Below are 72,089 nucleotides of genomic sequence, written 5' to 3'. Positions count from 1 at the left end.
TACATCTTTCAACATAAATACATGGAGGTTGCAACTCCTTTAACCATCGTTAAAGACAAGATCCTTTTTTACAAAATTTTACATATATTCTGTTTTTACATAGTAAAAATTGGTTTTACATTCCCACATATTACTCAGGCTACGAACCAAAAACTATATTTCATGAAATTAAAATTAAACCATTACATTATGAAACTATTTGCAAACATTGAACTTAATCCCAAAATAATTTTCCAGTACCTTATGACAATACACAATACACACTCCTGTCGCATAATAAATCCTTGCATTCAATGAACATAGCAACCATGCCAGATGTTTCAGGTGATTTTGATTGCATATGTGTTGTAGGGATGGATACTCATACACATGTCAAAAATTCATTTACTTGAGCATTCCTTTAGACTAAATAAAAAATTGCAAATTGATTTTTTTTGTACTTCTAGGTATGGTGCATGTAGAACATTTCATTCTGGTAGTTGTGATTAATATCCAAGACTTTGTATACCACATGTTGCATTTTTTTTTTTTTTTTATGGGTGTCAAATCATACACTTTTAAATGGAATTTAAACAAGTTGCTTCTTTAGAGGGTTAGATCATGAATAAGATAAAGTTAATTTTTGTTATTTATTACAAATGATTACAATATATTCTTATTACAAAGTTGGGACTATTTTGCACCCACTAGGTTGTGGTTACTTCATTACAAAATTATGCAGGGCTTTTCATTTATTGATCACAACCCAAGACATTAATGCCTAATAGAGGCAATGTTTTTATATTCTTAATCACAAGTTTTTTTTTCAAGAAATTTTTATTGTATTAGCATGATAAAAAAAATTCAAATAAAAGATAATGTACTTATTTAAGTAGAAAACTAAACACCAAACAACTAATTAGAGAAAAAAAAATTCCAATTAACCATAGGTAATCCTGTGTGGAAACCACCCCTTGCTACTAGTTTAACATAAAGGAAGGCCTAGGCTAACATAACGAAAGGCCTATGCTAACATAAGAAAGCCCTGTAATTCATTATCTGAATCACTTTTATGCTCATCTTTATTGTCAAAGAAGCTTAATCTCAATCACTTTTATGCTCATCTTTATTGTCAAAGAAGCTTAATCTCAGTGAAGTAAATAGGCCTTATTTCATCATTACATAAAAGAAACAAAGATTATATCATTTCTTCTCATGTCACATCAAATAAATTTACTCTGCATATTCTTATTCCGCTAGTGATTTATATACAAAAATTCCACCTTTTTTTATTTCAATAATAGCATAGAAAAATTCTTTCGCTTTCATCTTTATTCCAATCATAATGGGAGAGGTTTGAAAATTGGCCATGGCTCTGTAATCAAATCAAAGCATCATAATGGAATATCAGTAGGCTGCAATATTATGCCTAAAATGGAAGTAGCATCCAGGAGTTAGTGGTTCATTTTTTCATTCCTACTTATATGGTTAGTATTGATTGAGTAATCGATTGAATTGAGGGGAAATGTTATTGTTATCCCACTTTGATTTCACTAGTTTGATTTTAGACATCAAGAAAAATATGAAAAATATTCCTTTATTCCTAGTAAAGCATCAACAAATGCATATGCAAATGAATATGTCGAGACAAAGTGCTTGATGGGACCAGCACAACGCTTTACCCAAACTACCGTAGGAAAATGATGTTATAATGTTGAATTGTCACGCAGGAATGATTTTGCAATGTTTGTATGATTGATTAAATTATTTGATAGTGATGACACGTATATGCAATGTAATCGGATATTTTGGGCTTTGGTAGATATGGCATTCAATTCAGAAATAATGCAATGTACTTGCCTTGTTGTCTGCGCTTCCCGCTCAACTCTTTACCTGTTCCTTTCGTTCGTTGGTATTCTCAGTCGTTTGTTGTTGTCCATCGAGGGTTTGCTCCTCAATGTTTTGCAAGGTCTTCGTGGCTGCCTGGGTAAGACTCTTGTGCATTCTGGTTTCTTTTTGCCGTGGTTCTACAGGTCACAGTTTGTTAGCTCATGCGCTGAGGTTTTCTATTCTGGTTGGCAACTCATTGTCTGCTTGTCTCCAAGTTTGGCTTGATGGCTTCCTTCGGTCTCAGGCTTGATGCAAAGGTAATCTATCTGCCTCTATTTCAACAGTTAAGTTTTCTCTTACAAGCTCTGACCCCGAATGCGCCTTGTTCTCTAGTCTAGCGACGTTGTTGGTGGAACGCCTGTCTTCGTCCTCACAGCAACTCTCAGGTAACATTAGCAGTCTCAACGTTTCAGTTCTGTTGCTTCCTGGTTCTAGTCTTCCACTTCGTTTGCCTTGCATCCACTAACACCTGTAAATTCTTGGTTATGCATATATCGAGGGTTTGCTGTTGGCGGATTTGGGGTTTTCCGTCACGGCTTTGCACGGTAGGCTCTGCCTCCTCTAACTTATGTCAGCCCTTCGTTCCAGTCTTCTAAACTCTGTCTCTTTTCGAGTTAAATGGGTTTGTCAACATTCTTTGTGAGCGATGCTCTGTTGTATTTGGACCTCGGTCTTACAATGTATGTCGACTGTCATTTCTGGTCGTAATGGCGGTTCCTTTTCAAACCGTCACTTAGGGTTTAATGTCCAGGGTTTAGGCACTTATACTGGATTCGAATGATTTGTTTGAAAACCCTCACCTAAGGTTCATGGCTCAGGGTTTGAGCGTGCACGGCTTTGGCCTTACAATTCTATTGTGTAATATTATTTCACCGAACTTTGCAATATTCTGAAAGTAATGTTTCCGGCATAAATGTGATAAGACTTGTTTGGAATTACCTGGTTATATACGTTGTTTGTCTTCTTAGAATTTTGTGGTTTGAACTGCTATTAAGCGCCTCTGTTTGCTTTAAGTAATTCATGAGATTTTTTTATATGAACCTTGTAATTATGTTGGTGCGTGATATGGCTTTCACTTGAATTGTAATTGGAAACTATTGCTCGGTCTGTCGATGGTTGGCCGCATGAAATCCTGGCTTCTCCTGTGATCTGCTTTAATGAATTTTCAAACCCTTGAATTTAAATCTGTTCTTTGGTCTTCGCTGCATGCACTGGTTCTCTACCTTCAGGAACGTGAGGAATTACTTGTTTACAAGAATTTATGAATGGTTAGCGGTGTATTCAATTTGGTCATAAATCGAAAAACATAATGAAACACAATAGGTATACAGATTGGATAGAACTTCAATTTTCTTTGTTGTTATTTCTTAACTGAGTGCGAGAGGTATTGGACTGAACCCCTTCTTTGGTTTGTCTTGTTACATTTATAGGTTCCCTGTTCTAGTTAATGAAACTGTACAATTGCTTCTTTTTTTTCAGTTACCGAGTCTTACAGTTACTTGTTATTAGACATTCGTTTATATTATGACAAGATTTCCTCTTCAACTACATTTGTCTTTTCCCTTTAAAATAAAAGGATAATCACAGTTTGTTAACAACAGATCAACACATGACTATAATTGTTCAACTACCCTTAACTAACATAAAATAAAATAATAAAAGTCCTATCTACTTTCCTGTCAACCAACAGAAAGACTAAATAAAAGTAAATTCAACTTTCTTTGACCTGGCAGAGACTTCACCCGGTCATGGTGAGCTAGATGCTCCTGCATCATTGCCCAAGCTTCAAGCAGTACTTAAGCAACCACCTCTAAAGGTCTTGCTCCAACTGTGATAACTTCTTAATTCAAGAATCCCATATTGTCAAACAAGAGAAATCATTTATAATGCTCGTGATGTGGGTGATCGATGCAAATGTTAATTATTTGTTCTGCATTAGTGTTGTTGGAAACAATGGATTTGGAAAATCTCTTCTTTTGAAAATACTCCTCAACAACCAAAAGGTGAGAGTTTTCTTTAGAGATGGCTTCTTACTTTGCCTCATTGTTTATCGGTGTCCCTCTTTTAAAATCCCCACGGATAAACTTTGTAGTCAAATAACATTGCAAACAAAAATAGATTTGGTTAAAAATATGAAGAAATAGGTTGCAAAAGTGTGGTTAAATCAGAGAATACAAGAAAATAGGGTTTCCTTGTTCTTAGATGTTGTCTAGGGAGAGGCTGGAAAATTGTCAGAGGAATTGGGTGTGACCCTACTCACTGATCTCTCCAAATCCAAAGTTATTGTGAATTCGAGGGATAGAAGAGATCTATTGGAGATGGGAGTTTCAGATAATTCCACAATAAAAATGGGATATTTAGTCCAATAAAATAGATAGAATTTGTTTTCTCATCATTCGGTTCCATAAAACAATGGAAATCTGTTAAAAAACATCGACGAATGGAGTTGGCATTTAAGGCCTTTTATTAACATTGGTGTGTATCTCTGCTCTAATTGCAGAGGAAGATCCCTTTGTCATAAATCATGTTCAATCATTTAATATCAATAGAACTTAAATTTAGTGCTAAAAGGATTGAAAGTAGGCTGAATGAATTGCTCCATAGATAACATTCCGTTGTGTAGGTTTGTGGACTAAAATGTGACAAAAATCCATTCTTCCATAAATTATTTGAAAAATAGATAATTGTCTCTCTTAAAAATGAAATATTGAATGAAATTTATCACCACACCTCTACATATCCTCCCACCATATGTCCACAATGATTAGTCATTATGAACTCCTTTTAGTTTGCATTAGACATGTGACCACCCATTTTGCACAACTTTATCATAAACACATGGAACTTGTTGAATAGATCTTTATGAATTTTTTTATGAATATTAAAAAAAATTGTTTCACCTATCTTTAAATGACATATTCACCTTAATTCACTTTTTTTGTTTTTCCAATTTTCAAAATATTCTGAACATTAAAAAATTATTATTATTAAAGTTATAAAATTTGAAAAAAAAAATAAAGAAATTAGATTTAGGCTAATAAAATACAAATAATAAAATTCATTTTATACTTTTCAAAATAAAAATAAAATAAAATTAATCACATCATACTTCCCTTTTCCCAAGAAAAGTTATCCCATTCTTCACTTGGAATCTCCTGGGTGCTGATTTTTCCCTTCAAACAACTAAACATATAGATATGTATTTTTTTTCACATAAAGAAACACCTCCAATTCATTATTTGAATCTATTTTATGCCATCTCTATGGTGGTGTGGTAAATAATCTTATTCACTGAAGTAAATAGGCCTTATCTTATATTTTGGCATAAAAAAACACAGTATGTCATTTCTTGCCACGTCACATCAAATAAAATTTCTCAACGTATTCTCATTCCACTAGTGATTTATGTACGACACTTCCACCTTTTGTTTATTCCAACTGTGACACCAAAGGAAAATAAAATTCTTCTAAGTTTCAACTTTATTATCCATGCCGCCCACGGCAGGGTATAACGCATTCTTTTTGTGTTGAATATTGAATTAACTCACCGTTCACCAAAAATCAAATAATTATTTTATAAGGTAGACATGTAAATTATATATATAATTTTATATGTTTAAGTTTTGATTGGTTTAGAAAGTTCAAGTTTTATTTTGCAATCCATTTTCAGTTTCTAAATGAATAATTATTTTATAAGATAAATATTGTAAATTATATATTTAATTTTATTTATTTAAATTTTGATTGGTTTAGAGATTTTAAGTCTTATTTTGTAATCAATTTTCAGCCACCAAATGCTGTTTGCAGCGATGGGTTGAGTGAATCATTGATTTGCATTTTCTAAATTCATTTGAAGGACCGCTTATTTTACGTTAAAGTGCGTAAGCATAAGCTCTAAGGCTAATTGTAAGGTAATGCGTGGAGCATCCTATGTTTGTTATGGTTGTGGTGAAGTCCAAGTGAACTGCCTAATATGAATTTAAAAATAAAAAATAAATAGAGTTATCCTTTTTGGAGTGCCAGCATATGAGATAGTAGGTCTTCCATTAAACAAGCTGACATATTGTAATTGACATTGGTCGTTTTTTAATAATTTATTTTATAATAAAAAACCACCTAAAAATGAAAAACTTTAAAATGATTATTGTGAAAAGTTTGATGACATTTAGTTATTATCGCTGTGGAGTATAACCCATTCATTTTGCATTGAATATATCAAACTATTTTATAATTATTATATATATATATATATATTTTATTTATGAGCTTTGATTGGTTTAGAGAGTTCAAGTTTTATTTTGTAATTATTTTTCAGCTGCCGAATGTCGTTTGTAGCGAAGTATTGAGTGAATTTCCACACGAGGTTCAAGTATATAATTATTTGAAAATTAAACTACAATCTATTTATTATAATTAAATAAACAATATATGATAGTGTAAGAATGTTGACATCGCTTATGACAGTCTGAGAATGTTGACATCGCTGTTGCAATATCTTGTCACTATAATGTTTTACATTTATTTTGCTTATTAGTTTGGTGCATTGATCAAGAGGTAATTATGTGCATTTAAACTAATATTTGACGGTACATAATTAAAAATGGCAATGTACATGTGGATGGTGAAATACGCCTCATGTCTTATGCTAAATCTAACATTGTATTTGTATTTATAGTAAAATGCATGGATCTTGAACTTCCATGAAAATTAATAATACTCAACAACTTATATATCTTTTATTTACATTCATACACAATTCTTCTCTAACTAATAATAGTAAAAAAAATTGTACAATCCTCCCTTGAACATTACTAATACTAAACAACCTAAAAGGAGGATGATAATCAAAATAAATATAGTTCAAAAAGTAAATCTTGACTTATTATTCAGAGAGAGATGATGTTTGTCTTTTGTTACTCTCAAATTTAAACTAAATTATAATATATACATTGTTAGCAACTTTCAAGAATATTTGTTAATTAGAAATATGGACATCACTCTTTATTTAATTTATTTCTAATTTTCTTCCGCTCATGAGCTATATATTCTTTAGCTATGTTTGTGGTCAATGATCTTGGCATCTTAAACACTTCAATACTAAAACACTTTTTAGTATCTTTCTCAATATGCCTCCATTATATTCCATCCAAGGAATTATAATGTATAAGTGTATCCAAGGAATTTTAAGTATAAGTGTCTCCAAATATTTGTAATGATTTTTTATTTCTTATCTTATTTCTTCTTTCTTCTCTGCATAAAATATCAATAAACAATTTTGGTTGATTTAAAAAAGGTTTCACAATAGTTATTATTTTTTCCATATTATTTGTACATCAAAAGATTTAAAAATTAATCTTATTTATTGGCAAAGGAATATAAAAATTCTACTCATTAATATAAAAAAAGTCCATTAAATTTAGAGTGCAATGAATAAAAAAACTACAAATTTATCATTGCTTTCATGTTATTTTAATCATTGTAGTTGGTGAACTTTATCATCGATCATATTATAGTATTGAATTTATTATTAAAGCTTATGGTAATAAATTTATTTTTAAGGTTTAAAATTTACATATATTATATAATATTAAAAATTATATTTTATTTATAAAATTAAAATGTTTTTATTTTATTAAATTTTTTTAAATAAATAAAAAAATATTAAAAAAATATTTAATTTACAATTTTAATCATTTTAACTATATTTTAAATAAAATTAATTAAAAATATATGTGGAAAAATCCAAAATTCAAAATTATATTATATTTCAACTCTTTTTTTTAATGATTTTTTTTCAGATTCAATAAAAAAATTACAATTAAAATTTAATATATATATATATATATATATAATAAAAATAACAATTTATTTTTTAGTTGTCAAGATTTATTTAAAAACATTATTGATTTATGAGTTGAGATTTGCATAGTTATTCATATTATCAAAATCTTTCTACACAGTTCACATCTGAAAGATTCTCACATTATTTTTTATTTACTAATGATTTCATGAAAAAATGAATCAAATAAATTTGGTTTTCTTCACTACTTTTTCATTTATTTATTTTAATTTAACTATATCTAAACTAAGCGAGAAAAAATGCTAACTATGCAATGTTGTTCTAATCGTGATTAGAGAAATTTAAGAATCAACCATGGCTTTTATATTGCATTATAAGCATCACAATTGAATAATCAGTGGGCTAAACTATTATGCTTGAAAGAGAAGTTAGGAGTTAGTGGTCTAATTTCCGGTCGATTACTCAATTGAAGCGATACTATTGTTAGTATTGCTTGTATTGGTTGAGGAATCAATTAAATTGACGGGAAATTTTGGAGAATATCTGGTTATCCTCGAGGGATTTTTAAATATATATATATATATTCAGTTGTTTCCAGGTGTTTTTATCGTGTTGTGTTAGTATATGAGAAAATCATATCACGGGAGATTTCGTTTTTTTTTCCTACACCATGTTTGGTGTACCTCTGGAAAGTTTGTGTAGCGGAGAACGTTTTGACACGTCATTTAAAATTTGATGAATATGAATCAAGAAAATACAAAATATGGGTTTTGTACATAATATGTTTGCTTAGGCGAATCATGCATATGATCTTCAAAGAGTACAAAATAGTGGATGTTTGGATGAGGTTTCAAAAGGATTTCTTTTCAATTGTTGCCTGAAATCTGCACTTATTTGGCTTACAAGTCTTATCTACGACTTTAGGCATGTAGTATTTAAGAGGAATGATATCCACATGATCTATATATATTCCCAATAATCTCTCTAATATCTTCAAATAATCTCCATTATCCTACATCTAAGATAAGGTGGTTGTAAATCACTTATTTTAGAATTGGCTCTATCTTATTGTAACCTCTTTCTTTTTATGAAGGATGAGTTATATGTATAAATATGAGAGGATATAAGTCATTTGGAAGAGGTTGGAGCTAGAAGAAGACAAAGGAGAGGCTAAGTGTTAAGAATATGTTTATGAATCAAATGTAGAAGATTTATATTTTTTCCTTTGATTAAATATCAAACAACAAATTTCTCTTTGATTAAATATCAAACAACAAATTTCTCATTTCCAAAGTATGTGTGCTTATTTAACTTCAATTCAATAGACTCTTTACCAATGATTCATAAATCTGGGAGAGTCCCCCATGTAAAGGATGTGTTTCTCTTCTTCTCTTAGTTTTGTTTAGTTACAATTAGTTTAACTTTATGCTTAGTTTAATGCTTCTAATTCTTTTTAATTGGAAGAGGTTGGAGCTAGAAGAAGACAAAGGAGAGGCTAAGTGTTAAGAATATGTTTATGAATCAAATATAGAAGATTTATATTTTTTCCTTTGATTAAATATCAAACAACAACTTTCTCTTTTGCAAAGTATGTGTGCTTATTTAACTTCAATTCAGTAGACCTCTTTACCAATGATTCATAAATCTGGGAGAGTCCCCTATGTAAAGGATGTGTTTTTCTTCTTCTCTTAGTTTTGTTTAGTTACAATTAGTTTAACTTTATGCTTAGTTTAATGCTTCTAATTCTTTTTAATTTTAGTTGATTTACAGTGTGTGTTTTCAATATCATTTGCTTATAGTTTGGTGTGGTGTATCAACATGATGCAAGCTATTCATATGAACCTTCCAATTGAATAGAGAGTTGATTCCTCTTTGATAGCATAACTTTGAATTTTGTAATTGATTTATGAGAAATATTTACATGGTTATGAGGGTTTAAATATGTTTAGAACCTTAACTATGTTGATGTAGTTAAATTGCAATTATTTCCATATATTATAATCTACTTTCATGTTCATTTTTAATAGATAGAATTAGAGACCATACCTTGCATGTACACTACATTACACTTCACAAGTTTACCAACACAGATTGATGATTTAAATGTAACATAATTCTAGCATAATTGAATTAACCGACAGTTGATACACTCCATCTATCCATTTGTCTGCTAATGAAAATTAGAACGATGTAACAACTACACCCCCACAAGTTTGAACGATGAGGTCCAAAGCTTCCCCATGAACCTTGCATCTCCGTCTAATACAATACTTAATGCAAGACCCTAAAACCTCACCACATTTTGGAAAAACTTTCTTATTGTCTCCTCTACACTACATGGTGCATTCGTTTGCATGAAGATGGCATACTTGGATAATTGGTCTGCAAAAACCAATACCTCATGATAGCCTTGCATCACCGACAACTGTGAGACCAAGTTCATCAATACACTCACCTAAGATTTATCTGGATTTGGTAAATGTTGCAACAATCTTGTCTGCCCTCTGGTATCAGACTTATTCTCCTATCATATATTGCAAGTATGAACCTACTCCTCCACATCTCACCTCATGTTTCCCCAAAATTATCCTCTCCCTAATAATGTCAATGTTGTTTCTTGTACTGGGTAGCCATCCCAAGGCAAGTCATGACACTCTTTCAAGACTTCCCTCCCGAGTCCACCTATTTTAGGAACATAGTTGTGTTATCTATAGAACAAGAGATCATCCTACAACAAGAATTTCCTTAGCTTTCCTTCCTTCACGTGCTTCATTATGTTCTTTGTTGTAGTGTCATTCTATAAACCCTTCATAGATTATTATCTGTAACTCCTCAACAAAATGAATATACCTCTCTCCTGGTGTAGGTAGGGATTCTTCTTCCCCAAGTGCTACTAGTTGTGCCTTCCCGCTCAAGGCATCCACCACCACATTGAGTTTCCTTGACATATACTTAATAGTCATGTCAAACTCAATAAAAAAAAAGTCTTTCCATTGATCCTTCTTCAGTGACAAGTTATGTTTTGTCGCAATGTTATTTGTCTTCACCATGAATGGTTTTCGCAATAAGTAGTGCTTCCATACCTATAGAAAATGCATCATTTTTGTCATATCCTTTTCATGCATGAGATACCTCCTCTCCCAATCTTGTAACTTATTTCTCTTGAAAGCTACGAGGTGATTGTCTTACATAAAATTCCTCTAATGATGAAATTATATGCATCTATCTAAACCTCAAATGGTCTTTCATAATCTATCACTTTCCACATGGGAGTTGTCACAATCTTATGCTTGAGTTCTTCAAACGCAAGTCTACTCTTCTATGTCCACTTCCATGGTCTATTTTACTTGAGCAAGTCTGTGAAGGGGGGTGATATCTTTGAATAGCCCGATAAGACCTTCTAGTAGTAATTGGTCATCGCAGTGAAGACCCCCACATCATGCACATTACGAGGCTTCTCCTAATCTACTATCTCATTTATCTTCTCAAGGCCTATGCAAATACATCCTTGACCAACCCAATGTTCCATAAATGGTATCTCCTTCTAAGTGAACATGCACTTCAACTTCTTCAAGTACACCTAATGCTTCCACAATGCCTCAAAGACTTTTGCCAAGTGCTCGTTATGGTCATCCATGTCATCATTGAACACTATAATATCGTTGAAGTATACTATGAAAAATTGTCCAAGAACAAATACAATAACTCATTCATGAGGGTTGAAAATGTGGAAAAATAATTACATAGGCCAAAAGGCACAATTAGGAATTCATAACTTCCATGCTTCATTACCATGGTCATCTTCGCTTCATCACCCTATACTATCCCAACCTGATAGTGATCTTATCTCAATTCAAGCTTTAAGAATATCTTGGCCTTAGCCAACTTGTCAAAGTAATTTGTTGCAAGTAGAAGGGGGTACTCGTTCATCAGAGTATGTTTGTTCAAAGCTTGGTAGTCAAGGCACATCCTGAACCCATTAGTATCCATCTTCTTCACAAAGAGTATTGTAGCACCATAACAAGAAAAAGAATGATGAATAATCCTTTCATCAATTAGCTTTGTCAATTGACACCTCATATCATTCAACTCTAGACCTGACAACTTATAAGGAGGTCATGCTAGTGGTGGAGCACCAAGCTCAAGCTTGATGTGATTATTAACTATTCACCTAGTGGGATTACTTTCAATAACTCATCCAACATCTTACATGCATATGTCATTGGCAACTAAAAATGCTTGAACAAAATAGTCATCCACATCCCCTCATATCCTACTTCCTTAATCATTGTTGCATATAAATGAGCTTTGACCATCATACTACTCTCTCCATACTTAGTGCAGAGACAATATTCACACCTCCCTTCATCTTCCATGCAATTGTGTGCATAACCCATGTCTTGTTGTCACCTAAGATATCGATCTATCCATGATATCAAAACCACATGATTTCCTCTCAAGGAATCTTATCTCAATATCACCTCAAAATAATTCATAGTCAATAGTATGAAATTGAACAATCCCTTCCATACATCAATCTAAACTGACACATCGTTTCCAATCATGTCAATATTTTAGCCTCAAAGTTTACAACCTTCACTGCAGTGCTACCTTCAACTACCTCCAATCCAAACTACTATGCCAAAATTTCGTTCATGAATTTGGGTGAGGCATCTATATCAACAAGTGCTAGTGCTTCCCTCTTGTTGATCTCCATGTCCACAAAGCATAATATGTGCCTTCAGTTGTCTTATGCCTTCCCCAAGGCAACAATTATCATGTAAGAATCTTCATGTGAACAAGAACCACAAAAAGGAAACATGCCTCTTTTCTTGCACGTATCCATTTGGTTGTACTATTGAACTACTCTAATACCAATTATCATGACCCGATGGGCTTTGCATGGTTACAAGGCATGCTCAGTGCATCGTGATCCCTTGAGCATGAAACACTGGAGTGTTTCATGAATATATAGTGTAGTAAATTGTTAATCCACCCAGAATGTGCCTCACAATATGCTACTCTTCTTTATATTATATATTAGTGTTGGGAACGGGTCCCCTGGGGTCAATTTTGGGGTTAAAAGCCCAAATTTTGGGGCTAAAGGCCCAAGTTTTGTGTAAATAATGTGAAGTCTCCGCATTTTGTGGCTGCGGAGTGTGAAGATGTAAAGAGTTACTAAGGGTTTTCCGCCCTTATTTTGTATAATTCATGTCAGCTTTAGAGATCTACCCATGGTCTGCGGACCATGGGATTGTATAAAAAGGGAGTCTTAGAAGAGTCTAAGGCAGTAGGAAGGGAGTAGTTTTATGTTATGTTTTATGTATGGGTATGTGAGAGCTACGAGAAAAGAGTCTTAGCATAGGAAGAGGCTCTGCAGCTGAGTGTGTAGAGGCCTAGGGTAGAACTCTGCAGTTGAGTGTGCGAAACCCTGCAACTGTGTGCGCAGGGCAGTCAGAGTCTGTACTGGAAATATGGATTATTAATAAAGAGGTATATTATGCAATTATCCATTATGCGTTATTTTACTTCTGTTATGAATATTGCGGTTATGTTATGTTGAATATTTGAATATGAAGTAATTCTATATTGATGCGCAAATCTATGTATTTTACTTTGTCATATGAAAGCAAGTAGGAATATTTGTTTACACGAAGATAACTGTAATGCATGTTAAAGTAACCAATACTTAAGAGAATCTGGGTAGATACAGAGGTAAGAGTAATTACAGGGGCGCGTAAGTGCCTGATCTATCTATTTAGGGCCCGCGAAGGATGACTAGAGACTTTCGCGGAGGCTTCAAGGACGAATAAGAGAAGTGCTTTGATAAGCCCTAAAGGGATTATCAATTTGCATGAAGGAAGGTTAGGGTAATTAACCGACATCACAACCATCTCAGGGTGTGGAAACTAGGTTCCTACATCTCCCCATACTACTTCGGGTGAGACTTCAGTCCGCGCTTCGCGGATTGATGCCGAAAGGGTCAGTAGTGTAGGGATTTTCTTGGCTACTTAATGCTGAACCTGGGTCAGGGCTCATCAAGCCAACAAATGGTTTCGTTGCCGGTACTGGGATCTACATAACGAGATGTGTGATGTCGCATCATTGGAATCCGACTAAGAAGGGGATTGAAGACTTGTTAGATAGAAAGATCCACGAATTCGCAACGCAAGAAAACATCAATCCATGATTGACGAAAGAACAGTGGTTGGATAGATATTTGTACACAGAGATACACGAAATATTCTTTTGTTCCTTCCCGGTTGAATTATACGAGTGGATCGCGAAGTTGGCAGACGGCCAAGGGAGGTGGAGGCTTGACGGTCTGATTGTCTGGACCCCGGAGTTAGTGTGAAAATTTGAAGCCTTTGAAGATAATATCATGCGCGTTGTCGATCATTGGCTCGACCGTATCATAGGATGGTTTGTGACAGAGTTTGCGGTCGATACTTCGGTCAATTACAATGAAGAAAAGCACTGCTTCTTCAAGGGGCCATGAGGTAAGTATTTGAAATCATTAAATACTTGGATTAAGATGCTCTTATGTGAAAAGCGAGTTATGCAGTTACCTTGATGTTTGGGGCTACGCGAAGTGGAAGGACTTTTAGGGACGGAGGAAGAAAAGGCCCTGAATATAGCCCACTGATTGAGCCTCCTTTGAGTGACGACGAAGGAGCAACATAGGCTTCTCTACTGAGCACTATTCAGTTGATAAGACAGGGATTCTCATGAATACTTGCACTGCCTCCATCCTCACCTCCACCGCTTACCCCCTCACCTCCACCGCTTACCCCCTCACCCACACTGCTGCCACCTCCACCACTATTCAACATGGTGAAGTCCGTAAACCTACTTGTGTTCAAGGGTGTAGGAAATGAAGATCCGGACTAGTTTTGGTTCATCGTGAAGGCTATGTGGGAAGCTCAGGGTATCACGGATGATCAAATGAAGAAAGAAACGTTGGTTAGTGATTTACGGGACCATGCACTAACTTGGTACATTAAGTACCGCATTGATAATCCGACATCCACGTTTGCTAATATCCAGACTGCGCTGAATAAGGAATTTAGTAGACCTAAGTCTGAGGTGCAATCAATTGTGGGATTCAAGGAGATCATGATGAAGCCTGGAGAGACGCCCTAGGATTTGGATCAAAGATTGAAGTGTATGATTCGTGAAGCCAACATGAATCTGATTGATGGGTAGCACCACAAATGGTTTGTGGCCTCGCTCCTGCCTCACCTAAGGGTTGCGCTATCACAACAAAAGATCGGGACCCAAGCGAAAGCTCTGGAAATATTGATGAGATTGCATGAGACACCAATGCAGGATCCTAATCGGGGGGGTTCAGCAGATTCATGCGTAGTTGCAGAACCTTTTCCTCGAAATGCAAAGTCTGAAGAAAGACAGAACAACTTGGCCAGAGGTGCGTGAAGAAGTGTAGTGTCTAAAGTGCAAAATCCAGGGGCATGACAAAGTTCACTGTCCTGTTTTCGAAAATTCTGTTGCATCAGGGGGACCAATGCCTCTAAGGCCGGAAACTGCAGCAGGTCCAAGTACAGGGCTGACACTATGGTGTGTTATCTATCAGGTAGCTGGGAAACATGCGACTGGCAATTTCCATTTGCTACAGAAATTCGTACAAACACCACAACAACTCTTCTGCAACTTTTGTCAATCTATGGGTCATGATGAGTGCAATTGCCGAAGTTATGAATTAATGATGGACAGGACACCTGCATACAGGGTGCAGGCAGAAATGTGGCCTCCAGACCAAGGCGTTGGAGGAGCGCGAGGTGAGTATCAGGGGCGCGGACGAGGCTGAGGTGGAGGAGGACCTGGTAGAGGTCGAGGGTAGATTATTTGTTACAATTGTGGAGGACCAGGACACTACGCGCGAGACTACCCGAATTTGACGCAACTGTCATGCCGCTATTGTACTCAATTTGACCATGCGATAGAGGATTTCCCTATATTTTTAGCCAAGATACGTGAGAAGGGGGCACAACCTCAGCAACCGACTTAGAACCTACAGATGATGAGGGCTGAGCCTCGTGAGGAAGACCCCAAGGTAAATATTATGCTACGAAGTGGAGTGACGAATGGTGAGGATAAGGGGAAGCATCCCAGAGAAGGCAAGTGGGCCTGCAAAGCACCAGAAAAGGAGACCGGGTTTGATCCAGAATGCGCAAAAGAAATGGACCCGTCCATGATTAATACGTTCTTGGAGACCTGCATGAAACTGCTCCGTGATAGTAAGGTTGTGAAGGGATTGCAGGAGCTGATCAATAGGTGCACTGGCAAGGAAACTGCTACTGATGGACTGCACATACTTAGGAAGCTTCGTAAGCATAAGGCACGAATTGGACGTGAGATGAGACTCACCGCGCAAATAGGAGAATACGAAATGGACCAACTTATCTTGGACTTAGAGTCCGGCGCGAATGTTTTGCTGAAACATACATGGGAAAGAATGGGTAGACTTGCACTACAGTAGTCTCCGATTCAGTTAAGGATGACGAATCAACAGAAAATCATCCCAATGGGGAGGTTGTAGGGGGTAATAGTTGATATCAGAGGTGCAAGCGCACTAGCGGATTTTGAAGTGATAGAGATTTTGGATGACAGCCAACCCTACCCCGCGCTCCTTGGGGTCGATTGGGCCACTGATATGAACGGGGTAATCAACTTGAAGAATCGAAAGATGATATTTTGAGAAGAAATCTCTCCTCGTAGTGGTGCCACTAGACCCTGCAAAAGGACCACGCTATACTGAACCGATCTGCGATTATGAAAGTGATGATGATTTGGACCAGATTTACAAGATAATGGCATGAGAACATGATTGCGTGAATCCGACAACAGATGAAAATATTACATGGGACCGTGAGATCTCCTGCACATCAGATTCAGATGAAGAACTGGAGCACTGGAAGAATCGACTGCATGAAGTATCTACGCTGCACTGTAATATGATGACCAAGTCATTGCGTTGTGTATCATCAGAGGTAAGAAATCTACCTTACTATGATGGGTTAACTGATGTTGATCACTTTTTGGATGCATTTGAAAGGGAAGTACCAGAGAAGCATCGCTTCTAGGCATTAGATTGGGTGCTACGTGCTATGCCCGCAAGATGGTGGGGTACACACAAAGATATTTTTGATGATTGGCGCGAATATAGGAGGATGATGAGGGTACACTTTGGTCATCCGAAGGTGCGATTAACAAAAAAATATGATGGGAGAAATGATCGTGTGACCATTTGGCCAAATGGACTAAAGTGTATGGAGTGAAGCCTCAACTGGAATGGGTCCATCTGTTTTTTCATACCTTGGATGTTATACCAATGAATTGGTACTTGGAGACAGAACTCTGCCATGGCATCGAAGAATGGGATATTTTGCGCCAAGTATTTTTTATGATGTTCAGTTTTGAGGATGGATTTGAATCTATTGACGAAGTGTTGCAGGAGGTTATGACGACAATTTTTAGGATATCGCAGGATCCTCTAGATTTGATTCAACCTAATTGGACCACCCATCTGAGCCACACACTAGAGTGCTACAATGTCACAATGGAAGAAGAAGATGAAGACGCGAGGAAGATTAATATTCCAAAGACTAAATGACACCGCGAAGTTGAAGGAACACAACTAGAAAACCAATACATAACTTAGCCGCTCAAAACCAGGTAGGCGAAAATTGGCACGGAGGCAGAGCCGAAGTTTGCAAAGATTGGGGACTACTGGGACGACGCGACAGTAGATAAGGTTGCCGAACTGCTCCATGAATATCAGGATCTGTTTCCCACAAAGTTTTTCAGATCTTAAAGGGATAATAGGGGACTTGGGTGTCATGAAGATCACCCTAAAACTAGACGGAAACATGTGAAGCAAAGACCTTACCGCCTCAATCTGAAGTATAAAGAAAGGGTCCACTTAGATTTAGACAAGATGCTCGCGGTAGGTATCATTGAACTGGTGGAAGAATCTGATTGGGTAAGCCAAATAGTGGTTCAAGAAAAGAAGTAGAAGGAAGAAATAAGGATATGTGTAGATCTCAGGAAGTTGAATGATGCCTGCATGCATGATCCCTTCCCAACTCCGTTCACCGATGAGGTCCTGGATAATGTTGGTGACCAGGAAGAATATTCATTCACTGATGGGTTCTCTGGGTACTATCAGATCAAGATTATGTTGGAGGATATAAGTAAGATGACCTTCGCGACTAAATGGGGATGCTTCCAGTATACAGTGATGCCTTTTGGGTTGAAGAACGTAATGATGGTATTTTCGCGTGTAGTCATCGCGGCGTTCAAGGATTTCATTCATAAATTTCTGGAAGTATACTTTGACGATTGGACAATGTTCGGACTGGTGAAGTGCCATGTGGCAAGTCTACGCTTGATGCTAGATACATGCCGGAGGTATCAAATCATGCTCAGTCTGAAGAAATGTTATTTTGTGTCCCTTTTGGGATCTTGCTGGGCCATGTGGTATGCAGACAAGGCTTGATGGTAGACCCTGCGAAGATCGCGGTCATAATCAATTTGGAGGTGCCAAGGAGTGTGAAACAGTTGTGTGCAATGTTGGGGCAAATGGGATGCTATAAGAAATTCATCAAGAGCTATGCTCAGATCACTGCACTGATGGAAAAACTGTTAAAGAAGGATGTTACATTCTGTTGGAATGAAGAATGCTAGAAGAGCTTGGATGTGCTAAAGGAGAAAATGGTCATCACGTTGATCCTAGTCTTCCCAGATTGGAAGAAGGAATTTCATGTGCATGTGGACGCATCATGTATTGTGTTGGGAGCAGTACTGACATAGGCCGGTGAAGGGGACTTGGATCACCCTATAGCATTCGCAAGTAGGAAGTTGTCCAAAGCTGAGAAAAATTATTCCACGACAGAGTGCGAAGGACTAAATATGGTGTACATGCTCCAGAAGTTCAGGCATTATTTGTTGGGTGGACATTTTAAGACGTATACAGACCATTCGACATTAAAATGCCTTGACAACAAGCCTGTGTTGGGGGGGAAGATATGCAGGTGTCTGCTGTTGTTCCAGGATTATGATTTTGAAATTATTGTGAAACCAGGACGCTTGAATGCTGGACCGGATCATCTATCACGCATTGAAATGGGAGATGAACCTACAAATTTGGAGAAAGGACTAACCAACTCACAGCTCTTTGCAGTACGCGTCGCGGACAACCACTTTGAAGATATTATACACTTCCTGACGATAGGTACGGCTTTGGAAGGATATACAATCCAACAAAAGAAGGAACTGGTGGTGCGCATGACAGACTTTTCTGTCATTGCAAGGCACTTGTACAAAATGGGATCATATGAAATATTGCGACGTTATGTGCCAGAGTTTGAATGAAACAACATCCTCGCTGAGGCTCATGACGGAGTCACATGAGGTCATTATGCAGGAAAAGTAACAGTGCAGAAGATTCTATGCACTGGGTTATGGTGGTTGACCTTGCATAAGGATTCAAAAGCATATTGTAGGGCATGTGACGCATGCCAAAGGATGGGCAGACCCTCACGTAGGGATGAGCTACCACTGAATCCGCAGATATTGCTACAACCCTTCAAGAAGTGGGCAATTGACTTTGTAGGACCAATTCAACCTCCAGGGAAGAAGACGGGTGTGTGGTACATCATCACTGCAACTGAGTACTTAACCAAATGGGCAGAGGCATGACCTGTGAAGGACTTTACAAGCGCGACAACAACCAAATTCATATTTGAGTACGTGTTGACAAGGTTTGGCTGTCCAAAAATTTTAATGAGCAATCGTGGTACACACTTTCTTAATGAGATGATTAGCGCGATGACAGAGGAATTTCAGTTCTACCATCAGAAGATCACGCCATATCATCCGCAAGATAATGAGATGTTGGAAGCATTTAATAAAATATTGGAGAGTGCGCTCACAAAGGTTTTTAATGCTCAAAGAAACGACTGGGATGTTTGCGTTCTTGCGGTGTTATGGGATTATAGAACGACTTGAAAGAAGTTGACTGGACAAACACAGTTTAGACTGATTTATGGTGTGGAAGCTATGATGTCAATGGAGTACATTGTACCTAGTTTGCGCATAGTGACATTCACAGGAATGGTGGATCGCGGAGCCCTGGAGGAGAGGCTCGCGCAGCTAACAGAGCTTGAAGAAGATATATTTCTAACTGGATTCCATCAACAAGTTCAAAAGGAGCACGAAAAGTCATGGCACGATCGGCACATCAAACTGCGCACCTTCAAGGTAAATGATTTAGTTCTATTATATGATAGCAAGTTTGATAAATTTCCAAGAAAATTTTGGATGCATTGGCTGGGGCCATATGTCATCAAGGAGATTACTGATGGTGGAGCAGTTCAGTTGGTAAAGTTGAATGGAGAACCATTCCTAGGGCGAGTGAATGGTAGCTGATTGAAGCCATACACCAGCGATTCGGCTAGATGACTACATGATGGAAGCACAGTATTAGCACTCCAGGCAGCTGAAAGGAGGCGTGGGACTATAAACTACAGTGCCCAGGTTGGTGAGCTGCATGATTGGGGAACTGTGTGGAATGGAGGAATGTCACAGTGTCAGCATAAACGCGCGGGAAGCTGCGCTATCCATGAAGGGACCGCACAGGGCAACCGGAAAGTGACCGTTTTGGCCACTGTTCATGACTTGAAAGTGGGAAAACGGCTAAAAGGAGCTGGGGGGCGGCATTTAAGTCGGAATTTAAGGGTGAGATCTATGAAAATCTGCTGCCAATCCAGCATTTATGAATGAGTTTTGGGGGGAACGGTTGGATTTGAATTCGAAAATGCTTATAAATTATAGGTGGTTGCCTAGTGAAAAACACTTGGCATTCTGAGAATTGAGGTGTTGAGCTCTCAGGTGCATATGAAACGTGAGTACTTTGAAGCTTTGATAGTGAGTTCAACATTTGAGAAGTTGCCAAAGGAGACACAGGAGTTGTTGTCTAGTATCACGTTGGTGCCCACAGAAACCGTGATCATTGGAGAAGCAATGGCAGTTGAGGGAACTGCCCCAGAAGTAGAAATGACAGCTGAGGGAGCCGCCCCGAAGGTTGCAAGCGTCGAAGTACCAGCAGAAGGGCCTAAATCACCTAGGTCATCCAGGCCGAGGCCTACGCCGAAGAAAGAGGGTCCAAAAACAAAGAAGGACGAGCAAAAAGTGCCACAGCCGGTGCATCATCACCTAGAAAGCACCCACAGAAGGAAAAGACCACTGTGCAGGAGAAGGGAAAGCTAATTGACCTGGAGCGTGTAGAGGATGTTGAAGAAATCTTTATGGATGAGGAAGACATTGACATGGGAGCGGAGGATGTTGATGTTGAGAGGTTCAACCCTATCTCTAAACTGCCCGAGTACATTCCTCTGCGTAGAGGCAAGAAAAAGGTTTTGAAGGACATTGATGAAAGAAAGGTCACGCTGCATACACCCTTGCTGCCAGAAAAAATCGCCTTTGAGGGACCGTGCCTGGGGCGCATCCCCCATTTAAAATTAGAGGATTGGGATTTGGCTGATATGGAGAGCTTTCCTCACTTATCTCAACTCATGCATCGCGTATACTATAAAGAATGGTATGACCATGCTGGAGCCAAGAAAGTGGGCAAAAGGGGTGGATAAGGTTGGTCTGTTAAACATGTTATGGGTATCGCACTACAACCGCACGCCCATAACCATGATAGTAATCAAGCAGCTGCTATGCTTGGTGCACAATGGGTTCTTGTGGCTAGAGGAGATGATACCGATCACTAACATGCTAATACATAGGATCACTCGACTGTCGCATGCAGGAGAAAATCTGGCCATGGCATTTGGCGGAAAGATAGTTGAGCGTGACCTCACCGAAGCAATGAACGATAAATTTAAGCTCGATAAGAAGCTGTGCGGCTACTCCATCACTAGCATAACCAACCCCGCGGTCAAGGTAGCTGCCCAGATATTGGCAGGAAAGATTATCAAGAAGTGTCGGGCAAATGAAGTGCCAACACTAGTAGTGTCACTAGCGGCACCATGCGTGGAGGGCATACAGTTCAACTAGGCGCGTTACCTCTGCAGGGAGTTCCTCGCGAACTATAGAGAGGCACATGATCAAAGCAAAATGTTTCGCTATGCATGGCTATTATTGTACACAGTGCTGTTCGCGTGGTAGTTACCAGAGGATAGTCAGTTTCCTCCGGTCGCATAGGACCTATCGGAAGCAACAAAGTTCGCTTCGCTCTGGGCTACAAAGGACCCCCAAAGGGTCAAGGACAACAAGGTCTTTTGGATCTTGATGGAGATGAGTATTCACATGGCCATCAACCGCAAGCTGCGGTTGTCGCTGACAATTTATGATCAGCTGACAGAGTATGTGGAGTTCAAGGCAGACTTCCACCATGTCTCCATGCACGCGCAGAAGGATCCTGAACAAAAGTGGTATGACCTTCCATACCTGGCCACAGACGACGTGATCGCAGTGGTCCTCGACTACTGGCCGGCAGATTGGTGCACCACTTCGGACTTGATAGCTGGGTCTAGCAATTCTGCAGCGCAATGAAAAAAGGAAGAGGTCAGGCTAAAGATGGAATAATTGGCCGAGAAAAGGAAGAAGGAGGCTGAGGATAAAACCAAGGCAGAGCACATTGCTGTGAAGCAAACAGGAGGATAGGAAGAAGAGGAGGAGTGTGGCTCTGATAGGAGCCAAAAGTCACCTTCCCCAGAGACAGAGGAGGAGAATAACAATCAGAGCAGGGAGGGGCGAACCCAGAGACTACTCCATTCTGGGTTAAGTGCACTAGGGAACAAGATAAAGCAGGGCCGTAGAAGAAGTCCAAGGCCAGCAAGACTTCCCTCAACCCAATCACCTTGACTGAAGGTGATTTGAATGATGTTGGTGATGCGGTGAGGGATGCGACTGCGAAACTGCTGTAATAGTTCAAGCAGCAGCAGAAATAGGCCTTGGGCGCCATTCAAATGGGTCTGCGCGAGGTGCAGATCCAGGGGTCGCAGGTACAAACCAGTGTGGGATGGAGTAGTGCGACGTTAACTAATTTGGCGCATGCCACCTTAGAAGCAGTAAGGATGGTGTGCACATTGTATCCTCGGGTAATAGCACTGCCAGACGGAGCATTGATTATGGAATCCAAAGCTGACAAGGTCACTATTAGTGTCCTCAAGGGGGTTGGACTTAATTTTGCCGCGCTTCCAAGTGAAGCCCTTCACACTTTGCAGGATGGTGTGATCGCGGAACTTCGGCCCATGAACAACACGCGCTACACATTATCAGTGAGAAGAGGGTGAATAACGCTCAGATGGCTGCACAGAAGAACTTTGTTATTTATCTCTTTAAGGCCATCACAAACAAGAATGAGCGCATGGCCAAGGTAGTGGCTGAGGCATGCAAGTTTGTCTCAGAGCTGGACATTCCCGAAGATGAGCCAGTGGATGTGTGAATTCGGAAGCTCGCTGCCGGAGTGCGTGAAGCGAGGACATAATTGGCAAAGGTTCAGTTTGAACTGAACCTTAAGATTGTAGAACTTGCGTTGAAGACCCAGCCTTGGACTCCGCCTGAAGTTAGAGAGTAGCATAAGTCAGCTGTTAGGGATGTTGTTGCAGCAATAGATTGTGTAATAAAGGATTGAACTGTGCTCTTCAAGCAGTCTCTCGAAGTAGTCACCAGCTTACAGGAGGATCCCAATATGTAGATGCTAGAAACAGAGGCGCGGGAGCTGCAACAACAAATGACGAGGTTAAAGCGATAACGCACACCGTCGACATTACCCAAAGGCTAGCAAAGCTGCAGGAAGCAAAGGCACAGAAAGAGCAGGTGGACGCAGCATAGCACAGGGAAGCATTATTGAAGGCTTGATTGAAGCCTTGGCTAGATGAAGCATATGTGCTCACAACCACCATTAAAGGAAAATTGGCTAGTCTACACGAAACGCAACATAAGGCACAGGTAGATGGCGTAAGGCTAGCGATGGAGTAGCTAGTTGAGCAGATGAAGCAGGCGGCAACACAGTGCACTGCCGAAGTCGCAGTGGTACAAGTGGAGTTGGGAGGTCTTCATGACAGGATCTCCGCGCCAGCAGAGTGACTCGAGGGCGAGTCACCAGATTTGTGTTGGGGGCCTATTGGGAATAGGTCCCCTGGGGTCAATTTTGGGGTTAAAAGCCCAAGTTTTGGGGCTAAAGGCCCAAGTTTTGTGTAAAGAATGTGAAGTCTCCGCATTTTGTGGTCGCGAAGCATGAAGATGTAAAGAGTTACTAAGGGTTTTCTGCCCTTCTTTTGTATAATTCATGTCGGCTTTAGAGATCTACCCATGGTCCGCGAACCATGGGATTGTATAAAAAGGGAGTCTTAGAAGAGTCTAAGGCAGTAGGAGGGGAGTAGTTTTCGTGCTATGTTTTATGTATGGGTCTGTGAGAGCTAAGAGCAAAGAGTCTTAGCATAGGAAGAGGCTCTGCAGCTGAGTGTACAGAGGCCTAGGGTAGAAGTCCGCAGCTGAGTGCACGGACCCCTGCAGCTGTGTGCACAAGGAAATCAGAGTCTGTACTCGAAATATGGATTATTAATCAAAAGGAATATCCTGCAATTATCCGCATATGCGTTATTTTACTTCTATTATGAATATCGCATTTATGTTATGTTAAACACTGGAATATGAAGTAATTCTATATTGATGCACAAATCTATGTATTTTACTTTGTCATATGAACACAAGTAGGAATATCTATTTACACGAAGATAACTGTAATGCATGTTAAAGTAACCAATACTTAAGCGAATCTGGGTATATACAGAAATAAGAGTAATTACTGGGGTGCGTAAGTGCCTGATCTATCTATTTAGAGCCTGTGAAGGACGACTGGAGACTTTTGCGGAGGCTTCGAGGACGAATAAGAGAAGTACTTTGATAAGCCCTAAAGGGCTTATCGATCTGCACGAAAGAAGATTAGGGAAATCAAATGACATCACAACCATCTTAGGGTGCGGAAAGTTGGCTCCTGCATCCCCCCCATACTGCTTCGGGTGAGACTTCAGTCAGCGCTCCATGGATTGATGCCGAAAGGGCCAGTATTGAAGGGATTTGCTTGGCTGCTTAATGCTAAACCTGGGTCAGAGTCCATCAACACAACAATTAGTTAGTTAGCAAAATCACAACTTTATCAATATAGGAAAAGTAAGCACATTGTTAGATTCTCTATACAGTATAAATAATTGCAATATACACAATCCACAAAAATATGCCATCAAACACATGTGCACAATTTTCACATGAAACAACCCACCAACCTTCTCTTATTTTATAATAATGTAAAATCTTACAATACACAACACAAGCTGAGGTTTGGTTCCTTCATTACAATATGCAAAATTCCAACATAAATACAAAGCCAAAAATCTATCCCACTGAATCGTTTCACCACCCTGGGTCATTCCACTACAACCTTGTCTTAGTTCCCTCAGCTGGTTGTCACCTCGGCTCACTCGATGCTCTACCTTATAGAAAACTTGCCCAAGCTCCCATCACTGCTCCCTCAATTTTGTTTCTCTATTATATTTTTGTGAACTCCACTTGCTCTACCTCTCCACTTTGGTTTGTCGTCACTTCATATATATATGGTTTGTTGCAATGGTTCAACACCCCACATCCCTTCACTTTTTATGTCCATTTGGTTGGTCGACTTGCCTGTCATGTGGTCATCTCGCCTCATGTTAGCTTGCCCTCATTCTAGCTATGCGCTACCGTTGCACCATTAGGCCACCATGTGAATTTGTGTCGTTTGATCTATTTGTTCCATCATTCTTCCACATGCTACCTCATGTCGTTTAGACTGAATTCTCTCCTTATGCACTTGAGTGTGTCGCTTGGTCGTGTCGTGCCATTGCCATGAAGATTAGTCATTAAGAACTCTTAGATTTGCACCACACAATTTTTACAAAAATTTCTGAAAAACACATGGAACTTGTTAAATTTTTTTTTCATGAATTATTAAAAAAGATAATCACTTATTTTTAAATAACATATCCACTTCAACTTTCTCTTTTTAAATTTTTTTATTTTTTCAATTTTCAAAATACACTTAATATTTAAAATATATATATATATATATATATATATATATATATATTAAAACCATAAAATTTTCAAAAATAATAAATAAGAATAAAAGAAGAAAGAATATACGTTATAAACCTTTTACGACATAGTAATGGAGGGTTTCCATGTTTATGCCACTGAGATTCAAACAATATTCTTCATTTTATGCCCTTTCAAAACAAATATGATCATACCATGCTTCCCTTTGCCTAAACAAAGGTCTCCCATTCATTACCTGGAATCTCATCCGTACTCAGCTTTCACTTCAAACAACTTTTTACATAAAAAAAAAGACCTCCGATTCATTATTTGAATCTCTTTTATGCTCATCTTTACGGTGGTGGGGTAGAGAAGCTTACTTTCACCTTATCTTTCTCTTGACATTAAAAAGACACACGATATGTGAATTCTTCCCCCGTCACATCAAACAAAGTTCCTCCACGTATTCTTATTCCACCACTGATTTCTGTACCAAAATTCTACCTTTTGTTTTTTCCAATGGTGACACCAGAGGAAAAGAAAATTCTTTTACTTTCATCTTTATTCCAATCGTGATGTGAGAGGTATGAAAATCGGCCATGGCTCTGCAATGCAATTTGAGCATCACAATTGAATAATCAGTACACTATAAGTAGGCTGCAATAGTATGCCTAAGTTACAAGTTAGGAATGCAATAGTATTTCTGGTTTTCTAATTTATGGTTGCTTACTCACAGTACTAAGGATTTCGTAGGATCAGTATTGCTTGAAGAATCGATTGAATTTAGGGGAAAAGTTCTTGTTACCCTCGAGAGGTTTTCAAATATATACATCTGTATGTTACTGCTGTGACAAAATCATATCATGGCAGATCCTGGTTTCCTTCAGATGTGGGTGATCGACGCAGATGTTAGCTCTTTCTTCCGCATTGATGTTGCTGGCAACGGCGGATCTGGCAAAACTCTTATTCTGAAAAGACTCTTCAGGAGCCAAATGGTGAGACTTTTCTTTGGCGATGGCTTCTTGCTTTGGCTCACTGTTTTACAATCTCCCTCTTTTACAATCTTTAGGGATAAATTTTGTAGCCAAATAGTAATGCAAACAAAAATAAATTTGGTTCAAAATATGAAGAAAGAGGATGCAAAAATGTGGTTGAATCAGAGAATACACGCAAAGATGTTTGCCCTGTTCTTAGATGATGTTTGGGGACAGGGTGGGAAACTGCTAGAGGAATTGGGTGTGGCCCTGCTCACCACTGATCTCTCCAACTCCAAAATATTGTGAGTTCGAGGGATAGAAGAGCACTGCTGGAGATGGGAGTTTCAGAGAGTTCTACGATAACAATGGGAGATTTGGTCCAAGAAAAGAGTTGGGATTTGTTTGTTCATCACTCGTTTCCATATAACAATGGAAATCTGCCAGCAAACATCGACGAGAGAAGGGCAAGGGTTGTGTGTGCCAAATGTGGAGGGCTTCCCCTTGCAATCAAAGTAGTAGGGAGGTCAATGGCAGGCATCACTGATGCACACGAGTGGCAGTTGGCAGTTCAGAGCCAAGAGCACGAAGCTCTGTATGATCGCCTATGTTGGTGTTGCGACTCACTCGCCAAGTACCATGTCAATCTGCAATTGTGCTTTCTCTACTTAGCTGCTGCTTGCATAGAAGATCAAGTTATTTATGTGCAGATTTTGATTTGGTTGTGGATAGGACAAGGGCTTCTTGCAGAAGAAGGTGCTGGGAAATGAGAGTGGGCACGAAAACCCACACGAGCGGATCGTTGTTTGATTGAACCGATCCCCCCAGACATCGATTTTGTTGAGCGACAACGAATTGAGCTCTCTTCCAGAATCAGGGGAAGCTCCAGAAATCCGCGCATTGTGAATGGGGAGAAACAAATTGACAGATGTTCCAAGAAAGGTGATTGGGAGTATGATTTCTGTCAATATTCTTGATTTGAGTCAGACGTCTCTACGGCCATTGCCAGATAATGTGGGGTGTTTAAAACAAGTTCTCTCGTCTTGGGCTGATGGCCATCAAAAGAGTGCCTGCATCTCTCACAACTCTTGCAAACCTCCAAATCCTTTCTCTGGATGGATGTAGCATCACAGGATTGCCAGCTGAGATGCCAAAGTTATCTGGAATGTAACTGTCAATGATTTGGAATGATTCATTGCCTTGTAGCATTTCAGGACCATTTTTTTAAGGAAAAAACCAAACAAAAGTTGTTTACATGTACATGCTAATCAATATCTTCCTATTTTTTCTAAACCCATTTTCTTTTTTTAAACTGAACATCATTTTGCTATCTAAACTATATCTCTTATTCATGAAAAACTTCTTACGTAAAGTATGTCATTTTACTTCCAATCCCTTATCCAATACAGTCACATATTTTCTGTATTAATTTTCTAGACAAAAATCTCTTTTAAAAAAACTAATTTGTAAATGCAACTACATAATTGTAACTTAATTTAAAAAAACACAAACTAACTGAGTAATATTTATGGTTATATGCTCTCACAACCATGGCGAGTTCCATTAAAAAAATGCAGGGAAATGTATCTTCCCGAGCAACCTGTGGCATCATTTTTGGGACAGAGAAATTTGCTATGTGATTCTGTTCCCTATAGATATATGAAAATGATAGATTTTGAAATATTTTTATCAACAATCTTATACAATGTATCCAGTTTATGAACATTAATAATCTAAAATTTAATCTCTTCAATCCCTAATCTATAATCATCACTTTGGAATCTCCTAAAATATTAAAAAAATTCAATTCGAGGCCCGTTTCACAAAATAATACCCCAAAGAACTATATTATTTATTCTGCCACCGCTCCAGCTGGAGAGATAAAAGGACTTACCTCTTTGCAGTGCTTGGATGTGAGTTACTGCAGTAACGTGTGCGCACTTTCCTCTGCGCAGTGCTCGGATGTGAGTTACTGCAGTAATATGTGTGCACTTTCTTGGGAAGTGCTCGGATGTGAGTTAGTGCAGTAACGTGTGTGCACTTTCTTGGGAGTGCTGGGATTAATGTAGTAACCCGTGGGTATAATGTGATAAAAGGCGATGGAAAAGGTTCGTTTTTATTGTAATTGGTTGGAAGTAAGGTTTCCATGTTATGTTGTTGTTATTTTGAGTTTGTAGATTTCAGTTTAAAAATTAACTGTTATAAATTGAAATCAACTCATATCTAAATCATAATTTGTTAAAGTTAGTGATCCAATTTTTATATATAAAAACCTTATGTAATTAATAAAATCAAGTGAAATTTATGTTATGTGTAATCTCTCTGCGCTCTCTTCTATTTTCCAATACCAATTAGAGTATTTTAACACCACTAACTAAAATAATTACATATCATAAACAACCGAGAAACACTTAGTGAAGGGATACGGAGAGTATGGCCCAGATGGAGACACTTAATTTGCAGCTTACAGTGATGGACAAATTGAGCTGATGACATATTCAACATGTCAAAGTTGACCGGGTTCCGTTTAGAGTTCCCTCACGTGATTAAGATGCAAAGTAAGTTGTGTGAATTTCAAATTTGATTCATCTTAAATTGTGAAATTGTTCTAAGTCTGAAGACCTTCCTGATTTGATACTACAAAGAGTTTGAAGTATCTGGTTATTTTTAATTGTCATAAGTTAAAGAAATGAAATTACCTATAGAATTCAGTGAGATGGGGATATTTCGTTACTTTGGACATATTTTTACGAGGCTTTTTGGAAATATTTTTATGAGTTTAGTGCCATTAATAGAGGAAGATTTTTTTCAGAAAGAAAAAGCTTCATGATTTATATTAAGAGTATATAAAAGTCCTGATACAAGCGAAGGCATGAGGCCTTGATGCAAATTATACAGAAACCTGTTACTGTCCAGAATCAGCATTGCATGGATTTTAGAGATAAATAAAAATTATGAATGCATGGCACTACAGAGACTTCAGAAAGAAGGAACCATCTAAATCAAGATTTTAAAGTTCTGAATTTAACCAAAAATGCCCCTAATGAGAAAGACAAAAATGCCAAGACGGAAATTAATCCTCAGAAGGCAAATATCCCAAGATTTTTGTCAAAATGAAGTCAAGAGGCAGACTGGAATTCTGGAAAATATGATCGTTCCTCCACTTCCAAAGGAACCAGCAGGTGATGATGAAAAGAGAACGCCAAGAGGGACGTTGCGCACTCCACCAGAAGAAGGCATCCTGAACAGAAGGAAAAACTCTGTGAGAAAAACCATAGATTAAAGACAACACATACCAGATTGAGGAGGAAGCGCCACATTGGAAGAACATATGAAGGTTGGATTCAACACTGTTGCGGCACATCTGACATTGGCTCGGCCCCTGCCAGCCTTTCCTTTGCAAGACCTCCCAAGAGAGATTTCTATTTGAGAAAAGAAGCTAGGAGAATAGAATCATCTTAAGCGGGCAAGAGGCTTTCCAAAAAGGGGGAGGAAAGAGAGGCGAGGGAGGCGGCCGGACCGAAGAGAGGGCTGCATATAATTCTTTAACAGAAGTTAGAAGGGCAGGCTTCTCAAGGGACCAGATGAGTTCATCAGCAGAGCCCGATTGCAATCTTCCTTTGCTGGAGAAACTGTTGACAGCCGAATCCCATGAGGGACGAAGAGAAGGAGGGATGGATAGATCATCTGCGCTCTTCCAAACAGGTGCTTGAGAAATCCAGGACTGAATTAACTTATTCCATGTAAAGAGACCTTTTGAAAGGAAGAAGAGAACCAAATCTGGAGAGATCAACGATTCCAGATTATGTTGCGTTGGATCGAGGCCGATAAAAACACTGGAACCGGATGAGAGGGACCATTTAAGATTTTCTAAGAAGAAGGATTGAAGCTTTCTGAAGCTTTTCCAAATGATGGAGCCGGACCTGATTCCCAGCGACTTCCTTCTGAACCAGAAGACCATATTCCTCCCTTTAAGATATTTTTGATTTATAATGCTGCTCCACTGGCTTTTACCATAGATACCTCTGATAAGCGATTTGCAGAGAAGAACTTTCCCAAAAGAAGACATATTCAGGAGGCCCCAGCCGCCCTTCTTCTTCGGCTTTGATAATAATTCCATCTTTGCTAAGTGAAACTTGGACTGGAAAGAATGACCGCCCCATAAGAAGTTTGCTGCCAGAGAGGTCATCTTTTTTTTAATAGAAGGAGGAAGAAGGAAAAGGTGCGCCCAATAAACCGCCATTTGAGAGAGAACAGCTTGAACCAAGATTAGCCTGCCAGCTAAGGAAAGAAAGCGCATCTCCCATCTAGAAATTTTGCTGTAGAAACGATCGATCAGCCACTGCCAATCCTTGATGCGATATCCATTCGCCTTTAGATGGAAGCCCAGATATGTGAGGCCGTCCCCCATTAGAGCAATTTTTGTTCCAAACAGATCAGCAACCCATTGAGCTAGGACAGGGCTCGAACCATTATGAAATAGCGTGGACTTATCCTTGTTTATAGTCAAGCCTGTTGCAGATTGGAATTTGAGGAAAATCACGTTGAGACAGACCCAGGAAGATTTGCATAACATCGCAAAGATGAGGATGTCATCTGCGAAGAGATTATGAGAAAGAGATATATCTTTACATATTTTAACCGGCCTGCATCTTCCCTCAGAAACAACCCTGTTAATCTGAGAGCTTAGGGAGTTCATCACCAGGATGAAGAGGAGGGGGGAGAGAGGGCAGCCTTGACGGAGGCCCCTCTCCGCTTTGAAGAAAGAAGAGGGAATGTCGTTGATAATAACTGAAAAATTGGCGTTCTCGACACACGCCAAGATCCAGTTAATTCCTTGCGCCTTTAAACCGATTTTTGCTAAAAGAACTCTGAGGAAACCCCAATCAACGGAGTCGAATGCTTTTCTGAGATCCACTTTTAGAGCGGCAGCATCAATATTTTTGGAATTGATTGCGAAAAGGCATTCCTGGGTCAACGCGACAGCATCCAAGATAAGCCTTCCTTTTAAAAAGGCGTGCTGTTCTTTTGAAATGAAGGAACTTAAGACAGACTTCAATCTGTTAGCAATTATCTTGGAAATGATTTTATAAAGGGAATTGCATAATGCAATTGGCCTGAAATCCAATAGCGAAGTCGATTTTTCCTTTTTGGGAATAAGGGCCAAAAATGTGGCAGATAATGCGCTGTTAACATTCCCTGACATGCGAGAAGCATCCACCATGCCCAGCAGGTCATTTTTGAATAACTCATAGAAATGCAGGAAGAATTCTATCGGCCAACCGTCAGGCCCTGGACTTTTTTCCTTTTTAAATTTTTTGATTGTCTCAAGCAATTCCTCCTCCGTGATCGGCTTAAGGAAATCTTCATTTGCCTTTTCATCAAACATTTCAGGCATCAAATCCACTGCCTTTTCATCATAGAAGAGTTTTTTTAAATATTTCTACGAGTTTAGTGCCATTAATAGAGGAAGATTATTATGATGAAATGAGAAGCATTTTAAATATTTTTATGAATATTAAAATATTTGAAAAAAAATATATTGTTATTCAATGGTATAATTTTTTTTATAAAGATCAAAATAGTAAACACAAAAGTAGAAATGGTAACATTGTCTACTATAAATAGGAAATTATAAGAAAGTATAAGCATGTGAGATTTCAAAGAAGGTCAGAGTTATGGTGAATTTTGGTGCAATGAGCTTTGGCTTTTCCTAAAAAACATTATATAGCTTTACTATTAATATTTTCATAATTAATACATATAATTTGTGTTTTTGATAAACATTTTAAGTGGAATGGTATACCTTTATTTTTTTATTGCATACATTTGGTACAAACTTGTGTATTGTTTTGATGTCATGATAGTCCTCATAATCTACAAAATTCACTTCCATGACACATAAAACATCGGTTACAAATTTTTTGTCACCCAACAAACAAAAGATTAGTTGTGTAGAATTCAAGGAAAGACACTATGAATGAGGACTAACAATATGGATTTGTTATAAAATTCAACAACAAAACATGTACTATTCCTTTTGCACATACCCCTCAATGATGGAAACTTAATAATGTGAGCTTACCCTTCCTTGCCCTCTTCATTCACTAAGTTATTAGTCCATTGTTCTCACATATTTGCAAATCTCTTTTCTTCCAATCAACTTTGATAAATTTATTGGCAAACAAGCTATTTTTAATCCTTTTATGCACAAATATTTTCATATTAAGCCATAAAAATTGAATCCCAAAGATAGTATATTACATCCATTGCTTTTATTTTATAATGAATGTTACTATAAATACTCTATTGCATTTGGCTAGAAGAAAACCATGACTAAGTCTTCAAAAGGAAAGAAAAAAAGGAAATTTACTATTGCAAAGTTCTAACCAAAGAGATAGCCAAAATGTCGTGTATCAACTTATTGAATAAAAATAGGACTAAATATTCTATTTTTCTATGTTTTATGACACAGCGGATGTCGTGAGTTTTGGTCTTTCTCTTTTTCTTATTTTTTTTCAAGGCGAAATCCCTCTTCTTTCCTTTTACACCGTAGCCCTGCAAAAAGATGAAATGGTCTTCAACTTTTCCCTCTATCTTTAGCAATCCCTATTCACATCCCCACTTATTTAAGGTTTTCTTTTTATATACATATATATTTCCACGACCAAGTTATTTTATTGAACCCCCTTTTGTTCTAATGCAAAATCCCCCAAGGGGATACGCAACAATTAACACAAGATTTCGAGAGTTGTGGGTTAAAACCCCAAAATTCCACTTAGCGCCATGAGTTGGCGATCATTTCATGTACTCTAGGGCTATAAATCCTAGTTACTTCAAAAGGACGCCACGCCACATCCCTTTTGAAATCACCCACACAATTACAAACCTCTACGGTCCACTCAGATTTTTTATTTTTTTTTGGGGGGGCTCCTGCACTGAGATGGGTCAAACCTTTGTCAGGGCCTGAATGTACCCCAATCTTCCAAATCTTATCCGAGCCTAGTCAGTTGGTTGGCCCCTTTTCTATCTACTTCCTAGAGTGGATACCTGACTACTGAATGGGTCCCGACCCCATTTCTTCAAGGTGTTGTTCAACACTTAATTCTCTGTGCCTAGTTCCAAATAAATGATTATCACCACACTTTATCAATTTGATGACATGCGCATGAGTTATGGTTTCATTTTCCTGTAACTCGGTGTGAACCCTAAATTTATCGCTTTCCTTTGTAAGGAATTTTTATCACTACCACTCTCTAAACTCCAAATCTACCATGAACTCTAGATTTCCCTTTTCCATGACTCAATAGTGAGAACCTCTAATTCTCAATACTTAGATATATGGTGGTCTTGAAATAACAGTCATATATGTATTTAGTATCTCGACTATGGTTTGGTTCTCCACCTAAGATACCTCCATTTCCTTTATTCACATGCTCCTTTACTCTCCGTCAATCTCTATCACCTTAACAGTCTAACAAATCTCCTCCCTTTGCACAATCTCTCATGAGCTTTTCTTTATCATGTTTGTCTCTCCACGCAATCTCCCCTAAGCTTATCTCCCTAACTTCTCCACCACTAGGAATGAACGCAAACAAGGACTATGATATGCAACATTTAGTTGAATTTCACATGGCCACTTATACAACAAGAATATATAATCAAACGCAAACCAAACACATGTAGGGGGGAATATGGAAACTATATAACTTCTATTTAGAATAGAAATTTATCTACAAATGATTTACAATAGCTCCTATCCGATCTCTTTTCGACTCGTTTGGTGGGCTCCAGTATTGTAGCAATAATGCTACAACTCCTGGGGCTTCCTATCTCTAATTTTATCAACCCGGTAGTTCGTACAAACTTGGAAGCGACGGTGCTGTATGCACAAGTACTAGCTCTTGTCGCAGCTGTCACTTGGTCAGCTGGCACAAGTCCGCTAGGGCTCAAGCCAACTTCTATATGTTCTCAGAAGAAGATTTCTAAATGATGGACGAAGGCTATCTCAACGGAAAGTAATCTACTTTGCAAAAATGAACTGAAAGCCAACCAAAACATGGAAACCCTAGTAAACCCTAATCTGACTAGTTTAACCTCTATGATGCAATAGTGAGAGTGCAAATGTCTAAAAATGATGCCATTACTTCTAGTGATGTGAAATGCATGAACTCAAACTACTTCCATTAAAAAGAACATTGTTTTTGTATTTTTGCTTAAGTGGATGGAGTGATTATGATCTTGTTTCTTATTAGGGTTTGGCTGTGCAGAGGTGGTGCGAAGGGAGAGAAAGCTTGGGAAAGGTCAGGAGGGCTAGGAGAGGTCCCAGAGGATCCCTAGCATCAGTCCACAGAAGTCCACAACGTTCAGGTGCTCGGCAACCGCGTTTGCAGGCTTCTACAGGATGTCTGCAGGGGATCCTACAGGAAACTAAGGAATTCTACAGGAAGTCTGCTAACTTCTACAGGATGTTCTACCGTGGGAGTTTTGGGTGATGGTGAAGTGATGGAGCGGTATGGGTGGATAGGTAAGATGGAGATGGAGCTTGTGATGGCTCAGGGGTAGAGAAATAAGATGGAGAAAGAGTGCACGGAGTTGGTTGGTGGATGGAAGGATGGGAGCAACGAAAGGTCAAGAAAATGGAGCTACGTGGGCAATGGAAGAGTTGGAAGGTAAACGAGCTGAACAGAGGTCGAGTAGGTGGCTTGAGGCGTGGTTAAGAAGAAGAAGAAGGAAGTGGAATGATACTGAGCAGTGTAAATAAAACAAATTGCTTATGTCTTGCACCAAAAACGAGAATCCATTAACCTGTGCTACCTGTGCTATTAAACCAATGAACAGCAATGTAAATCGTGAAGAGAAGTCGTGCATGGAGTTGTAATGAAGAAGTATGGCTCAAGATCAGAGTGCATGGATGGTTCTATGATTAAAATGACTGTGTTGCAGCTTGCATAAAAGTAGAAAAAGACTGCGTTTTTTTGGTGGTTGGCACAGACTGCACCCCAATCTCTAAACGGAGATGGCAGTGAAGGCACTATCAACCTTTTCTTGGAGCTCCAATGAATTACAATCCTCCTATTCTAATCTAAGTAACTGAAAGCACTTGAACTGTAAACTAATCCTACTCAATCTCATTAAAGAAATCAAATCAGCAGACTGTGTTCTTGAAATGCATATCAAAACAAAGAAACAAAGTGCTGGAAAGAAAGGCAAATAACTCTACAAGAAGAGGGGGTCTATTGCTCTCAGGTTGGGCCCTAACCTGAGAGCTATAGCTCCCTTAAAAGCTCAGAATTAGATCCAAATCTGCTTGGCTTTATTCATAATCAAGAGTCTAATGTCATGCCAAAACTGGCTTACAAAAACAACACCGAGCTGTAGCTCGTGCTCAGAAATTACAATATCAGTTCAAAAGTTCAAAAAGCTCCTATCAAAGGCTACGGCCTTCATATTTATACACAATGAAGATCAAGCTGGCTTCCTCCATTCGTGGAGCTTGGCTGTCCAACTGAAAGTCAAACTGCTGTAAACTGCTGATCCTGTAGAACATGTTGGCTGCCTTTAAGCTCGGTGGGGAGAGCTGTTGGAGCTCGGAGTTAAGGTGAAAATCACGAGGAAGGTCATCAAGATTGTGGACAACCTCCCTATGAACCCGCAATGTCACCTTTGCTGTCTCCTTGTCTCCATTTGCGTGGTCTTTTGCTCTCTTTAATGCCAAAAACCTGAAATCATCATGTATTAGCCACATAGATATAATGCCTGCCCTTCTTCCTACAAACAACACGAATATACTAAGAAATGAATGCATAAGTGATAAAAGATGAATGGTTGAGCAAGGTAAGTAGGCCAAATGAGCCCAAATTGTACCAAAAATTGGGGCTCATCATCACCCCCCAGCTAAAATATTTGCTCATCCTTGAGCAACTTAGTCCAAATCGTCATCCTTCATTGCTTTTACTGCTTCCCTTACATCCCAAGCCTCTGTGGTAGTGTCCTCCTTGCTGATATGAAACCCAAATTTCTTGTTCACCTCTTCCCATTGTTCACTGTCATCCTCCTCTGTATTGCCTTCAGTCAACCCTAGCAGTAGTGGTGGGCTGAGTTTAAGGCCAATCCAGCTAACCTGGAGGCTTTGCATGGATTTCTTGTAAAGGTCTACCCTTACCAAAGCTTCCCTCATCCGAGTTGGGGTATGGTACTCTCGGATTTTCAAACTGTGTGCCAAGGTATTCCATCTGCGTGTGCATGCTTGGGCAACACTTTCTCCTAATAGTCTTTCCATGTCTTCAAAATGAGCTATGGCTTGGGCCTGTTGGTCCATAAATCTCAAGGAAGCTATGGGATCAGTAGACAATTGTTGGTGTGCTGAGATGAGTGCAACCGGATCCTCTGGTTCTGCTCGAATGAACAGTGGCTCGCTCAATTCTCGGTTCATGACCGATTTTGCTTCGGCTGCTCTTTGATCCTCATGGTTCAACCATGAAGCGAACGCCATCAATTGCATATCACCCAAGGCAATATTGGGATCCCAGGAGACTTCATTAGGTAGAGCCAAATTGTGGAGGTAGAACTCTGCTAATTTGGCTTTGTCTTCTGACGAACTAGTACTGCACAATTCAGAAAATTGCTGTGGGTTTTGGATCTGAGAAATACCTCTTTGTGCCAAGGTATTTATTTGGAACTGCAGCCATTGATCTTTTAAGTACAAACCATAGGATTTTGCAGGTTGTCTGCACTGTATTGCCTCCATGGCCCAACTGGCCATGCAGGCCAATTGTGCTTCCTTTTGCTGCAGCTGTTCTTTTAGAGCTTGCACTTCAATTTGTGCCTGCTGTTCTGCTTCCTGTAGAAGTGTCATTGGCTCTTCAAGACTGGTGGTCAGCTCCTCTTTGCCTTGTTGTTCTTCTGTGGTGTCTTTGGAGGATGTACCTGCCCCTGCCCTTAGCTCCTGTAGCTGCAATCTCAGCTTCTGGTTTTCTTCCTGTAGAAACACACGTTGGCAATTAGCCACATGTTTAGCCATGGTGAATTCACTCCTGACCTCCTTGAGTTGCTCTTGTAAGGGACCTATGTCCGCCACACCCTTTGACTTGGCGATCTGCATCCATGTGTGGGTACGGACTCTTTCTTGCTCCAATGCAAAAAATAGGGGTACAGTAAATTTCTGCGGTATGATTTTGCCTACCTCTAAAAAGGTGTAGTATGAACTCAGACTAGGCTGAGGGCTGGGCTCTGGTATATGTACTCCTTCTGCCTCTTTAGGTGGCTCTACCTCACCCTCCCTTGGTGGTGATGAGGGTCCTTCTCCTTCCCTCTTCTCTGTTTCCTGTAGTCGGGCCAGAGTGTCCTGTAGAACATTTTCGACCTCCTGTAGCCGAGTTTTTTCAGTCAACAGGTCTAACCTTTCTTGCCACGTATTTTTCTTTGGACTCCCCTTCTCATAGGTGACTGTTATCCTTGAGGGGGACTTTTCCTTGGGAGAAGCAGGGGTATCTTTGATGAAAATCGGGCTGCTGGACGGAGGCTGTGGCTTGCTCGTCTTTATCCTAACACTTCTTCGAGCTTTAAAGTATAGAGGGGTCTCCCTCTTCCTCTTTTCTTTTGGCTTAGGTGGCGTGCTGAGGCCAGCTAGTATAGCTGCTGCCTCCCTTGCTAGAATGTCCGCCTTCTTCTCCTTGGGTTTCACCTTTTCAGGGCTTCTTGTAGAAGACCCTGTTTTAGCCAATTTCGGGCTTCCTGTAGAAGCCCCTGTTTTGGTAATTTTCGGGTTTCCTGTAGAAGCCCCTTTTTCAATGATTTTCGGGCTTCCTGTAGAAGACCCTTTTACTGTTTTCGGGCTTCCTGTAGAAGCCTGTTTCTGCTTTCCTGTAGACACAGGTGTCGCCACCTTGGCTTGCTTTGCTGCATGGGTTTTGCTTTTTGGTTGGGTTGCGGGTGCTGATGAGGTACTTGGGCTGATGTGGACCATCTCAGCTTTTTCCGTTTTGCTTTGAAACCTCTTTTCTCTTGCTGACAAGATGGGTGTGTTACCTTTTTCTTTGTCATCCTTTTTCTCATGCTTCTTCTTTTGTTCTTTCTTCTGCACTGTGGTCGAGGTCTTCTGGCCTGTTTCCTTCTTTCCCTCGGCCACTGATTCTTTTTCCTCACTGCTGGAGGAACCCATTTCTTCCATCAACATCCTTATGTCTCCATCTCTTGTCAAATTCCTGAATGATTCCCATGAGAGGGGAACCTTATATGAATGAAGCGCATCCTCCACAAGAAGTTTGATCAACCCATGGTGGGCTACCTGATCTGGTATGCCTTCTTTTAACTTTGTGGCACACTCAATTAGAGACTGTAACAGGAAATAAGGAATGCTCAGTTTCTGTTCTACAGGAAGATCAATCCGGTGCCTCAATTCAGTGAGCAACCGAAAGTGATACGCGTACACGATGCTAAAACAGCCTTCACAGGTTATATACTTCATGATTTGCAGGCTAACTTCATTCCATGGTGGCAGCAAACTGGTTCTACGCACCCCATTTTTGTCCTCCGAGAATTCCTCCTCAGGTGGAAAGAATTCTTATGGTAATAAATTTATTATAGGCTAACTTTCAAGAATATTTGTTAATTAGAAATATGGACATCACTCTTTATTTAATTTATTTCTAATTTTATTCAGCTCATGAGCTATATATTCTTTAGCTATGTTTGTGGTCAATGATCTCGGCATCTTAAACACTTCAATACTAAAACACTTTTTAGTATCTTTCTCAATAGGCCTCCATTATATTCCATCCAAGGAATTATAATGTATAAGTGTATCCAAGGAATTTTAACTATAAGTGTCTCCAAATATCTGTAATGATTTTTTATTTCTTATCTTATTTCTTCTTTCTTCTTTGCATAAAATATCAATAAACAATTTTGGTTGATTTAAAAAAGGTTTCACAATAGTTATTATTTTTTCCATATTATTTGTATATCAAAAGATTTGAAAATTAATCTTATTTATTGGCAAAGGAATATAAAAATTCTACTCATTAATATAAAAAAATTTCATTAAATTTATAGCGCAATGAATAAAAAAATTATAAATTTATCATTGCTTTCATGTTATTTTAATCATTGTAGTTGGTGAACTTTATCATCGATCATATTATAGTATTGAATTTATTATTAAATCTTATGGTAATAAATTTATTTTTAAGGTTGAAAATTGACATATATTATATAATATTAAAATTTATATTTTATTTTTTATTTATAAAATTAAAATGTTTTTATTTTATTAAAATTATGTTTTAAATAAAAAAATTATTTAATTTACAATTTTAATCATTTTAACTATATTTTAAATAAACCCCGGATGCGGGTGACACGATGGGCGGTAATGAGGAGCCACATGCTAGTCATGTGTTGCCTCAGGTTTAGAGCTGGCATTCAATACAAGGATCGTCGCTAGGGAATAAAGGGCAGGGTAAATAGAGGAAATCATTCAATGCTCCGTCCGGGTTGTTGGATCGACTGCAACGAGCAGTTATGGCGATCGAAGCTCGAGGTAACGATGCAGTGGTTAAGAAAGGTGGCGGGATGGCTCGGCATGAGCTGGTTCATGCTCAGTACTTGGTATTTGGTGTTCAGGCTCTTGCCTGGTCTTTGGCTCTCCGGGAAACAGCTCCTGCCGTCCCTCTGTCTGTTGGATGCAATTTCAAGCCTGAAAGGCGGGGTGGATGCAAACTTAAGTTTGTTGGGTGTCGTTCGCTCGCCTCTGTGTCAATTCCGCCTCCCTATCACGCACTGTTCCTTACCCCCGGTGCTTCTGCAAAAATGGTTAGGCCTCGACAGCGCCTGCTCAGCCGTCGAGGCTCTGCCCGGGGAGGGTCCTCTCGTCCTCCAGTTGAAGAACCCCACTCCCACTGCTGTCGTTGCCGTTGCCATCGTATTGCTGAAGCCAATCCCATCCAAGCAAGCCAATTCATGGACTCTGGCAGCCCAGATTCTGACCCAGCACCTTCGCCTGCCTTTGGTTCAGCCATTTTTACCTTCAGTAGCTCTCTGGACAGACCCCGTATCAATGCCCACGTTTCGGTACTTTTCCTTGAGGAATCTCAGGTCGATAGCGACGGACAACGCAGCAAGGGGAAGCACCCGGGCGAGAGTTCAGAATTCGTCAAGGCGATGCCAGCGGAGGATGCAGAGCATGCTCCCAACCTTCCTCAGCCTCAGGAAGTGTCGACATCCAAGGGGGACAATGTCAACTTGGATCCCTACCCTTCTGCAGAGGAAATGGAAAAATATGGTTGGTGCAAGGTGGTCGAGGAGGAGCCGAACGAATAGCTGTCCATCCGCTCAGCATCACATACTCCAGCGACACTCAGGTTTTGTTTCGGCTTTCGGTTTCTGTCATGTAGTCTTAATGCCTGTTCTTGTTATGTCTTTTGTTGCCCCTGCATGGGTAAATGCTGATGGTTGTTTGCTGCCCCTGCGTGGGATGAACACTTATGGTCCAAAGCCCCTGCGCGGGTTATTTAGTTTGAAATGGTCGCATTTTTGGAAGTCTAAGACCCCTGCGTGGGATGTTTTGTTCAGTCATGGAGCCCCTGCGAGGGCTGCCCTTTTGATTCCTCACAATCCAGAGTGCTACAGGTTGGCCTCTGGTGAAAAAACTCTATGATTGTAATGTCTTTCTTGTTCCTGTAAATAATAGGTTAGTTTTTAACGAGAAAAAAAAACTATATTTTAAATAAAATTAATTAAAAATATACGTGGAAAAATCCAAAATTCAAATTTAAATTATATTTCAACTCTTTTATTAAATGAATTTTTTTCAAATTCAATAGAAAAAAAAAATTACAATTAAAATTTAATATATATCTATATCTATATATATATATATATATATATATATATATATATATATATATATTATATATATATATAATCTAATAAAAATAACAATTTATTTTTTAGTTGTCAAGATTTATTTAAAAACATTATTTATTTATGAGTTGAGATTTGCATAGTTATTCATATTATCAAAATCTTTCTACACAGTTCGCATATGAAAGATTGTCACATTATTTTTTATTTATTAATGACTTCATGAAAAAGTGAATCAAATGAATTTGGTTTTCTTCATTATTTTTTCATTTATTTACTTTAATTTAGCTATATCTAAACTAAGCGAGAGAAAATATAGCTAAAGTAAGTGAGAGAAAATGCTAGCTATGCAATGTTGTTCTAATCACAAATTTAAGAATCAACCATGGCTTTATATTGCATTATAAGCATCACAATAATCAGTGGGCTAAACCCCCGGATGCGGGTGACACAGGTGTCATTAATGGCTCTCATGCCAACTGTTATTAACGAGTACTGCATGCTGCAAAGCAGCGGGGCTCCCCAGACCTTCACCTTAAGTAAAGAGGATAGACAACATTTCGACGGAGATGGCGGCGTCTGGGCATTTATGGTTTACTCTGTTCGAAGCACGGCAAGGATGGTTATATTCAATACCTTCTGGCTCTTCCCTCTCATGGTGTGCTTCAATTCCTCTTGCTCTGAGTTCTGGTCCTCGAAGGTTCCGGGAGGTAAGAGGGTCTTCATTTTCAGAGGCGCGCTTCGCAGGTTTCAGGCACGTCTCAGGGGTAAGCGGCTCTCTCATCCTTCTCAAACCCGCTCAGTGTGTATTTCCTGTTCTCTGGCTCAAGCATTTTGTCTTTCAATTGCTCTCTTTGTTGTTTCTGTTGTTTTTGTGGCCATTCATTCGCTCCTCAATATGGTCCGCCAAGGTGGCAGGAGGAGACCCAGAGGGCATCATGGTGATGGCTCTCGGCCTACAGCCAGCAGCTCTGAGAACCCTGAACATTCACCTGCCAATCTCCCTCCCTCTCATGCGAATGTGCAACCCTCTAGCCCTGCTCGTAGGCCTATCCCGAATAGTGCTTTTCAAACCACCCATTTTAAATTCCAAAGCAACCTCAATAGACCTCTGATTTCTGCCCATATCACCATAATTCTCTCGGAAGAAGAAAACCAGATCCATCCTCTGGCCTATATCACTCCGGAGCCCTCTCAGAGCAGCGAGCAGCAATTGACCATGGGTAGCCCGGAGAAAGATCTGGTTGATCAACCAGGCCATATTGACGGCCCAAGAATCACTCTGCCCCATGTAGAAAATTTCCCTGCTGTGGGGGATGGAACTCTGAATGATTCTAATCACCCAATTTCGATCCCAAAGGACGATAAGGCCGGCAATGAAGTTCTGTGTTTGGTTAGTGACTGTCCAGCAGAAGAGAAGACTCCTGGCGGGGACAAGGAAGCCTAAGGCCACGCGGCACGGTTTTGTCTCTTTTTGCTTTTTGTCTGTCAAGCAGATGATCGCTTCCAGGTTTCATTGAAGACACATATGGCTCAATTCCGTCGGCTTGACGATTTTGGTCATTTCCAGGGCAGTGGCAACGTTTTTACAGTCAGACTCGCAATGGATACTCGCTTCCATGTTCTCATGCACAATATTCTTATCTACTGGTCCTTCTCTGATATGTTCTTCTGTCATGTAGTTTTTTGTAGCACTTATGCTCAGAATCCTTCCATTCTGAGGCGAACTTGCTGTGTAAAGAGCCCTCATGAATCTTCTGAGGCCTCGATTACTTGTAAAATTATTTTTATTTTAAGTTAATAGATACTAGTCTTTGCCGAGAAAAAAAAAATCAGTGGGCTAAACTATTATGCTTGAAAGAGAAGTTAGGAGTTAGTGGTCTAATTTCCGGTCAATTACTCAATTGAAGCGATACTATTGTTAGTATTGCTTGTATTGGTTGAGGAATCAATTAAATTGACGAGAAAATTTGGAGAATATCTGGTTATCCTCGAGGGATTTTTAAATATATATATATATATATATATATATATATATATATATATATATATAGATATATATATATATATATATATATATATATATATATATATATATATATATATATATATATTCAGTTGTTTCCAAGTGTTTTTATCGTGTTGTGAGAGGGATTTTGTATATTACTATGTGAGAAAATCATATCACGGGAGATTTCGTTTTTTTTCTTACTTTCTTTTAAAATGTTTGGTGTACCTATGGAAAGTTCATGTAGCGGAGAACGTTTTGACACGTCATTTAAAATTTGATGAATATGAATCAAGAAAATACAAAATATGGGTTTTGTACATAATATGTTTGTTTAGGCAAATCATGCACATGATCCTCAAAGAGTACAAAATAGTGGATGTTTGGATGAGGTTTCAAAATGATTTTTTTTAAATTGTTGCCTGAAATCTGCACTTCCTTATTTGGCTAACAAGTTTTATCTACGACTTTAGGCATGTATTATTTAAGAGGATTGATCCCATTTGACCTTTTTATGATATCCACATGATCTATATATGATTCTCAATAATCTCCAAAATATCTTCAAATAATCTCCATTATCCTACATCTAAGATAAGGTGGTTATAAATCACTTATTTTAGAATTGGCTCTATCTTATTGTAACCTCTTTCCTTTTATGAAGGATGAGTTATATGTATAAATATGAGAGGATATAAGTCATTTGGAAGAGGTTGGAGCTAGAAGAAGACAAAGGAGAGGTTAAGTGTTAAGAATATGTTTATGAATCAAATATAGAAGATTTATATTTTTTCCTTTGATTAAATATCAAACAACAACTTTCTCTTTTCCAAAGTATGTGTGCTTATTTAACTTCAATTCAGTAGACTCTTTACCAATGATTCATAAATCTCGGAGAGTCCCCTATGTAAAGGATGTGTTTCTCTTCTTCTCTTAGTTTTGTTTAGTTACAATTAGTTTAACTTTATGCTTAGTTCAATGCTTCTAATTCTTTTTAATTGTAGTTGATTTACAGTGTGTCTTTTCAATATCATTTGCTTATAGTTTGGTGTGGTGTATAAACATGATGCAAGCTATTCATGTGAACCTTCCAATTGAATAGAGAGTTGATTCCTCTTTGATAGCATAACTTTGAATTTTGTAATTGATTTATGAGAAATATTTACATGGTTATGAGGGTTTAAATATGTTTAGAACCTTAACTATGTTGATGTAGTTAAATTGCAATTATTTCCATATATTATAATCTACTTTCATGTTCATTTTCAATAGATAGAATTAGAGACCATACCTTGCATGTACACTACATTACACTTCACAAGTTTACCAACACAGATTGATGATTTAAATGTAACATAATTCTAGCATAATTGAATTAACCGACAGTTGATACACTCCATCTATCCATTTGTCTGCTAATGAAAATTAGAACGATGTAACAACTACACCCCCACAAGTTTGAATGATGAGGTCCAAAGCTTCCCCATGAACCTTGCATCTCCGTCTAATACAATACTTAATATAAGACCCTAAAACCTCACCACATTTTGGAAAAACTTTCTTATTGTCTCCTCTACACTACATGGTGCATTCATTGGCATGAAGATGGCATACTTGGATAATTGGTCTACAAAAACCAATACCTCATGATAGCCTTGCATCACCGACAACTATGAGACCAAGTTCATCAATGCACTCACCTAAGATTTATCTGGATTTGGTAAATGTTGTAATAATCTTGTCTGCCCTTTGGTATCAGACTTATTCTCCTATCATATATTGCAAGTATGAACCTACTCTTCCACATCTCACCTCATGTTTACCCAAAATTATCCTCTCCCTAATAATGTCAATGTTGTTTCTTGTCCTGGGTAGCCATCCCAAGGCAAGTCATGACACTCTTTCAAGAGTTCCCTCCCGAGTCCACCTATTTTAGGAACATAGTTGTGTGATCTATAGAAAAAGAGATCATACTACAACAAGAATTTCCTTAGCTTTCCTTCCTTCACGTGCTTCATTATGTTCTTTGTTGTAGTGTCATTCTATAAACCCTTCATAGATTATTATCTGTAACTACTCAAAAAAGTGAATATACCTCTCTCCTGGTGTAGGTAGGGATTCTTCTTCCCCAAGTGCTACTAATTGTGCCTTCCCGCTCAAATCATCCACCACCACTTTGAGTTTCCTTGACATATACTTAATAGTCATGTCAAACTCAATGAAAAGAAAGTCTTTCCATTGATCCTTCTTCAGTGAAAACTTATGTTTTGTCGCAATGTTATTTTTCTTCACCATGAATGGTTTTCGCAATAAGTAGTGCTTCCATACCTACAGAAAATGCATCATTGTTGTCATATCCTTTTCATGCATGAGATACCTCCTCTCCCAATCTTGTAACTTATTTCTCTTGAAAGCTACGAGGTGATTGTCTTACATAAAATTCCTCTAATGATGAAATTATATACATCTATCTAAACCTCAAATGATCTTTCATAATCTATCAGTTTCCACATGGGAGTTGTCACAATCTTATGCTTGAGTTCTTCAAATGCAAGTCTACTCTTCTATGTCCACTTCCATGGTCTATTTTACTTGAGCAAGTCTGTGAAGGGGGGTGATAACTTTGAATAGCCCGATAAGACCTTCTAGTAGTAATTGGTCATCGCAGTGAAGACCCCCACATCATGCACATTACGAGGCTTCTCATAATCTACTATCTCATTTATCTTCTCAAGGCCTATGCAAATACATCCTTGACCAACCCAATGGTCCATAAATGGTATCTCCTTCTAAGTGAACATGCACTTCAACTTCTTCAAGTACACCTAATGCTTCCACAATGCCTCAAAGACTTTTGCCAAGTGCTCGTTATGGTCATCCATGTCATCATTGAACATTATAATATCGTTGAAGTATACTATGAAAAAATTGTCCAAGAACAAATACAATAACTCATTCATGAGGGTTGAAAATGTAGAAAAAGAATTACATAGGCCAAAAGGCACAATTAGGAATTCATAACTTCCATGCTTCATTACCATGGTCATCTTTGCTTCATCACCCTATACTATCCCAACCTGATAGTGATCCTATCTCAATTCAAGCTTTAAGAATACCTTGACCTTAGCCAACTTGTCAAAGTAATTTGCTGCAAGTAGAAGGGGGTACTCATTCATCAGAGTATGTTTGTTCAAAGCTTGGTAGTCAAGGCACATCCTGAACCCATTAGTATCCATCTTCTTCACAAAGAGTATTGTAGCACCATAACAAGAAAAAGAATGATGAATAATCCTTTCATCAATTAGCTTTTTCAATTGACACCTCAAATCATTCAACTCTAGACCTAACAACTTATAAGGAGGTCATGCTAGTGGTGGAGCACCAAGCTCAAGCTTGATATGATGATTAACTATTCACCTAGTGGGATTACTTTCAATAACTCATCCAACATCTTACATGCATATGTCATTGGAAACTAAAAATTCTTGAACAAAATAGTCATCCACATCCATCATATCCTACTTCCTTAATCATTGTTGCATATAAATGAGCTTTGACCATCATACTACTCTCTCCATACTTAGTGCAGAGACAATATTCACACCTCCCTTCATCTTCCATGCAATTGTGTGCATAACCCATGTCTTGTTGTCACCTAAGATAACGAGTCGATCCATCCATGATATCAAAACCACATGATTTCCTCTCAAGGAATCTTATCTCAATATCACCTCAAAATGATTCATAGTCAATAGTATGAAATCGAACAATCCCTTCCATCCATCAATCTAAACTGACACATCGGTTTCCAATCATGTCAATGTTTTAGTCTCAAATTTTACAACCTTCACTGCAGTCCTACCTTCAACTACCTCCAATCCAAACTACTATGCCAAAATTTCATTCATGAATTTGGGTGAGGCATCTATATCAACAAGTGCTAGTGCTTCCCTCTTGTTGATCTCCATGTCCACAAAGCATAATATGTGCCTTCAGTTGTTTTATGCCTTCCCCAAGGAAACAATTATCATCTAAGAATATTCATGTGAAAAAGAACCACAAAAAGGAAACATGCCTCTTTTCTTACACGTATCCATTTAGTTGTATATTGAACTACTCTAATACCAATTATCATGACTCGATGGGCTTTGCATGGTTACAAGGCATGCTTCGTGCATCGTGATCCCTTGAGCATGAAACACTAGAGTGTTTCACGATATATAGTGTAGTACAATGTTAATCCACCCAGAATGTGCCTCGCAATATGCTACTCTTCTTTATATTATATATTAGTGTTGGGAACGGTCCCCTGGGGTCAATTTTGGGGTTAAAAGCCCAAATTTTGGGGCTAAAGGCCTAAGTTTTGTGTAAATAATGTTAAGTCTCCGCATTTTGTGGCTGCGGAGTGTGGAGATGTAAAGAGTTACTAAGGGTTTTCCTCCCTTATTTTGTATAAGTCATGTCGGCTTTAGAGATCTACCCATGGTTCGCGGACCATGGGATTGTATAAAAAGGGAGTCTTAGAAGAGTCTAAGGCAGTAGGAAGGGAGTAGTTTTATGTATGGGTATGTGAGAGCTACGAGAAAAGAGTCTTAGCATAGGAAGAGGCTCTACAGCTGAGTGCGCAGAGGCCTTGGGTAGAACTCTGCAGCTGAGTGTGCGAAACCCTGCAACTGTGTGCACAGGGCAGTCAAAGTCTGTACTGGAAATATGGATTATTAATAAAGAGGTATATTATGCAATTATCCATTATGCGTTATTTTACTTCTGTTATGAATATTGCGGTTATGTTATGTTGAATATTGGAATATGAAATAATTCTATATTGATGCGCAAATCTATGTATTTTACTTTGTCATATGAAAGCAAGTAGGAATATTTGTTTACACGAAGATAACTATAATGCATGTTAAAGTAACCAATACTTAAGAGAATCTGGGTAGATACAGAGGTAAGAGTAATTACAGGGGCGCATAAGTGATTGATATATCTATTTAGGGCCCGCAAGGACGACTAGAGACTTTCGCGGAGGCTTCAAGGACGAATAAGAGAAGTGCTTTGATATGCCATAAAGGGCTTATCGATTTGCATGAAGGAAGGTTAGGGTAATTAACCGACATCACAACCATCTCAGGGTGTGGAAACTAGGTTCCTACATCTCCCCATACTACTTCGGGTGAGACTTCAGTCCGTGCTTCGTGGATTGATGCCGAAAGGGTCAGTAGTGTAGGGATTTGCTTGGCTGCTTAATGCTGAATCTAGGTCAGGGCCCATCAAGCCAACAAATGGTTTTGTTACCAGTACTGGGATCTACATAACGAGATGTGTGATGTCGCATCATTGGAATCCGACTAAGAAGGAGATTGAAGACTTGTTAGATAGAAAGATCCACGAATTCGCAGCACAAGAAAACATGAATCCATGATTGACGAAAGAACAGTGGTTGGACAGATATTTGTACACAGAGATACATGAAATATTCTTTTGTTCCTTCCCGGTTGAATTATATGAGTGGATAACAAAGTTGGCAGACGACCAATGGAAGTGGAGGCTTGACGGTCTGATTGTCTGGACCCCGGACTTAGTGCAAAAATTTGAAGCCTCTGAAGATAAGATCGTGCGCGTTGTCGATCATTGGCTCGACCGATGGTTTGTGACAGAGTTTGCGGTCGATACTTCAGTCAATTACAGTCAAGCAAAGCACCACTTCTTCAAGGGGTGCAAGGTAAGTATTTGAAATCATTAAATACTTGGATTAAGATGCTCTTATGTGAAAAGCGACTTATGCAGTTACCTTGATGTTTGGGGCTACGCGAAGTGGAAGGACTTTTAGGGACGGAGGAAGAAAAGGCCCTGAATATAGCCCGCTGATTGAGCCTCCTCTGAGTGACGACAAAGGAGCAGCACAGGCTTCTCTGCTGAGCACTATTCAGTTGATAAGACAGGGATTCCCATGAATACCTACACCGCCTCCATCCTCACCTCCACCGCTTACCCCCTCACCCACACTGCCGCCACCTCCACCACCATTCAACATGGTGAACTCCGTAAAGCTACTTGTGTTCAAGGGTGTAGGAAATGAAGATCCGGACTAGTTTTGGTTCATCGTGAAGGCTATGTGGGAAGCTCAGGGTATCACGGATGATTAAATGAAGAAAGAAATGTTGGTTAGTGATTTACGGGACCATGCACTAACTTGGTACATTAAGTGTTGGACTGATAATCTGGCATCCACGTTTGCTGATATCCAGGCTGCGCTGAATAAGGAATTTAGTAGACCTAAGTTTGAGGTGCAATCAATTGTGGGATTCAAGGAGATCATGATGAAGCCTGGAGAGATGCCCTAGGATTTGGATCAAAGATTGAAGTGTACGATTCATGAAGCCAACATGAATATGATTGATGAGCAGCACCACGAATGGTTTGTGGCCTCGCTCCTGCCTCACCTAAGGGTTGCGCTATCACAACAAAAGATCGGGACCCAAGCGGAAGCCCTGAAAATATTGATGATATTGCATGAGACACCAATGCGGGATCCTAATCTGGGGGTTCAGCAGATTCACGCGTAGTTGCAGAACCTTTTCCTCGAAATGCGAAGTCTGAAGAAAGACAAAACAACTTGGCCAGAGGTGCGTGAGGAAGTGTGGTGCTTAAAGTGCAAAATCCAGGGGCATAACAAAGATCACTGTCCTGTTTTCGAAAATTATGTTGCATCAGGGGGGACCAATGCCTCTAAGGCCAAAAACTGTAGCAGGCCCAAGTACAGGGTCCACACTATGGTGTGATATCTATCAGGTAGCTGGGAAACATGCGACTGAAAATTTCCATTCGCTACAGAAATTCGTACAAACACCACAACAGCTCTTCTGCAAGTTTTGTCAATGTAAGGGTCATGATGAGCGCAATTGTTGAAGTTATGAATTAATGATGGACAGGACACCTGCATATAGGGTGAAGGCAGAAATGCGGCCTCCAGACCAAGGCGTTGGAGGAGCGCGAGGTGAGTACTAGGATCACAGACAAGGCTGAGGTGGAGGAGGACCTGGTAGAGGTGAAGGGCAGATTATTTGTTAAAATTGTGGAGGACCAGGACACTACGCGCGAGACTACCCGAATCTGACGCGACTGTCATGCCGCTAGTGCACTCAATTTGACCATGCGATAGAGGATTGCCATATATTTTTATCCAAGATACGTGAGAAGGGGGCACAACCTCAGAAACCGACTCAGAACCTACAAATGATGAGGGCTGAACCTCGTGAGGAAGACCCCAAGGTAAATATTATGCTATGGAGTGGAGTGACGAATGGTGAGGATAAGGGGAAGCATCCCGGAGAAGGCAAGTGGGTCTGCAAAGCACCAGAAAAGGAGACCGTGTTTAATCCAGAATGAGCAAAATAAATGGACCCGTCCATGATTACCACGTTCTTGGAGACCTGCATGAAACTGCTCCACGATAGTAAGGTTGTGAAGGGACTGCATGAGCTGATCAATAGGTGCACTGGCAAGGAAACTGCTACTAATGGAATGCGCATAGTTAGGAAGCTTGGTAAGCATAAGGAACGAATTAGACGTGAGATGAGACTCACCGCGCAAATAGGAGAATACGAAATGGACCAACTTATCTTGGACTTAGAGTCCGACGCGAATGTTTTGCTGAAACAGACATGGGAAAGAATGGGGAGACTTGCACTACAGTAGTCTTCGATTCAATTAAGGATGAAGAATCAACAGAAAATCATCCCAATGGGGAGGTTGTAGGGGGTAACAGTTGATATCGGAGGTGCGAGCGCACTAGCGATTTTGAAGTGATAAAGATTGTGGATGACAGCAAGCCCTACCTCGCGCTCCTTAGGGTCGATTGGGCCACTGACATGAATGGGTTAATCAACTTGAAGAATCGAAAGATGATATTTTGAGAAGAAATCACTCCTCGTAGTGGTGCCACTAGACCCTGAAAAAGGACCACGCTATACTGAACCGATCTGTGGTTATGAAAGTGATGATGATTTGGACCAGATTTACAAGATAATGGCGTGAGAACATGATTGCGTGAATCTGACAATAGATGAAAATATTACATGGGACCGCGAGATCTCCTGCACATCAGATTTAGATGAAGAACTGGAGCACTGGAAGAATCGACTGCATGAAGTATCTACGATGCGTTGTAATACGATGACCAAGTCATTGCATTGTGTATCATCAGAGGTAAGAAATCTACCTTACTATGATGGGTTAACTGATGTTGATCACTTTTTGGATGCATTTGAAAGGGAAGTAACAGAGAAGCATCACTTCTAGGCATTAGATTGGGTGCTACGTGCTATGCCCGCAAGATGGTGGGGTAAACACAAAGATAGTTTTGATAATTGGCGCGAATATAGGAGGATGATGAGGGCACACTTTGGTCATCCGAAGGTGCGATTAACAAAAAAATGTGATGGGAGAAATGATCGCGCGACCATTTGGCAAAATGGATTGAAGTGTATGGAGCGAAGCCTCAACTGGAATGGGTCCATCTATTTTTTCATACCTTGGATGTTATATCAGTGAATTGGTACTTGGAGACAGAACTCTGCCATGGCACCAAAGAATGGGATATTTTGCGCCAAGTATTTTTTATGACGTTCATTTTTGAGGATGGATTTGAATCTATTAACGAAGCGTTGCAGGAGGTTATGACGATAATTTTTAGGATATCGCAGGATCCTCTAGATTTGATTCAACCTGATTGGACCACCCATCTAAGCCACACACTAGAGTGCTACAATGTCACAATGGAAGAAGAAGACGAAGACCCGAGGAAGATTAATATTCCAAAGACTGAACGACACCACGAAGTTGAAGGACCACAACTAGAAAACAAAGACATAACTGAGCTGCTCAAAACCAGGTAGGCGAAAATTGGCACGGAGGCAGAGCCGAAGTTTGCAAAGATTGGGGACTACTGGGATGACGCGACAGTAGATAAGGTTGCCGAACTGGTCCATGAATATTAGGATCTGTTTCCCACAAAGTTTTTCAGATCTGAAAGGGATAATAGGGGACCTGGGTTTCATAAAGATCACCCTAAAACTAGACGAAAACATGTGAAGCGAAGACCTTATCGCCTCAATCTGAAGTATAAAGAAAGGGTCCACTTAGATTTAGACAAGATGCTCGTGGCAGGTATCATTGAACCGGTGGAAGAATCTGATTGGGTAAGCCAAATAGTGGTTCAAGAAAAGAATTAGAAGGAAGAAATAAGGATATGTGTAGATCTCCGGAAGTTGAATGATGCCTGCGTGTAGGATCCCTTCCCAACTCCGTTCACCGATGAGGTCCTGGATAATTTTGGCGACCAAGAGGAATATCCGTTCACTGATGGGTTCTCTGGGTACCGTCAGATCAAGATTGTGCTGGAGGATATAAGTAAGATGACCTTCGCGACTAAATGGGGATGCTTCCAGTATACGGTGATGCCTTTTGGGTTGAATAACGCGCTGGTGATATTTTCGCGCGTAGTCATCGCGACGTTCAAGGATTTCATTCATAAATTTCTGGAAGTATACCTTGACGATTGGACAATGTTCGAACTAGTGAAGTGCCATGTGGAAAGTCTACACTTGATGCTAGATACATGCCGGAGGTATCAAATTATGCTCAGTTTGAAGAAATGTTATTTTGTGTCCCTTTTGGGATCTTGCTGGGCCATGTGGTATGCAGACAACGCTTGATGGCAGACCCAGCAAAGATCGCGGTCATAATAAATTTGGAGGCGCCAAGGAGTGTGAAACAGTTGTGTGCAATGTTGGGGCAAACGAGATGCTATAAGAAATTCATCAAGAGCTATGCCCAGATAAACGCGCTGATGGAAAAACTATTAAAGAAGGATGTTACGTTCTGTTGGAATGACGAATGCTAGAAGAGCTTAGATGTGCTAAAGGAGAAAATGGTCATCACGTTGATCCTAGTCTTCCCAGATTGGAAGAAGGAATTTCATGTGCATGTGGACGCGTCATGTATTGTGCTGGGAGCAGTACTGACACAGGCCGGTGAAGGAGACTTGGATCACCCTATAGCATTCACAAGTAGGAAGTTGTCCAAAGCTGAGAAAAATTATTCCACGACAGAGTGCGAAGGACTAAATATGGTGTACATGCTCCAGAAGTTTAGGCATTATTTGTTGGGCAGACATTTTAAGACGTATACAGACCATTCGACGTTAAAATACCTGGAAAACAAGCCTGTGTTGGGGGGGAAGATATGCAGGTGGCTGTTATGATTTTGAAATTATTGTGAAACCAGGACGCTTGAATGTTGGACCGGATCATCTATCGTGCATTGAAATGGGAGAGGAACCTACGAATTTGGAGAAAGGACTAACCAACTCACAACTCTTTACAGTACGCGTCGCAGACAACCACTTTGAAGATATTATACACTTCCTGACGACAGGTACGGCTCTGGAAGGATATACAATCCAACAGAAGAAGGAATTGGTGGTGCACACGACAGACTCTTCTGTCATTGCAGGGCACTTGTACAAAATGGGATCGGATGAAATATTGCGAGGTTATGTGCCAGAGTTTGAATGAAACAACATCCTTGCTGAGGCTCATGGCGGAGTCACATGAAGTCATTATGCAGGAAAAGAAACAACACAGAAGATTCTATGCACTTGGTTATGGTGGTTGACCTTGCATAAGGATTCAAAAGCATATTGTAGGGTATGTGACGCATGCCAAAGGATGGGTAGACCCTCGCGCAGGGATGAGCTTCCACTGAATCCGCGGATATTGCTACAACCCTTCAAGAAGTGGGCGATTGAATTTGTAGGACCAATTCAACTTCCAGGGAAGAAGACGGGTGTGCGGTACATCATCACTGCGACTGAGTACTTAACCAAATGGGCAGAGGCATGACCTGTGAAGGACTTTACAAGCACGACAACAACCAAATTCTTATTTGAGTACGTGTTGAAAAGGTTTGGTTGTCCAAAAATTTTAATGAGAAATCATGGTACACACTTTCTTAGTGAGATGATTAGCGCGATGACAGAGGAATTTCAGTTCTACCATCAGAAGATCACGCCATATCATCCGTAGGCTAATGAGACGTTGGAAGCATTTAATAAAATATTGGAGAGCGCACTCATAAAGGTTTTTAATGCTCAAGGAAACGATTGGGATGTTCGCGTGCTTGCGGTGCTATAGGATTATAGAACAACTTGAAAGAAGTTGATTGGACAAACACAGTTTAGACCAGTTTATGGTGTGGAAGCTATGATGTCGTTGGAGTACATTGTACCTAGTTTGCGCATAGTGACATTCATAGGAATGGCGGATCGCGGAGCCCTAGAGGAGAGGCTTGCGCAGCTAACAGCGCTTGAAGAAGATAGATTTCTAAATGGATTCCATCAATAAGTTCAAAAGGAGCACGAAAAGTCATGGCACGATCGGAACATCAAACTGCGCACCTTCAAGGTAAATGATTTAGTTCTATTATATGATAGCAAGTTTGATAAATTTCCAAGAAAATTTCGGATGCATTGGCTGGGGCCATATGTCATTAAGGAGATTACCGATGGTGGAGTAGTTCAGTTGGTAAAGTTGAATGGAGAACCATTCCCAGGGCGAGTGAATGGTAGCCGATTGTAGCCATACACCAACGATTCGGCTAGATGACTACATGATGGAAGCACAGTCTTAGCACTCTAGGCAGCTGAAAGGAGGCGCGGGACTATAAACTACACTGCCCAGGTTGGTGAGCTGCGTGATTGGGGAACTGTGTGGAATGGAGGAATGTCACAATGTCAGCATAAACGCACGGGAAGCTGCGCTATCCATGAAGGGACCATGCAGGGCAGCTGGAAAGTGACCGTTTTGGCCACTGTTCATGACTTGACAGTGGGAAAATGGCTAAAAGGAGCTGGGGGGTGACATTTAAGTCAGAATTTAAGGGTGAGATCTGTGAAAATCTACCACCAATCCATCATTTATGAATGAATTTTGGGGGGAACGGTTGGATTTGAATTCGAAAATGCTTATAAATTATAGGTGGATGCCTAGTGAAAAACACTTGGCATTCTAAGAATTGAGGTGTTGAGCTCTCATGTGCATATGAAACGTGAGTACTTTGAAGCTTTGATAGTGAGTTCAACGTTTGAGAAGTTGCCAAAGGAGACACATGAGTTGTTGTCTAGTATCATGTTGGTGCCCACAGAAACCGCGATCATTGGAGAAGCAATGGCAGTTGAGGGAACTGCCCTAGAAGTAGAAATGACAGCTGAGGGAGCCACCCCGAAGGTTGCAAGCGTCGAAGTACCGGCAGAAGGGCCTAAATCACCTAGGTCATCCAGGCCGAGGCCTACGCCGAAGAAAGAGGGTCCAAAAACAAAGAAGGACGAGCAAAAAGTGCCACAGCCGGTGCATGCATCACCTAGAAAGCGCCCACAGAAGGAAAAGCCCACTGTGTAGGAGAAGGGAAAGCTAATTGACCTGGAGCGTGTAGAGGATGTTGAAGAAATCCTTATGGATGAGGAAGACATTGACATGGGAGCGGAGGATGTTGATTTTGAGAGGTTCAACCCTATCTCTAAACTACCCGAGTACATTCCTCTGCGTAGAGGCAAGACAAAGGTTCTGAAGGACATTGATGAAAGCAAGGTCACGCTGCATACACCCTTGATGCCAGAAAAAATCGCCTTTGAGGGACCGCGCTTGGGGCGCATCCCCCATTTAAAATTATAGGGATTGGGATTTGGCTGATATGGAGAGCTTTCCTCACTTAGCTCAACTCATGCACCGCATATACTATAAAGAATGGTGTGACCATGCTGGAGCCAAGAAAGTGGGCAAAAGGGGTGGATAAGGTTGGTCTGTTAAACATGTTATGGGTATCGCACTACAACCGCACGCCCATAACCATGATAGTAATCAAGCAGTTGCTGTGCTTGGTGCACAATGGGTTCTTGTGGCTAGAGGAGCTGATACCGATCACTAACATGCTAATCCATAGGATCACTCGACTGTCGCACACAGGAGAAAATCTAGCCATGGCATTTGGCGGAAAGATAGGTGAGCGTGACCTCACTGAAGCAATGAAGGATAAATTTAAGCTCGATAAGAAGTTGTGTGGCTACTCCATCACTAGCATAACCAACCCCATAGTCAAGGTAGCCGCCCAGATATTGGCAGGAAAGATTATGAGGAAGTGTCGCGCAAATGAAGTGCCGGCACTAGTAGTGTCACTAGCGGCACCGTGCGTGGAGGGCGTATAGTTCAACTGGGCGTGTTACCTCTGCAGGGAGTTCCTCACGAACTATAGAGAGGCACATGATCAAAGAAAAACGTTTCACTATGCATGGCTATTATTGTCCATAGTGTTGTTCGCGTGGTAGTTACCAGAGGATTGTCAGTTTCCTCCGATCGCACAGGACCTATCGGAAGTAGCAAAGTTCGATTCGCTCTGGGCTACAAAGGACCCCCAAAAGGTCAAGGACAATAAGTCTTTTGGATCTTGATGGAGATGAGTATTCACAAGTCCATCAACCGCACGATGCGGTTGTCGCTTACAGTTTATGATCAGCTGACAGAGTATGTGGAGTTCAAGGCAGACTTCCACCATGTCTCCATGCGTGCGTAGAAGGATCCTGAACAAAAGTGGTATGACCTTCCATACCTGGCCACAGACGACATGATCGTAGTGGTCCTCGACTACTGGCCGGCAGATTGGCGCACCACTTCGGACTTGATAGTCGGGTCTAGCAATTCTGCAGCGCAATGAAAAAAGGAAAAGGTCAGGCTAAATATGGAATAATTGGCCTAGAAAAGGAAGAACGAGGCTGAGGATAAAACCAAGGTAGAGCACATTGTCGTGAAGCAAACAGGAGGATAGGAAGAAGAGGAGGAGCGTGGCTCTGATAGGAGCCAAAAGTCACCTTCCCCGGAGACAAAGGAGGACGAATAACAATCAGAGCAGGGAGGGGCGAACCCGGAGACTACTCCATTCTGGGTTAAGCGTGCTAGGGAACAAGATAAAGTAGGGTCGTAGAAGAAGTCCAAGGCCAGCAAGACTTCCCTCAACCCAATCACCTTGACTAAAGGTGATTTGAATGATGTTGGTGATGCGGTGAGGGATGCGACTGCGAAACTGTTGTAATAGTTCGAGCAACAACAGAAATAGGCCTTGAGCGCCATTCAAACGGGTCTGCGCGAGGTGCAGATCCAAGGGTCGCAGGTACAAACCAGTGTGGGATGGAGTAGTGCGACGTTAACTAATTTGGCACATTCCACCTTAAAAGAAGTAGGGATGGTGTGCACACTGGATCCCTGGGCAATAGCACTGCCAGACGGAGCATTGATTATGGAATCCGAAGCTGACAAGGCCACTATTAGTGTCCTCAAAGGGGTTGGACTCAATTTGGCCGCGCTTCCAAGTGAAGCCCTTCACACTTTGCAGGATGGTGTGATCGTGGAACTTCGGCCCATGAACAACACGTGCTACACATTATTAGTGAGAAGAGGGTGAATAACGTTCAGATGGCTGCACATAAGAACTTTGTTATTGATCTCTTTAAGGCCATCACAGACAAGAATGAGCGCATGGCCAAGGTAGTGGCTGAGGCATGCAAGTTTGTCTCAGAGCTGGACATTCCCGAAGATGAGCCAGTGGATGTGCGAATTTGGAAGCTCGCTGCCGGAGTGCGTGAAGCGAGGACAAAATTGGCAAAGGTTCAGTTTGAACTGAACCTCAAGATTGCAGAAATTGCGTTGAAGGCCCAGCCTTGGACTCCGCCTGAAGTCAGAGAGTAGCGCAAGTCAGCTGTTAGGGATGTTGTTGCAGCAATAGATTGTGTAATAAAGGATTGAACTGCACTCTTCAAGCAGTTGCTCGATGTAGTCACCAGCTTACAGGAGGATCCCAATGTGTAGATGCTAGAAATAGAGGCGCGGGAGCTGCAACAACAAATGACGAGGTTAAAGCAATGACGCACACCGTCGACATTACCCAAAGGCTAACAAAGCTGCAAGAAGCAAAGGCACAGAAAGAGCAGGTGGACGCATCATAGCACAGGGAAGCACTATTGAAGGATTGTTTGAAGCCTTGGCTAGATGAAGCATATGTGCTCACAACCACCATTGAAGGAAAATTGGCTAGTCTACACGAAACGCAACAGAAGGCACAGGTAGATGGTGTAAGGCTAGCGATGGAGCAGCTAGTTGAGAAGATGAAGCGGGCGGCAACACAGTGCACTACCGAAGTCGCAGTGGTACAAGTGGAGTTGGGAGGTCTCCACGACAGGATCTCCATGCCAGCAGAGTGACTTGAGGGCGAGTCACCAGATTTGTGTGGGGGCCTATTGGGAATAGGTTCCCTGGGGTCAATTTTTGGGTTAGAAGCCCAAGTTTTGTGTAAAGAATGTGAAGTCTCCGCATTTTGTGGTCGCGAAGCATGAAGATGTAAAGAGTTACTAAGGGTTTTCTGCCCTTCTTTTGTATAATTCATGTCGGCTTTAGAGATCTATCCATGGTCTGCGAACCATGGGATTGTATAAAAAGGGAGTCTTAGAAGAGTCTAAAGCAGTAGGAGGGGAGTAGTTTTCATGCTATGTTTTATGTATGGGTCTGTGAGAGCTAAGAGCAAAGTGTCTTAGCATAGGAAGAGGTTCTGCAGCTGAGTGCACAGAGGCCTAGGGTAGAAGTCCGCAGCTGAGTGCATGGACCCTTGCAGCTGTGTGCACAAGGAAATCAGAGTCTGTACTCGAAATATGGATTATTAATAAAAAGGAATATTCTGCAATTATCCGCATATGCGTTATTTTACTTCTATTATGAATATCGCAGTTATGTTATGTTAAATACTGGAATATGAAGTAATTCTATATTGATGCTCAAATCTATGTATTTTACTTTTTCATATGAACACAAGTAGGAATATCTATTTACGCGAAGATAACTGTAATGCATGTTAAAGTAACCAATACTTAAGCGAATCTGGGTAGATACAGAAATAAGAGTAATTACTGGGCGCGTAAGTGCCTGATCTATCTATTTAGGGCCTGTGAAGGACGACTAGAGACTTTTGCGGAGGCTTCGAGAACGAATAAGAGAAGTACTTTCATAAGCCCTAAAGGGCTTATCGATCTGCACGAAAGAAGGTTAGGGAAATTAACCGACATCACAACCATCTCAGGGTGCAGAAAGTTGGCTCTTGCATCCCCCCCATACTGCTTCGGGTGAGACTTCAGTCTGCGCTCCATGGATTGATGCCGAAAGGGTCAGTATTGTAGGGATTTGCTTGGCTGCTTAATGCTAAACCTGGGTCAGAGTCCATCAAGACAACAATTAGTTAGTTAGCAAAATCACAACTTTATCAATATAGGAAAAGTAAGCACATTGTTAGATTCTCCATACAGTATAAATAATTGCAATATACACAATCCACAGAAATATGCCATCAAACAGATGTGCACAATTTCCACATGAAACAACCCACCAACCTTCTCTTCTTTTATAATAATGTAAAGTCTTACAATACACAACACAAGCTGAGGTTTGGTTCCTTCATTACAATATGCAAAATTCCAACATAAATACAAAGCCAAAAACCTATCCCACTGAATCGTTTCACCACCCTGGGTCATTCCACTACAACCTTGTCTTAGTTCCCTCAGTTGGTTGTCACCTCGGCTCACTCGATGCTCTACCTTATAGAAAACTTGCCCAAGCTCCCATCACTGCTCCCTCAATTTTGTTTCTCTATTATATTTTTGTGAACTCCACTTGCTCTACCTCTCCACTTTGGTTTGTCGTCACTTCATATATATATGGTGTGTTGCAATGGTTCAACACCCCACAGCCCTTCACTTTTTATGTCCATTTGGTTGGTTGACTTGCCTGTCATGTGGTCATCTCGCCTCATGTTAGCTTGCCCTCATTCTAGCTATGTGCCACCGTTGCACCATTAGGCCACCATGTGACTTTGTGTTGTTTGATCTATTTGTTCCATCATTCTTCCACATGCTACCTCATGTCGTTTAGACTGACTTCTCTCCTTATGCACTTGAGTGTGTCGCTTGGTCGTGTCGTGCCATTGTGGTGTCTGTGCCGCCTAATCTAACACATAAACATGCGCTTTCATGCCCATGTGAAAACTCCAACATTAGATTTTTTGAATCTCGGTTGGGTGTGCCCTCACTCAAGGGGCTCGTGCCTCCCAATTTTTTGCATACCAAGGTGCTTGTCATAGGCATTTGGCATGCAAACAAGATGGGGGTATGCTTTGGTGCCATGAGGCCTAACAGATACATAGCCTCCCACCATATGTCCATGAAGATTAGTCATTAAGAACTCTTAGATTTGCACCACACAATTTTTACAAAAATTTCTGAAAAACACATGGAACTTGTTAAATTTTTTTTTCATGAATTATTAAAAAAGATAATCACTTATTTTTAAATAACATATCCACTTCAACTTTCTCTTTTTAAATTTTTTTATTTTTTCAATTTTCAAAATACACTTAATATTTAAAATATATATATATATATATATATATATATATATATATTAAAACCATAAAATTTTCAAAAATAATAAATAAGAATAAAAGAAGAAAGAATATACGTTATAAACCTTTTACGACATAGTAATGGAGGGTTTCCATGTTTATGCCACTGAGATTCAAACAATATTCTTCATTTTATGCCCTTTCAAAACAAATATGATCATACCATGCTTCCCTTTGCCTAAACAAAGGTCTCCCATTCATTACCTGGAATCTCATCCGTACTCAGCTTTCACTTCAAACAACTTTTTACATAAAAAAAAAGACCTCCGATTCATTATTTGAATCTCTTTTATGCTCATCTTTACGGTGGTGGGGTAGAGAAGCTTACTTTCACCTTATCTTTCTCTTGACATTAAAAAGACACACGATATGTGAATTCTTCCCCGTCACATCAAAACAAAGTTCCTCCACGTATTCTTATTCCACCACTGATTTCTGTACCAAAATTCTACCTTTTGTTTTTTCCAATGGTGACACCAGAGGAAAAGAAAATTCTTTTACTTTCATCTTTATTCCAATCGTGATGTGAGAGGTATGAAAATCGGCCATGGCTCTGCAATGCAATTTGAGCATCACAATTGAATAATCAGTACACTATAAGTAGGCTGCAATAGTATGCCTAAGTTACAAGTTAGGAATGCAATAGTATTTCTGGTTTTCTAATTTATGGTTGCTTACTCACAGTACTAAGGATTTCGTAGGATCAGTATTGCTTGAAGAATCGATTGAATTTAGGGGAAAAGTTCTTGTTACCCTCGAGAGGTTTTCAAATATATACATCTGTATGTTACTGCTGTGACAAAATCATATCATGGCAGATCCTGGTTTCCTTCAGATGTGGGTGATCGACGCAGATGTTAGCTCTTTCTTCCGCATTGATGTTGCTGGCAACGGCGGATCTGGCAAAACTCTTATTCTGAAAAGACTCTTCAGGAGCCAAATGGTGAGACTTTTCTTTGGCGATGGCTTCTTGCTTTGGCTCACTGTTTTACAATCTCCCTCTTTTACAATCTTTAGGGATAAATTTTGTAGCCAAATAGTAATGCAAACAAAAATAAATTTGGTTCAAAATATGAAGAAAGAGGATGCAAAAATGTGGTTGAATCAGAGAATACACGCAAAGATGTTTGCCCTGTTCTTAGATGATGTTTGGGGACAGGGTGGGAAACTGCTAGAGGAATTGGGTGTGGCCCTGCTCACCACTGATCTCTCCAACTCCAAAATATTGTGAGTTCGAGGGATAGAAGAGCACTGCTGGAGATGGGAGTTTCAGAGAGTTCTACGATAACAATGGGAGATTTGGTCCAAGAAAAGAGTTGGGATTTGTTTGTTCATCACTCGTTTCCATATAACAATGGAAATCTGCCAGCAAACATCGACGAGAGAAGGGCAAGGGTTGTGTGTGCCAAATGTGGAGGGCTTCCCCTTGCAATCAAAGTAGTAGGGAGGTCAATGGCAGGCATCACTGATGCACACGAGTGGCAGTTGGCAGTTCAGAGCCAAGAGCACGAAGCTCTGTATGATCGCCTATGTTGGTGTTGCGACTCACTCGCCAAGTACCATGTCAATCTGCAATTGTGCTTTCTCTACTTAGCTGCTGCTTGCATAGAAGATCAAGTTATTTATGTGCAGATTTTGATTTGGTTGTGGATAGGACAAGGGCTTCTTGCAGAAGAAGGTGCTGGGAAATGAGAGTGGGCACGAAAACCCACACGAGCGGATCGTTGTTTGATTGAACCGATCCCCCCAGACATCGATTTTGTTGAGCGACAACGAATTGAGCTCTCTTCCAGAATCAGGGGAAGCTCCAGAAATCCGCGCATTGTGAATGGGGAGAAACAAATTGACAGATGTTCCAAGAAAGGTGATTGGGAGTATGATTTCTGTCAATATTCTTGATTTGAGTCAGACGTCTCTACGGCCATTGCCAGATAATGTGGGGTGTTTAAAACAAGTTCTCTCGTCTTGGGCTGATGGCCATCAAAAGAGTGCCTGCATCTCTCACAACTCTTGCAAACCTCCAAATCCTTTCTCTGGATGGATGTAGCATCACAGGATTGCCAGCTGAGATGCCAAAGTTATCTGGAATGTAACTGTCAATGATTTGGAATGATTCATTGCCTTGTAGCATTTCAGGACCATTTTTTTAAGGAAAAAACCAAACAAAAGTTGTTTACATGTACATGCTAATCAATATCTTCCTATTTTTTCTAAACCCATTTCTTTTTTTAAACTGAACATCATTTTGCTATCTAAACTATATCTCTTATTCATGAAAAACTTCTTACGTAAAGTATGTCATTTTACTTCCAATCCCTTATCCAATACAGTCACATATTTTCTGTATTAATTTTCTAGACAAAAATCTCTTTTAAAAAAACTAATTTGTAAATGCAACTACATAATTGTAACTTAATTTAAAAAAACACAAACTAACTGAGTAATATTTATGGTTATATGCTCTCACAACCATGGCGAGTTCCATTAAAAAATGCAGGGAAATGTATCTTCCCGAGCAACCTGTGGCATCATTTTTGGGACAGAGAAATTTGCTATGTGATTCTGTTCCCTATAGATATATGAAAATGATAGATTTTGAAATATTTTTATCAACAATCTTATACAATGTATCCAGTTTATGAACATTAATAATCTAAAATTTAATCTCTTCAATCCCTAATCTATAATCATCACTTTGGAATCTCCTAAAATATTAAAAAAAATTCAATTCGAGGCCCGTTTCACAAAATAATACCCCAAAGAACTATATTATTTATTCTGCCACCGCTCCAGCTGGAGAGATAAAAGGACTTACCTCTTTGCAGTGCTTGGATGTGAGTTACTGCAGTAACGTGTGCGCACTTTCCTCTGCGCAGTGCTCGGATGTGAGTTACTGCAGTAATATGTGTGCACTTTCTTGGGAAGTGCTCGGATGTGAGTTAGTGCAGTAACGTGTGTGCACTTTCTTGGGAGTGCTGGATTAATGTAGTAACCCGTGGGTATAATGTGATAAAAGGCGATGGAAAAGGTTCGTTTTTATTGTAATTGGTTGGAAGTAAGGTTTCCATGTTATGTTGTTGTTATTTTGAGTTTGTAGATTTCAGTTTAAAAATTAACTGTTATAAATTGAAATCAACTCATATCTAAATCATAATTTGTTAAAGTTAGTGATCCAATTTTTATATATAAAAACCTTATGTAATTAATAAAATCAAGTGAAATTTATGTTATGTGTAATCTCTCTGCGCTCTCTTCTATTTTCCAATACCAATTAGAGTATTTTAACACCACTAACTAAAATAATTACATATCATAAACAACCGAGAAACACTTAGTGAAGGGATACGGAGAGTATGGCCCAGATGGAGACACTTAATTTGCAGCTTACAGTGATGGACAAATTGAGCTGATGACATATTCAACATGTCAAAGTTGACCGGGTTCCGTTTAGAGTTCCCTCACGTGATTAAGATGCAAAGTAAGTTGTGTGAATTTCAAATTTGATTCATCTTAAATTGTGAAATTGTTCTAAGTCTGAAGACCTTCCTGATTTGATACTACAAAGAGTTTGAAGTATCTGGTTATTTTTAATTGTCATAAGTTAAAGAAATGAAATTACCTATAGAATTCAGTGAGATGGGGATATTTCGTTACTTTGGACATATTTTTACGAGGCTTTTTGGAAATATTTTTACGAGTTTAGTGCCATTAATAGAGGAAGATTAATATGATGAAATGAGGAGTTTTTTTGAAATATTTTTATGAGTTTAGTGCCATTAATAGAGGAAGATTATTATGATGAAATGAGAAGTATTTTAAATATTTTTATGAATATTAAAATATTTGAAAAAAAATTATGTTGTTATTCAATGGTATAATTTTTTTTATAAAGATCAAAATGGTAAACACAAAAGTAGAAATGGTAACATTGTCTACTATAAATAGGAAATTATAAGAAAGTATAAGCATGTGAGATTTCAAAGAAGGTCAGAGTTATGGTGAATTTTGGTGCAATGAGCTTTGGCTTTTCCTAAAAAACATTATATAGCTTTACTATTAATATTTTCATAATTAATACATATAATTTGTGTTTTTGATAAACATTTTAAGTGGAATGGTATACCTTTATTTTTTTATTGCATACATTTGGTACAAACTTGTGTATTGTTTTGATGTCATGATAGTCCTAATAATTTACAAAATTCACTTCCATGATAGATAAAACATCGGTTACAAATTTTTTGTCACCCAACAAACAAAAGATTAGTTGTGTAGAATTCAAGGAAAGACACTATGAATGAACACTAACAATATGGATTTGTTATAAAATTCAACAACAAAACATGTACTATTCCTTTTGCACATACCCCTCAATGATGGAAACTTAATAATGTGAGCTTACCCTTCCTTGCCTTCTTCATTCACTAAGTTATTAGTCCATTGTTCTCACATATTTGCAAATCTCTTTCCTTCCAATCAACTTTGATAACTTTATTGGCAAACAAGCTATTTTTAATCCTTTTATGCACAAATATTTTCATATTAAGCCATAAAAATTGAATCCCAAAGATAGTATATTACATCCATTGCTTTTATTTTATAATGAATGTTACTATAAATACTCTATTGCATTTGGCTAGAAGAAAATCATGACTAAGTCTTCAAAAGGAAAGAAAAAAAGGAAATTTACTATTGCAAAGTTCTAACCAAAGAGATAGCCAAAATGTCGTGTATCAACTTATTGAATAACAATAGGACTAAATATTCTATTTTTCTATGTTTTATGACACAACGGATGTCGTGAGTTTTGGTCTTTCTCTTTTTCTTATTTTTTTCAAGGCAAAATCCCTCTTCTTTCCTTTTACACTGTAGCCCTGCAAAAAGATGAAATGGTCTTCAACTTTTCCCTCTATCTTTAGCAATCCCTGTTCACATCCCCACTTATTTAAGGTTTTCTTTTCATATACATATATATTTCCACGGCCAAGTTATTTTATTGAACCCCCTTTTGTTCTAATGCAAAATCCCCCAAGGGGATACGCAACAATTAACACAAGCTTTCGAGAGTTGTGGGTTAAAACCCCAAAATTCCACTTAGCACCATGAGTTGGCGATCATTTCATGTACTCTAGGGCTATAAATCCTAGTTACTTGAAAAGGACGCCACGCCACATCCCTTTTGAAATCACCCACACAATTACAAACCTCTACGATCCACTCAGATTTTTTATTTTTTTTGGGGGGGGCTCCTGCCTTGAGATGGGTCAAACCTTTGTCGGGGCCTGAATGTACCCCGATCTTCCAAATCTTATCCGAGCCTAGTCAGTTGGTTGGCCCCTTTTCTATCTACTTCCTAGAGTGGATACCTGACTACTGAATGGGTCCCGACCCCATTTCTTCAAGGTGTTGTTCAACACTTAATTCTCTGTGCCTAGTTCCAAATAAATGATTATCACTACACTTTATCAATTTGATGACATGCGCATGAGTTGTGGTTTCATTTTCTTGTAATTCGGTGTGAACCCTAAATTTATCACTTCCCTTTGTAAGGAATTTTTATCACTACCACTCTCTAAACTCCAAATCTACCATGACTCAATAGTGAGAACCTCCAATTCTCAATACTTAGATATATGGTGGTCTTGAAATAACAGTCATATATGTATTTAGCCTCTCGACTATGGTTTGGTTCTCCACCTAAGATACCTCCATTTCCTTTATTCACATGCTCCTTTACTCTCCGTCAATCTCTATCACCTTAACAGTCTAACAAATCTCCTCCCTTTGCACAATCTCTCATGAGCTTTTCTTTATCATGTTTGTCTCTCCACGCAATCTCCCCTAAGCTTATCTCCCTAACTTCTCCACCACTAGGAATGAACGCAAACAAGGACTATGATATGCAACATTTAGTTGAATTTCACATGGCCACTTATACAACAAGAATATATAATCAAACGCAAATCAAACACATGTAGGGGGGAATATGGAAACTATATAACTTCTATTTAGAATAGAAATTTATCTACAAATGATTTACAATAGCTCCTATCCGATCTCTTTTCGACTCGTTCTAGATCTATCTCTCTCATTTAGTTCGCTTAAGGGTTTTTCCTATTCTTTGAGCCTCTAATCCATGGGAACCTGTTATAACTCTAACTATACAGACCTTTATGATTCTCATGGGCTGGAAAAATATCCTAACAACTACAATTGTGTAACAGCCTCGGGTTAAAAGTTCATGTAATAAAAGTTAATAAAGGTAAAATAAGAACGTGGGCAAGGGACACTTATTCCAAGCTAAATGTTGGGAACAATATCCTAGTGGGCATCACTTGTTGTGTTTTATGGCTAAGGGGAAAATGGCAAAGGCAAAGCTAAGGCTTTGGAAAGACAAAAATGTATTTTTGGTACATTATTTATGAAAAATAATGGAAATTAGGAGAAAAGGAAGGTAAAAGGTCAAAGGTTGCATGTAAGCAGGAAAATGAAGGAAAATAATGGAAAATTGAAGGAATTAGAGGCCTCATCAATAAAAATACCACAGAGCATAAGTTGGTATCTTTTTGTCAGTTTAGTGTTAGAATTTGTCTCAAAGAGGAGAAATCACCAAGATGAGAAATAAATTAAGCAAGCAAGGAAAGGAAAGGAAAAGAAAAGAATGACAAGGAAATTTAAGGAAGGCAAGGATCAAGTAACTTTAGCGGGAATACTTGCAGGTAACATATTGCATGTGTGATTTCCTAGCTGGTTTTGACATGCATGGTATTTGCACGTTGGAATATGGTTCTTTTGTTGTCATTGGCATGGATTTTGTTGGGATTCAATAGTGGATTTTAGCCTAGCCTTGCTATTTCTAGATAGCCATGGTGTGATGGGATTGTTTTCAGTTTCAACTTTGGATTGTCGGATGGTTTCAGAATCTGGGGTGAGGTGGTCTCAGGAAAATTCCCACAGGCATAGGAATCCATTGATCGGTGATGGCGAGATACACGGTAATGCCTGATGGTGGAGACATGAAAATTCCTCAAGGACGGTGAAGAAATTATGAGACATCCAATCTCGGTTTGGTTTTGTGATCTCGACATCGGTTTATGTGTGATCATGATATGGAGAGGGTGGAGGTGGTTTAACCTTTAGATTCCCTTGGTTGTATTTGGATTGGTTTATCCCATAAGATCCCACATTCATGCTTGGAATATGGCACAGGGGTGATTGGTTGAAGAGATCTTTGGCTTAGCCAATCTACGATCGAGTGGAATGTGGAAGTCCCGAACCGAGTTGGTATTTGCCTATGGTTAACAAAAGCTAAGTTTCTCTTAAGTTTGGTAAGGAAATTTATTGGGTATTATGTGGATTTAATGGTTGTGCTATTATTGTTATTTATATAGTTATAAGCATGGTTTTATGATAGATCTTAGTCATGAATCTTTTCATTTTTTAACTCATAACTAAATAAATAATGAATGCAAGACCTAATTGACGTTAAGACAACTAATGAGAGAAGGTAGTAACCCTTCTTGTTAAACCTCAGGTACATTTTCAGTCCCTTATGTTCAGACTTGCATTCATGACCTGTAGCTTGCATATCTACCAAGTGTTTGACACAATGTGAGTCCCATTTGAGGATGGTTAGGTCAAGTCTTGGTTCTAGTTTTTAGTTTACAAGAATTGTCTTCATGTCTTTTATGAGTTATGGAAGTTTCATAGATTTCTGGGCAGAGGCTGAGCCGCAACCCTGGAAAATAGCCTTAATTCTTGGAGTCAATGGCACAACGCTGATAGAAAAAGGCCATAGTCACACTCATGCAGGCATATGGATGTGACTGGGAACCCATAGTCACATGGAGGCCTTGTAAAACGAGTGACTGGGGCTCTATGATCTATATTACAAACTTGAAGGTTTATGGAAAATTTGCAAGTAAAATTTTTATGTCTTTTAGGGAATGGATCAATTTGCAAAAGTACATAAACTAATGGTTTTTTCATAATTAATACATATAATTTGTGTTTTTGATAAACATTTTAAGTGGAATGGTATACCTTTATTTTTTTATTGTATACATTTGGTACAAACTTGTGTATTGTTTTGATGTCATGATAGTCCTCATAATCTACAAAATTCACTTCCATGATAGATAAAACATCGATTACAAATTTTTTGTCACCCAACAAACAAAAGATTAGTTGTGTAGAATTCAAGGAAAGACACTATGAGTGAGGACTAACAATATGGATTTGTTATAAAATTCAACAACAAAACATGTACTATTCCTTTTGCACATACCCCTCAATGATGGAAACTTAATAATGTGAGCTTACCCTTCCTTGCCCTCTTCATTCACTAAGTTATTAGTCCATTGTTCTCACATATTTGCAAATCTCTTTTCTTCCAATCAACTTTTGATAACTTTATTGGCAAACAAGCTATTTTTAATCCTTTTATGCACAAATATTTTCATATTAAGCCATAAAAATTGAATCCCAAAGATAGTATATTACATCCATTGCTTTTATTTTATAATGAATGTTACTATAAATACTCTATTGCATTTGGCTAGAAGAAAATCATGACTAAGTCTTCAAAAGGAAAGAAAAAAAGGAAATTTAATATTGCAAAGTTTTAACCAAAGAGATAGCCAAAATGTTGTGTATCAACTTATTGAATAACAATAGGACTAAATATTCTATTTTTCTATGTTTTATGACACAGCAGAAGTCGTGAGTTTTGGTCTTTCTCTTTTTCTTATTTTTTTTCAAGGCGAAATCCCTCTTCTTTCCTTTTACACCGTAGCCCTGCAAAAAGATGAAATGGTCTTCAACTTTTCCCTCTATCTTTAGCAATCCCTGTTCACATCCCCACTTATTTAAGGTTTTCTTTTTATATACATATATATTTCCACGGCCAAGTTATTTTATTGAACCCCCTTTTGTTCTAATGCAAAATCCCGCAAGGGGGCACACAACAATTAACACAAGCTTTCGAGAGTTGTGGGTTAAAACCCCAAAATTCCACTTAGCACCATGAGTTGGCGATCATTTCATGTACTCTAGGGCTATAAATCCTAGTTACTTCAAAAGGACGCCACGCCACAGCCCCTTTTGAAATCACCCACACAATTACAAACCTCTACGATCCACGCAGATTTTTTATTTTTTTTGGGAGGGCTCCTGCCCTGAGATGGGTCAAACCTTTGTTGGGGCCTGAATGTACCCCGATCTTCCAAATCTTATCCGAGCCTAGTCAGTTGGTTGGCCCCTTTTCTATCTACTTCCTAGAGTGGATACCTAACTACTGAATGGGTCCCGACCCCATTTCTTCAAGGTGTTGTTCAACACTTAATTCTCTGTGCCTAGTTCCAAATAAATGATTATCACTACACTTTATCAATTTGATGACATGCGCATGAGTTGTGGTTCCATTTTCCTGTAATTTAGTGTGAACCCTAAATTTCTCACTTTCCTTTGTAAGGAATTTTTATCACTACCACTCTCTAAACTCCAAATCTACCATGAACTCTAGATTTCCCTTTTCCATGACTCAATAGTGAGAACCTCCAATTCTCAATACTTAGATATATGGTGGTCTTGAAATAACAGTCATATATGTATTTAGTCTCTCGACTATGGTTTGGTTCTCCACCTAAGATACCTCCATTTCCTTTATTCCCATGCTCCTTTACTCTCTGTCAATCTCTGTCACCTTAACAATCTAACAAATCTCCTCCCTTTGCACATCTCTCATGAGCTTTTCTTTATCATATTTGTCTCTCCACGCAATCTCCCCTAAGCTTATCTCCCTAACTTCTCCACCACTGGGCAACACAAACAAGGACTATGATATGCAACATTTAGTTGAATTTCACATGGCCACTTATACAACAAGAATATATAATCAAATGCAGATCAAACACATGTAGGGGGAATATGGAAACTATATAACTTCTATTTAGAATAGAAATTTATCTACAAATGATTTACAATACCTCCTATCCGATCTCTTTTCGACTCATTCTAGATCTATCTCTCTCATTTAGTTTGCTCAAGGGTTTTTCCTATTCTTTGAGCCTCTAATCCATGGGAACCTGTTATAACTCTAACTATACAAACCTTTATGATTCTCACGGGCTGGAAAAATATCCTAACAACTACAACTGTGTAATAGCCTCGGGTTAAAAGTTCATGTAATAAAAGTTAATAAAGGTAAAATAAGACCATGGGCAAGGGACACTTATTCCAAGCTAAATGTTGGGAAAAATATCCTAGTGGGCATCACTTGTTGTGTTTTATGGCTAAGGGGAAAATGACAAAGACAAGGCTAAGGCTTTGGAAAGACAAAAATGTATTTTTGGTACATTATTTATGAAAATAATGGAAATTAGGAGAAAAGGAAGGTAAAGGTCAAAGGTTGCATGTAAGGAGGAAAATGAAGGAAAATAATGGAAAATTGAAGGAATTAGAGGCTTCATCAATAAAAATACCACAGAGCATAAGTTGGTATCTTTTTGTCAGTTTAGTGTTAGAATTTGTCTCAAAGAGGATAAATCACCAAGAGGAGAAATAAATTAAGCAAGCAAGGAAAGGAAAGGAAAAGAAAAGAATGACAAGGAAATTTAAGGAAGGCAAGGATCAAGCAAATTTAGCGGGAATACTTGTAGGTAACATATTGCATGTGTAATTTCCTAGTTGGTTTTGACATGCATGGTATTTTCACATTGGCATATGGTTCTTTTGTTATCAATGTAAACTTTGAAATGGGTACTGATACTGTTACCCGTTTGGTAGAGATAGCAAAAAAGTGACCTGATTTTGAAAATGGGTGATGCAGAACACACATGTTTTTTTTAGAGCATAGTTTTTGGCACTTTAATTTTTTTTATGTACATTACGTTTTAGAATGGTAGTGATTTTC

At 39.2% G+C, this 72,089-nt stretch overlaps 4 protein-coding genes across 4 annotated transcripts; all 4 read left to right on the top strand.

Annotated features, from left to right (window-relative positions):
- Positions 1-26,637: 26,637 nt before the first annotated feature.
- On the top strand, positions 26,638-27,057 carry LOC149258378 (uncharacterized). The gene has a single exon (XM_089413898.1). The coding sequence runs from the start codon at positions 26,638-26,640 to the stop codon at positions 27,055-27,057; it is 420 nt and encodes a 139-aa protein (XP_089270024.1).
- A 59-nt stretch (positions 27,058-27,116) lies between these two features.
- LOC149258377 (putative disease resistance protein At1g61300) lies at positions 27,117-27,518 on the top strand. The gene has a single exon (XM_089413872.1). It carries the CDS (start codon positions 27,117-27,119, stop codon positions 27,516-27,518), a length of 402 nt encoding a protein of 133 aa, XP_089269998.1.
- A 34,470-nt stretch (positions 27,519-61,988) lies between these two features.
- On the top strand, positions 61,989-62,408 carry LOC149258376 (uncharacterized). The gene has a single exon (XM_089413797.1). The coding sequence runs from the start codon at positions 61,989-61,991 to the stop codon at positions 62,406-62,408; it is 420 nt and encodes a 139-aa protein (XP_089269923.1).
- A 59-nt stretch (positions 62,409-62,467) lies between these two features.
- On the top strand, positions 62,468-62,869 carry LOC149258375 (putative disease resistance protein At1g61300). Its single transcript, XM_089413753.1, has one exon. It carries the CDS (start codon positions 62,468-62,470, stop codon positions 62,867-62,869), a length of 402 nt encoding a protein of 133 aa, XP_089269879.1.
- The last annotated feature ends 9,220 nt before the right edge of the window (positions 62,870-72,089 follow it).

This window comes from Pinus tabuliformis, chromosome 6 (genome assembly GCF_031772625.1).
Source record: "Pinus tabuliformis cultivar Carrire ecotype Pingquan chromosome 6, CPIR1, whole genome shotgun sequence".
Lineage (NCBI taxonomy): Eukaryota > Viridiplantae > Streptophyta > Pinopsida > Pinales > Pinaceae > Pinus > Pinus tabuliformis.
Note: the sequence above shows the minus strand (reverse complement) of the source record. Positions and strands in the feature narration are given on the sequence as shown.

Excerpts from the sequence above, each read along its gene's own strand:
- LOC149258378 (XM_089413898.1), top strand. The coding sequence starts at position 26,638 with ATGGCAGATCCTGGTTTCCTTCAGATGTGGGTGATCGACGCAGATGTT.
- LOC149258377 (XM_089413872.1), top strand. The coding sequence starts at position 27,117 with ATGGGAGATTTGGTCCAAGAAAAGAGTTGGGATTTGTTTGTTCATCAC.
- LOC149258376 (XM_089413797.1), top strand. The coding sequence starts at position 61,989 with ATGGCAGATCCTGGTTTCCTTCAGATGTGGGTGATCGACGCAGATGTT.
- LOC149258375 (XM_089413753.1), top strand. The coding sequence starts at position 62,468 with ATGGGAGATTTGGTCCAAGAAAAGAGTTGGGATTTGTTTGTTCATCAC.